Raw genomic sequence first — 70,722 nt, 5'->3', positions numbered from 1 at the left:
TTGGAGATTTTGCAATTTAAAGATGCATCTCCTTTCATTATTCAATAGTATCGGAATCAGTGATACTGGCTCTGTATTTATTTGCTCATGTCTCGATATCACAACATGCGATATCGCACACCTCCAGTTCTTGTCTTTTATTAGCCTTCAGCCCAAGAAATAAACATGAAAACAGGGTAAACATGACGCCTGGTAAACCGCTTGACCGGACATGAAGATATTTAGCCAATAACCAATACAAGCTGCAATATTCTCTAAAGCAGGCACATTCACAGTTGTGCATTCCAGCTCAGCCCAAAACAGCATGAGCATGGAATCCTCCAGGAGAATAATGAATTCATAATTAATGCATGACGCGTAGTGTGGCGTAATACAAATTAATGATTTGCCACCCAACCTTGAAGTTGCTGGAAGGACTATTTCCCTTGCAAAGAGATCCTCCATGCTTTTAATATGCCAGAGAGTTTGTGGCATTGCAGCAGCAGCTATTTTTCATCAGAATGCAAAGAGATGGAATTATTAAAAGATGAGTTTGTCTCTCTGAGGGTAATACAATAAACTTATATGATAAAACCTTGGGTGTACTTAAACATATTGCGCTGCATGTCCTGACAAGAGCACTGTTGTCGTCTGTCACTTCTCCTGAATGCAATGTATCTGCATTGTGTTTCAAGCGCTTAAAAGGCAAGGAATTCGAGCGGAGGTAAAGACAAAGCACTTTCAGCACTACTGCTGACTTTTGGGGCGAATTGCGTAGAGAATGGCATGAGTGCGGGCTTTTCTGAAGAACATTGTCTTGATGATTTAATCCCAAAAAGTTTGGAGTCGCCCGCAAACTCGGACCCCTATTCCAAATGTGGTGGCTTTGCAGGGTATTGCAGGATTAGTGAAGACATTAACGGGGGTATCAATAAATAAGCCTCTAATTAGGGAAAAAGAAGCAGTGCGCAGCAGCAGTAGCAGCAGGGAGAATACCAATGGCACACCCAGATCTCTCCAGTGAGAGGGTGGGCCTCACGTGGGCTTTGCTGATGGAATTGGCAAGCCGCCCCAGCGGCAAGCGTGCCCACTCTTGACTGTGCAGTGAACCCAGCGCAGCCTCGCCTCCCTGAGCCACCTCTCCTCTTCCAGGCAGCTTATCTGAGCGCTGCCCTGAGCGTGCCGCTCTGTGACTTGGCCGTGATTGATAGTAACGGGGGTCTTCCACTCCCTTGGGAGGAGGGTAAATGGAGGAGGCAAAATATGGGAGAAGGAGTGAGGGGAATGCAGAGAAGCCCGGAGAACCAAATAGAGGTGATGGTTGCTCACAACACATTTTCACAATTTCTGGGGTACAGTAAGCAAGAAGTTCAAATGTCGAGGAACAATCCCAATGGTCATCTCATTTTTGTACTGCGGGTGTGCTGGGTTGCTAGCTACCTGGCTGCTACAGCTGAGGATGGAGAGCTTGCGTGGCGTTGACCGCTCCCCGTCTTTCCCCTCTGCTCCCCGGAGGGTAATAAAGACTGATGACAGTGATGCTGTGCCATCCGCTTCCACAATCTCCACTGCGCAACCATTTGCACCATCATTTATCCCACTCCCCCCTCCCCGCTCTAATTCTGCTTTAATAACCACCAGTACCATTCATCAGCGGATTGACGGGCATGACAGCTGCTGCGGCACACACTAACTCACTGCCCTTTACTCGATTCACAGCCGGGGTCATCCCTAGGTCACGCGGTCAATAATCACAATGCACCTCTGGTCACCTTGGAGCCACGGCACGGCCTGCATATCGATGCGTGCCCATGCAAGAGTGTCGACGGCGAGAGCTTTGCACCTTTGTGCTGTTCACACCAGCAAACGTGGTGTTGCTCAGTAGTAATGCGACAGCAGGGGTCCGCTTCCATAAACGGCCATCAAAAATTTCATTCCCGCAACTTCCAAAATGCACCTCCCACAGCTCCAAGGTTTACGTTAGATTGTCACTTTTCTGTTGCAACTTGTTCTTTCAAGGCAAAGCGCTCGTCTCCTTGAGCACTCGGCTCTTCATATGCAAAACATGTCCTACTGTCCTCTGACTCCAGAGCACTTTGCTGCCGTAGTGCCGCGGCACATTTTTTCTTCATTTCAGCTTGACAGTGACATTTATGTTCATTTGCTCGACGATTGTGAGGCATCTGGAGGAGCCGCCCTCGCCCGAATCCCCTCCCTCACCTTTCCCTACTCTTTTTCCCTCCTGGCAATAATTATTCATGTAGATTTGCAAGCCACCGTGGCTGAAGCCCTGATGAAGTGTCTGAACAAGAATTGCGGAAAGCAGGGGAGAAGCAAACATAACGAGGGCAGGAGCACAATGGAAGGAGGGATGAGGGTTCTGAGGACAACCATATAGTGCATGATTGCTAACATGGGTGTGGTGTTGAGCACTGGGCCAGGTGGTCCCCAAGGTGGGACAGTAGCAGCCATTCATTCGGAGTGGCAGGGTTGAGGACTCAAATGCAGGGCAGCAGGAAGGTGCGCTCAAAAACAATTTCATCTCAAAATAACGAGAAGACAAACAAGATTCATGGTTTGATCAAAATTTTTTTAAAAATCAACAGAAGTCCAATCTAAAAAGGTTCATCATATTCTATCACGAACTAGAACTGTTTTTGGCGTACTGCTTATCTATATTTAACCTAACCATAGGAAGAATATAGACTTATCTTCAAGAAGAGGTAAGCATATGAAAGCTCTTTTCTAATTTGCTGCTGGGTACTCGATGGTTACTTCAAGCAAGTCCTGTAAGCACCGCGTGTAGGATCACAAAACTTTTCAGAACCGGAATAGGCCAAGCCGTATTTCAGCAAGGCGGGAGATTTCGTGTAAAGAGCCATTCGAAATTTTCCACACATTCTCCGGATCAGTACTGTAAAAAACATTGTCTTTCCAAACTCTTTCATGCATGACGTCACGGGGATGGCAACATAACATGTGGTAGGCGGCCTCAGCGTACGTCACGGAACCATACAGGTTCCACTACACAGCATTCCATTAGGTGCCTTACAAAGGGTTAACTGGAAAACTGCAAATGTACATGCGTCACACATACATATGGACCTACTGTATGCCTCTCTGCTTCCACCCATGGTGTGCACCCTCCCTTGTCGCCAGGCAGCAGCAACCAGGGGTGCGGGTGTTTGAGGGCTCTAATCTGTGGTGCAGGTCCCATCGGCAAGGATCATTGAGCTAATTAATAACGTGGCACAGAGAGGGATGGCGGTCATTAAGAAGCCACGGCTGTGTGTGCCGAGTTGCTGTGGTCTTCTACATGGAAGTCGTGAAGAATGTGTGCATGTTTGTGTGTGTGTGTGTGTGTCTGTCTGTCTGTCTGTCTGTCTGTCTGTCTGTCTGTCTGTCTGTCTGTCTGTCTGTGTGTGTGTGTGTGTGTGTGTGTGTGTGTGTGCGTGTGCGTGTGCGTGTGCGTGTGTGTGTGTGTGTGTGTGTGTGTGTGTGTGTGTGCGTGTGTGTGCGTGTGTGTGTGTGTGATGGGGAGGGGGCACCGCAGGCACAGGGACTCACCCGGGCGTGCAACTCTTCGATTCATACCTCACCAAAGGACACACACTCACAAACACACACCTTTCAGAAGCTAGACAAAGATAAATGCGCACACAAATTCACTTTATGTGTTTTACAGGGGAAGAAAGGCGCAACCTTAATGTGTGTGGGGAGTCCACCAGAGGCCAGCGTCAATGAACACAGCACGCTAAAACATTAACGAGTCGGTAAGAGCTAAATCTTTTGATGAATTATCAAGACTTCTTCATCCAAATGAGTGGTCCCTACTGATACACCTTTGGGGTAGTAATACAGTACGCAAAAGCATAATTTTGCAGTGTCAAAACTGCGAGCAATATTTGAATGTAGCCTCTCTTCAAACACCTCCCAACCCTGAGAGTGTCTCACCAACGCCGTACGCGACCTCAATTATACCTGCGTGCACGAATGTGATCCTCTAACGTGGCTATTCATAATGACGTGATTTTGGGGGTGCAAAGTCGTGATAAATAGTTCCAGAGAAGGCATATTCATCTTCAACAAAAGAGCAGCACTGGCAGTTGTAAGCTGGCATTCGCACTGTGTACAACACCACGTTAGCCATGGAATGTCAATGCCATCTGTTGCTGATTGGGTGTTTTTCCGCAGTGGCAAAGACATAGATGTCGCCAGAGAGAGATGATTTTTGGAGGGCGGGGGGGCACGTACGAGCGTAAGACCAGAATGACAGTTCGAACAGAAGAATTTCAAACGTCTCTGTACAGGTTGGCACAAAAAACACCGACAGGTTGACCGTGATGAGACAGAAGTGTGTCTTCCTATCTTGATAAGCAGATGCAGTCCAACAAGAAGGCAAAATATTGCTTGCCCTCCATTTTTGTTTGTTTGGCATCTTTCTTTATGTCCGTGCTTCAATGCTTTAGGATCGGGCTATTTACGCAGCTAACGCGTCTATGTATTCCCATCCCACCGAAACGCTCCGTGTTGAAGTAAACCCAATCAGTGTCTACCATTTCAAGCCAGACAGTGCCGAGTTGAACTGGTGGAAACACACGATTTTTATTCGAAGAGGGCAGTCTTCTTTGCACCAGTCTCCAGTTTGCACCAATATTTTTCACGCCATTGCATAGATCGACAATATTTACCCGAGGCTGGCTGAGAGCACTTACTTGCGTGATGCAGCCCAATAGCTCAGTCTGAGCTAATGAAAGGAAGCAACAGGAGCAATTAGCAGTGTAAACAAACAGCTCGCAGAGGCGCCTGTTTCCTGCCTCCCAACCCCCGACTGGAAGCCTGGAGTCGGAGGTAATTGGGGGAGCTGGGAGCCCAGACAAAATCAATGCTAAGGCATACACAAAGGCAGCGCAATTACTCATAACCTGGTGACGCGGTCCCGGGGACGCGACCACAACAAGGCATTGTAGCAGCTTTGACCCTGGGGAGCAGACACAACTCACAACAAGCTTGTACCTCGGACTAACATTTAACTTGGAAGCATGGATGGAAGGACGGAGAGACATCCACATGCACATAGTCCACGTCACTCACATGCCAACAGCTGACAACTCACTTTAACCAGCCATTCAGGGGCCTAGCAACTTTCCTCTCTAAGTCTAATTGATCTCATCTCCATGCCATTTATGTGTCTGCCAGCACACTAATGTCTCCTGCTCAGTCACTAATTGGCAAGTATCAGCATCTATACGTGCGGCTGTGGCCTGCAGACAGTTGCACACAAGCCACGGCCAAGTATGTCTCCAAGCCCTCGCCGACTGGAGCCACGGTCCAAAGTAGATATACTAATACAGGAAGCCGGCGAGGACTTCCACTCGTAAAATCTTGCTGTGGGCACCGGGCTCCTGATGTCTGAGAGCTGGCCCAACTCTCATCATAACACAGTTATCAAACAAAAAAAGTACACCTGTAGCAGGACTTGTTGGCTCCAGCCTTTGCTAATGGAATCTCATAATTCGTCACCGCTGTCGTGCAGAGAGGCACATGAAAGGAAAATTGAAATGTTTATAAATTCCACCATCAGCATCCGCTCACAAGGATCAGTCAACTTAACTGATAGGATTGATATCATTGATCAGCTCCAAAAAACAAGACATTTGAACAAACGCAATCTCATTCACTCCAGGGGCAGTATGTGCTGCCATTGTTCATAATCCAAGGTTTCTCAGCATAAACAGTTGGATATTATTATTATTTTTTTAGGGGGGAGTTGGGGTACTCCCCATCCCCATTTTCCATGTGTGCCCTGCGATTGGCTGGCAACCGATTCAGGGTGTCCCCCGCCTACTGCCCAAAGACGGCTGGGATAGGCTCCAGCACCCCCCGCGACCCAAGTGAGGATCAAGCGGTTCGGAAAATGGATGGATGGATGGATGAATGTTTGGCAATGTTTTGCGGAGAATCATTTGGGTTTAATTGTTATTATCTTTGCCACTTCAATTTCACTGGGCATGAACCAACACAAATTTTGGCTATTAAAAGAATAGTCTCAATCCCCGCAAACAGCAGGGAGGACTGAGGACTGCACAGTCAAGAAACAATTTGTTTAAATACAGTGCACGGATGGGTTCATTTTCCGATTAGCTCAGTTATCGGTTACCAATGTTTTTAAAACTCACTGGTAAGTGATCGGTGATCGGCTTCAAGAACCTGATCGCGTAAAGCAGGTGCACCCAAGTCTGGTCCTCTCGAGCGCCTGTCAAGCCTTTTCTCCATATCTCCCTCCTCCAACACAGCTGATTCACATAATTAGCCCATCAGCAAGCTTTGCAGAAGCCTCCTAATGATCCTGATCATTTGACTCTGGTGTGTTACACATAATTAGGAAAAAATGATTTTTCAAGCAACCCCCCGCCTAAATGATAAAGCGAGAAATCTAAACAATAAGCTGAAAATTGACATGTGAAATAATCATCACTTTCAAGACATGTGAGTGAATGCGATGATTGGTGCAAAGTGAATGGGTTCAAGCTTGGTGTCAAGAAGCATCAGTGCTTCTTGACGTCTCCTTCAGCAGGCCCACTGGCACTGTGGGTGGTGACCCCTTGTTTCCGTTCCCAATCAAAGTGTCGTCTTTAGGGTTATTTTTATCATGATTCCATCAGGAGTGCGTGTTATAAGGTTAATCTTGCTCTTTGCGTGCACAAGTAATTCCTCTGAACACTACTGTCAATAAAATGCCAGCACTAAGATATTCTGGGAGCGCTTTACGAGCGCGGTGGAGACAGAGGGACCTTGCCCAACCTGACACACAAGCAAAGTGGAGGAACCCGGGCAGACTCCAGATAATGTTCAATCAGGTCAGGAGACACAGCTGTGATGAGGGCACCATCCAGGTAGATGACTGCCTGCTTAACAGCTTCCTTGAGAACGGCATCACTCAACTCCGGGAGCCAAACGTCTGGCGTTCCGCACTACACACGCACACACCCGCACTCACATATCAGTACATTACATCCGCTTGCGCTCATTGACAGAGCTGCCACTCAGCACGGAGATGGATCCTCCTCCTGGGACAACTCCATACCTTCTTTATTGACTCATTTATTTTGCTGATAACTACTATCTAGCACAATGCATTGTTCAAAGCTGAGTTGAGTGTACTGTATGTGCTCTTTAGGATAGGGAGCTCTGTTTTCACTCCCACAGGGAGAAATCATATGCTTGTCATCCTCACACACCTTTTCGGAAACCTGTTCAGCTCTTCTGTCATACTAAAAATAGCCTTCGGGGCTATCTTGGATGCCTTGCATTTGCTGTATAGCAAGCCTCCACTTTGGGTGAAGTCAACACTTTGCCATGATGTGCAATTGACATTAAGTCATAGTAAATGTATGTTTGAATCAACAAAGTCTGTCCATATCTACAAACATGACATTGTGTTGAAATGAGAACAAATTGAAAGTAAAACATTCTAGATCGATAGTTGAATTTTGAAATCGTTCACAAAGCTGTAAAAATGGATTTTGTACAGAGGCCCAGTGATTAACACATCTGCTTCTTGCCCCATTCAACAAAGCCTCCATCTGTGAACGGGGGATTTGTCGATATTATTGGGTCCACCAATATTTGCTACATGCTCTGCGTGGAACAGTACTCCCTTGCAGATGTGTTACTTTTTGGGTTCAGCACTTGACTTTGCAATGACCTCGCACTGTCTCCACGCATGTGAGTGCCCAGGCAAATGAAAAGCCCTCGGCTTGTGAGGTAGCATCCAACAACTGCTGCGATTTTACTGCCGCACAGTTACAACTGTATGAAGTGCACTTTGAGGTAAAACGTAAATTATTTCCACTAGCATGAGTGGAAGAGTTCATCCAGCCATCCATTTTCTGATCCGCGTATCCTCACAAGGGATGCGGGGGGTGCTGGAACCTCTCCCAGCTGTCTTCGGGCACTAGGCGGGATACACCCTGAACTGGTTGCCAGGCAATCGCAGGGTACATGTAGACAAACAACCATCTGAGCTCACACTCACACCAAGGGACAATTTAGAGTGTTCAATCAGCCTGCCATGCATGTTTTTGGAATGTGGGAGGAAACTGGAATACCCGAAGAAAACCCATGCAGGTACAAGGAGAACATGCAAACATCTACACAGGGAGGCACCTCTGTACTGTGAGTCCGACGTGATCATCAGTCGACCACCAGGCCACCCCGAGTGTAAGGGTTGAGAAAAATACTGTTGAATACAAGGATGAGAGAGTAAAAACTGTTGACAGCCATTTATTATCTGCCAGCGATGCTTGAAAGCTGCCCTGCATACTTTGAAGGAAATACAAACAATATGAGCGAACTTCTCCAAATCCTGTATCCTGATATAATTCTTGCTGGACGCGGCAGTCAAGCGAACATCAGCGACAGCAACGGATATCGCTTGAGAATGCTTTTGAACACACCTACCGTGCCACTTCAGATCAACCAGAGAAAATAACCTGTGTAGTGGGAGCATGTATTGCTTCATATTTTGTGGCACTTCAGTGGTCGGAGATGTATGGCTTAGTCACTTGATAAAAAGGTTCAAGCCATACTATATTGTATAAAGTATAACGGCTGAAGTTAATTCTATTCATGACAAGACAAAATGCAGTTCATGGTGAAGCAAAAACTCATTTTCAGGGTGTTCTCTGTATGCACATTACACACACTAAAAATGTACCAAACCAGGTTACCTGTACCGTTGCAGCCCTAAAGTCTATATGTATCCTGCGACTGGTTCGGTGACCATTCCAGGGTGTACCTCATCATTTGCTCAACCGGGATGGATTTTTTATCCAAAATATATCAACATGGAAATGATTGCCCCGAGCTGCATTACGCCCAATGTGTGTGTTTGGTCTAATCAAGCAGGCTCCATCAGTCTCGACTGAGGCACAGCAACTACTTCATTTCCTATCAGTCCTCCGTCAGAGTGTGTAAAAGGACCACGGCACACGTAATATTGTATGTCGGCAGACCACCTCACATTCATCACGCATTCCTCGGCCTTGTCAATAAATAGTCTCCGGGCTGAGCAAGCTCATAATGAATCTGAAGGCTTGCACACATATAGAAAACTCATTTACTTTATCAGGCCGATAAAAGCAAGTGATAAGATAGCGGCCGTGCACTCTCTGAGTACCAGCCTGCACCGTGCCATTCATCTGGCCAAGATCTACAAATAGCAAAGCTCATCACTCATGTGCCAGCCTCACAAAGATTTGATCTATCAGCCTTAAAGAATGCACGATACTTCACAAGACTTGTGTGCTTATGAAAACCTTCATTTCAATATCATTATCACCTTAGAATATCTCACTACCGTACAACAAGGTCATCCTGGCTGGCTTGTATGCTCGGGAGTTTCTGGGGGATTATAGGTGCAAACAGCATTGTGGCCTTTTGCCTCTTATGAAGTCGACAACGTGTAATTGACAAATATGCACTGGCTATTTGATGAGCTCTTCCAAGACTAGCCGGCATTTGATCGCAGCTGCTTGGTGGCTTGTTTCGTGCAAATAGCTCCACCTATTGTTGTAATGGGAGAACAGCAACAATGTCATTCTGTCCACCTTCACGAAACCTTGCGTCTGCAACAAAGCCAACCTCATCTCTAAATATCAGTCATACACAAATGTGGAAAAATTATATTTATATATACTGTACTAAAACACACACACACACACACACGCACGCACGCACGCACGCACGCACGCACATACACACACACACACCAGAATAATAACATAAAAATAACTTTCGCCCTGAGATCTGACATCATTTTATACAATGACTATTTCGTTTGCTTGGCAAACTCACACGGACACACTCAATACATAATAGTCACCATCCGCCGGCCTGCATGTATGCCGTGTGGTGTTGAAGTGCCACTGAGAGTATCCCACCCATTTCCTATCCCTAAAACTGATAAGAGCCTCTTCAAACACTTGAGATAAGCTTTCGGGCTTAAGTGTGCTGACATTGTCATCGAGCATCTAAGGCGGCAGAATGCAAGTCCAGAAAAATGGACGGACACACTCACACACACACACACACACACACACACACACACACACACACATTAAGTCTGCAGTGGCAGTCTGAGAGCGAGCACGGCAAAACAGTAAGTCCTCATGCAGTAAAAATGACTGTACATCGATTCATCAGGATGTATCATTAAAGCTGTCAAATATCAAAGGTTTTGTGATTGCAGATCATTTTTCAGAGAGACACAAATTGCCCCATTCATCATATTTGTTTGAGCAACAAGAGACAGACAACGGCAAGACAAGACGGTGAGAGCGAGAGAGTAAAAGAGGTGAGCACTAAGTGGGAAAGTCAGAAAAAGGCCAAACCAAAGAGAAGATGACAATAAAGAACAGTGACATGGAGAGCAAAAGCAAGGAGGAGCAAAGCAGACAGGAAATGAACATACACGAAAGGCGGAAAAACTGCCAGGTGGATCATGTAGGAGGGTAAAGTTAAATACAGGAGATAATGAATAGCAAGCAGCATTTGTTTGTAGTTAGGCACCACCTGGAATGAACACAAAGCCCCTGGGCGGTTCTTAAAGCGTCACACCTGTGTGCAGCCAGAAATGTACCAAAAAACAGCAGCGACTCCTCCTCCATCACGACATTTGATTCGATGCATCGCTCACTCGCTCACTCACCTTGAGTCCACCTTTAGCGGTTTCCACATTGTCACTCGCTTCAGACTGGAATTCACACCACTGATATTTTGACCAACCTGGGAAGCGTTGTTATCACAAGGCTCATTATCTGTCAACAAAAGAAAAAAAAACATCTTGCAAAGGGATACCTTTACAGTCAGTGCATGTAAGTCATATTTTGATACATCCCCAGGCTCTTGTACTCCCCAAATTGCTACAATAAATAACTTGCAGGTCTAATTATGCAGCAATTAATTGCAGCCCAAACAGGATTCTCATCAATCTTGCAACTTCAAAAAGTATTTTCGAGCCACCTCAAATAAGAAATTTGATTAGGTTCAACATGCACAAATGAGATTGTGTGTGCGCCACTTTGCAAGCGCAAAGTGCGCATGTGTGTGCGCATAGCTTCACAAGCATATTACATAGGCAAGCGCTCCATCCAAGCTGCTCTCTCTGCCATCTCGGCCAGTTGCTATGGCAGCAGTGGTGAAGGCTCTGTACCCGCGGTCAAAGCAGGAAGCTGGCAGCCCCCAGAAACCCACCTCCCACCCTTCCTCTCGCTCTAACAGCCCTCCTACACCCAAACTAGGCTTCTGACCCGCCGGTGAACCTGCCTGGGGGTCGGAGGTCAATGGCTGAGAGCTGCCGAGTGACAGTGAGGGATGACGAGGGAGAGAATGAGAACGAGAGCAGTTTCACCACACAGATGGGGAGGAGAGATGAGAAAACCAAAAGATGAGAACAAATTTGATGACAATCAAGAGGTGGAGGGGGGTTTGTGGGGGGGGGGCACAAAAAGTGTGTTGTTTTGTCTGTGAAACGGTGTTGGAATTCAAAATATGCATTTTCCTGTCCTCCAACTGCAGTTGACTTGTTGGTTTTATGTCTATGTGGCTGTTTGTTGAGCTGGGGCGATGAATCGTGAAGGGAAGGAGAGAGGCAGTCGGACTAATTCCTGATTCAAAGTCTTCATTCGTCTTCATATGAAAAGAGGAATTTTTTATTTCGCCATCCAAATGCAAATTGTCAAATATTGAAAGATTAATAATAACACAAAGCAAAAAAAAAAAAAACAAGTACAAAAGTAAAGCCGGGTCTAAAGTGGCAGCCTACAAGAAGTACAAAATATGAGGTTAAAACTACATGTATGTTGAGGAGTTGCACAAGTACGTGACAGTTGTACAAACTGTGCACCATCAGGCTGTGCTTGACAAGACTGTATGGTTCTTTGGTACACCTCATTGTAGCAGCTGTACAAATTGACAGTACCGAGCATGGACGGCGCAACAGCAAGCGCTAGAACCTCAAATCTTTTATTGTTTACGTGTAGCATACGCTCGCAAGAGAAAGTGTTGCATGCCTTGACTGGCTTCAGAGCGTCAGGGCATGTGTGAAGGAGATATTTGTGTGTGTCATGCAGTCGGGGTGCTTGATATCGCCAAGGAGGAGGGGTCAAGTGAAACGACCCCGACCTTTTGGCCGCGGAGAGGTCAGACGGTCTTAGGTTAGCTCAGACCACAACTTCCTTACCGCGAAGACACAATGAAGACTAGAAGGCTAGGCAATGTGGGCCAATAATATATACATATACTGTACTGTAAACCTGTGTGTGTTTACTTCAGCAGTCAAATTGACAAAAATGTTAAATCATTTCATACATGATGATTTGTGTCACCCTGGAGTACAGGTTTGTCATTTGTGGATGGTCCTTAACAGATGCTAAAAGAAAGTCTAGCGTTGTTCTTGTAGTGACAACAAATTCAGACGCTTTTTTTTTAAACAAATAGAAATTGTCCTTCACATATTTCACGTGATATAGTCGGACGCGCCACCTGAATGTTCATCAAGTATCGAACATCATGTCAAGTTTGACTTGTTGGCATAAAGTATTGTTTGGTTCATGACATTTACTGGTTTTGTCAATGGTTGGAGGTGTGTGTTGGCTTAACTCGGTGAAGCTTTTCTCAGTGTGTTGTACAGCTTTGCTGAGCTTTTCTCATGCAGGCACATGGTTTTCCTCACAATCCACATGTTTCGCGTTGGAACCCATTTGTCGGTGAATTGCTCTTCGCTGTGACAAATTTGCCACATGCACAATGCTATTCCGACTGATGTCAATCTTGTCAACTCTGAGTCCTTTCCACGTGAGGTACGTGGACTTAGCTCTTGCTATTCAATACTCGCTAAGATGAGACCCTCCTCCATTTCACCATTTCTTTAATTTGAAACAATGCCACGTTCTGCTGAGCTGGCCCCACAGAAGCTTTATCACTTCCTCCTCCTTTGCCGTCGGTGCACACTGATTCGCAGGATGAGGTTTTCATCATATCCTCCTACTTTGCAGCTCGGTTAATGGACTCATTTGTCTTTTCTTTTTGAGACATTATTACTGCATTCGTGAAAGCAACATTGACAACAATATCAATGAATAACACCCACTCCTACTGAAGACCTTTTGAACGTTTGCACTTGTTGGGGCAATACGATGTCAATGCAGAGTTCAAACACCGATACAAACAGCATTCAGTGAGGAGCAAAGAATCAACTCTGTGCTGTGTTGGCTTTTTGTCACCACCAATTCCAAAAGGAACAAACTGTGACTAAAACTTCTAGTTCTACAAGATTTCATTGACCTCTGATTTCAAAATAACTCATCCATATATAGATCAAAGGCTCTTGTTTCCTTGGACTTTTTTTTAATTCCTTAGGAAAGGTTGAAGAACGGAGATGTGGCGTAGATGACGATAACCACTGTGGGGATTGCAGAGAAAGACAGACAGACGCACAGCTCATACTCTGCTTCGAGTGAGACCCAGGAAATCTACTCGTGGCTGTCAATTTGACTAGAACACCCCTTATGGCGAGCTCAATCCGCTTTGACCTTCATGCAGAAAACACTCCCCTCCGGTGGCCAATGACTGTAAGAGCACCTTAAACTCACGGATATGAGTGATCATCAAGAGGCACCCACACAATCGATCAACATCTGCAACACTGCGGCTGTTCCATACAGTAGTTTTGGAAGGGCCATTCAAACACTCAATCTATACATTAAACAGGTCAGTGCCACGAGGGCAATGTTTTGATATCATTATTGCGGCGTGTGACCGTCACTCACAGAACTGTACAGCGGCCCAGAGAGCGGCCATGTTTCCTCCCACAAACTCGCAACTGCTTCCATGCCAATGCGTCGCGCAGTTTCTGTCATCGCCGCATTGTCTTTCGTGTGCAAAGGCGCCAGATGTTGTGTTCTCTTCGTTTCGCTCCGCTCGGTTCTCCCGCCTGGAGACTTGTCACGGCCCCTAACCACATCAGCAGCACTGCTAGATTGGATATACAAGATCTGTCCATCCATCAGTGGAGAGCTGGAGAGAGAGAAGTTCAGCGAGGTGTCACTGTTTGTAAAGAGAGAAATGCAAGGAAAGGCCGACAAATTGGAATGGAAAGTCCTTTGAAAAAACAGGGGAAAAAAGAAAACATTTGTATTTATATGTATCTACCGACTGCTGTCAGGCTGATGAATAAAAATTAAACAATCATGATAATAATAATAATTAAAGGATGTGAAGGAAAATTGTAAATAGTACTGCGATGTATCCATTTTGTGTTCATATTGCATTTAATTGAAAGATGTTTGTTGTTTTTTTTCTCTTTCTTCTTTCTTCTTTCTACATACATTCTTGCTGCTGGAGGCTGTAAATTTCCCCAGTGTGGGACGAATAAAGGATATCTTATCTTATCTTATTTTCAGAGAGCAATGTTCAAAATGTATGAATCGCACCAAATTTATCTAAACAGTTGAGTTGAAAGTCATTGCAGTCCTCCACTGCATGGTACTTGCAGTAGTTGGCATTGTTTGCTATGCTGGCACAAAATGGTGGTTGGCATTTTGCTGCTGGAGTAAGGTGCCACTGTTTTTTGTTTTGCTTTGTTTTTACAACTAAAAAATGCCTTGTGTTGCAGGCTATATTTAGAGCAGTGGTTTCTTAACCATGTTAGAGGGACCGAACCCACTCAGTTCATACACACATTCACTGAACCCTTCATTCGTGAAAAACAAAAATATGACTTTTTACAAATTCAAGACATAAAAAATGCATTTTTTAAAAAACAGGGAAAAAAGTAAATAAAATAAGTATATATATTTTTTTTCATTTTACGACGTAGTATCACGACAGTCATACGTTGACTACTGAGTGAACTAAATTTCCCGCAGCACTGATTGGACACGCAATGTAATGTGATCATCTGCAGCCAGTGATGGCCGAGCGAGTGTGTCATAACTAATTGATATGTTGAGCCGGGTGTGTCTTAACCTCCATGGCAGAGGCTCCGTCGAACCCCTGAGACCGATTCACCAAACCCTAGGGTTCGATCAAACCCAGGTTAAGAACCGCTGATTTAGAGTGAAATGTGCAGACGGCCTAAAGGTGAATTGTGTCTGTAATGAAAACTTGTCACTCTAAAAAATAAAATTGCCCTATTTTCAAACAACTTTGAAATTGTTTGCTGCTATCGGTGAACTCCACCAATCTCTGGAATACTAAACGTTCAACACCGGCTTCAGATGTCTGTGTGGTTGTGAAAGTATTCATCTTAGAAGTTGAGTGATGCAACTTGCAGTACTTTTGTCATCAAATGGCACTATGATACAAGTTGGCATGGGTCGATTACTCCTTTCATGTTATACTGCGGTTTGAAAAAGTCACCTTTGCAAAACCGATAAAATACAGTGGAGTGAGCTCATTTTTGTGTGGAGGTCGTCAGTACAGGCAAAGTGACACGGCTCCTCTCGGTGCTAGGAGTCAGCCCTACGATTTTTCGAAACTTGGCTCTTTTGGAAATTTTGGGGGGGGAAATGTGTCGAGGGAGGATATGCAGAAGTTACAGGAGGCAATACATCCGGGACGATATTTCATTTACCAGAGCACCACGCTTCCACAATTCAAGGCATTGAATGAATGAATGTATACTTTATTGTCATTGCACACTTGTTACAACGAGATTTTGCAGGAGCCTACACCCCCAAGTGTATCGTGAAATATAAAAAAATATGGCGTTAATAAATGAATATTATCAAATGAACCTTTGCAACCTGCAGCTACTGTTTTACAATTGGTGAAATAAATAATATAGACTTGCTACTGAGCTAGATAAGCAGCTGGTAGCTAACTAGCATGGCTAATGTCAGTTCCTTTCCGCTCTGACGTAACTTCACACATCGGGTGAGAGCAGAGAAGTAGCTGGTCATTTTGGGGAGGAATAAGTACTTTACAGCTGTACTAAATTTGGATTGTTATTTCTTTACAAATATTCCATGGTTTGGTTTATTTTTATGTTTACGAATGTGCCTTTGGAGCATGTTGGAAACAGTTATTTACCCAAATACATTTTTAGAGCTGTAATTGCAATGCCGCAATGTTGTGAAACTGCAAGTTTTTGTGCTCATGGGTATCATAACATCAGAATGTGATAAACAGCCCATGCTCGGTTGCATCACTTGGCGCAGTGCGGCATACAGCTGTATTATGCTACAAGTGCTACTAATTACAACAACTACATTCATCGAAACAGTGTGCTGTATTTCTAACCATTTGTTTGCCGTTGTTTCTGTGTCGGTGCCACAATAATGGCTTCAATCGAAAAGGGTCGATGGCAAAAAAGGTAGGGGAGTCAGGGACCACAGTACAATGCTGAAAAAAATATCAGTAATGATGTCATTGACCGATCGACTTTGATTTGACTTTCATCACAATAGTGTCTTTCGCCATTCAAACCCCGCGGCTTGTGGTGGCTCAAGACCTTTGCACAGTACCGTAACACCAGTAAAATGTGTGTCTTCTCTAAAAGTGGCATTGTTTCTCTGAGCTTTTGTCATGTTTAATGTTGAAGAAACAATATTAGGAGGGTTCAGCGTGAGGTTGTGCTAACATTCCATCAGCTTATCTTGTTATAGTCATCAGTCTGCAATTCTGGCTGTTACAAATATTTCCAGGTATGCTGTACCACATTTCCACAATTTGGTCTCCATCTTGCACCCCAATCCCCCCCACCCTCCTACACCTTTACCTTCCGTGATCTCTCCATCCATTTGCACAAAGATGCCCCCTCGCATCCCTTGCTCCTTTTCTCCCCGTCGCCTCTGCGCTTGCCCCGCGCTCTGATGAATTGCCTTACCCTCCCTGTGAACTCGACCGATAATCCTGGGGAAGCAGTAAAGGACCATCGATCACCCCTGCAGACAGGCCCACAAGCCACAGCACAGGAACAACATGCTAACAACAAGCCAGTGCACTTGGCCCTCACCTTACACATGCACGTGCCTGTGTGTGTGCATGTGCCTGTGTGTGTGTGTGCATGTGTGTGTGTGTGTGTGTGTGTGTGTGTGTGTGTGTGTGTGTGTGTGTGTGTGTGTGTGTGTGTGTGCAGGCAAGCATGTTCAATTTGGATCCTGATGAGGATGTGCCACTTGCATGAGTACAGGTGATGGTCACGTATTACCTGACTGACTGCCGCATCTATCGTCCATAGAGTAACCATGGCGTTTGCATGTCCCGTGGTATGTTTCACTTCTCGTGTCACCGTCATGCTCAGAATACACGAAAGAGTCCCCCCTGTGCTCAACCTGCTTCCTCACATGACGCATTCCCTGCTGTGTGTCACCAGCTCGGAATGTGTGCACGCACCATACTGTATGTGCAAACGCAGAGTGATTGCGCTTGTCAGCACGGGTGTGTAGTATTTGTGTATGTATGCAACACACACATGGTTCATAAATCATGTGGCATACTCCAGATGCATCCTGAACGAGAGGGCTAAAGAATGCACATGATCTTGGGAAAAGCTTGATGGCTAGGAAATTGACCGGTGGATTGATTGGAACAATTAATTTTAGCGCATGCTTTTATGTCTGTGAAGCCAAGCTATCAATGCTTTGCAATGAGGACAGCTGGTTCAGTTCGCAATTTCCACTGAAATACAACAAAAAAAAACAAGCTAATTCGCAAGGCTTAGCGTCATGATAAGGTAGCCGCCATTGCTTTTGAGTTATGTTATGATAGCTTGGACAGTGCGAAAGACATATACGAAGTCTATTTTTCTTCATCCTGCATTTTGCACATGAAAAGAAGCCAATTTGAGCGACTCAAGCACAAAGCGGTCAACGGTCATTTTTCTATCTGCTTAAATGCGACAAATGCCGACTGGTTGTTTGATTGCCATTTGTTATGTGCCACATTCCAACCCACCGCCATTGTGCACAAGCCTGACCATAAAAACCTCGTTGCACTGACAGTAAATCTCCACTTTGACAATCAGCGAGCTGCTTTTCAGTGAGCAGGCTCGCCGTTCATCTGTTATCTCCATTTTTATACATTTCGGGAAGTGTTTGTGCGTTGTCCTTCAGTGCCTTTTTCTCTGCTGTCTTTGTTCCTAATGTCCTGGCAAAGCTGACTTCATTAAATTCGTTGTGGCGCAAACACATTGATGTGCTGCTTTTCATTTTTTCCTCTACTACACCAGAGCACCACTACCTAAGCGGAAAATAGAGACTCCTCTGGCTCGAAGCTCTGCTCGCTTTGTGAGTGAGGTGACACCTTGCGGTCCATGTGAAGAACTGCAGGACGAAAGCAAAAGCTGCCCACATACCACCCGGGCGGGAAGTGCGGGATGCATGTAAAGCTAGTACAGTTTGCCGCACCAGTGGTTCTCAAAGTATTTACACTAAGTAGTAGCACCTACAAAGAAATGGCTCGCCATCTCCCACCATCATGATCAACATTAAAATGCACTTGTGTCGCAGGCCTAAGTGTTCAGCAAACTTTTGACAAATCAGAATGTGACTCCTATGTAATACAACAACTGCAACTGCTATTGTTCTGTTGTTATTTTTTCAATGTCTGTTCCGTTTTCTGCTGTCTCACTGTCTGTTCCCTCACACACCTCGTTTGGGTTAGTGGCTCTTCCAATAGATACCACAATACAAACAGCCACAGAGGGATTTGTTCAAGATCCCGAAAAAAAAAAATAAAACATTTGACAGCATAAAGAAGACATAGGGCACCATTCTACATGAGCATACAGCTCAGTAGAAAAAGTACAGAGTTAGTATATCTGTGGTGACAGGTGGACTCCTTGCATCATGATCATCTCCAAAACCATCATATTTCAGAAAAAGAAAGAAAAAAATCAAACCTTGGTTGACACTTTAACATTATAACACCAAAGGGAGCAAGCCATTTTCAACACTTTAGATGAACCGACAAAAGTAAGGAATGCAGGTGGAGACTGGCAAACCATCACAAAAAATATGACAATGACCAAAATTGGAGGTGGCAATATGATTCTTACAAGCCACAGTAACCCATGCATAATTTGAGCATTAACACTGCTCTAAAATATAGGAAAATAAAAACTGCTTAATGATTCGATTCAAATATAGTGCACATAAAGGTTGAATGCAAACTGTAGCAAATAAAAGCTTGCAAATAAAAGTTTGTAAATGTATGGCCTGCAAAGTTAAATACAGCTGAAGTGCACTTTGGCAAGTTATCACCTTTTAACAATCACTGCAGTCGGCCGTTCAACTTGAACGCCCTTTATAAGCAATCAAGAGCAAGGCAAACACACACAGATCTGAAGAGGGAAAAAAAACCCAAACAAACAAATCAGTGGGCGTTTTGGGCTCCGATTCTTCTAATACTTCAGGAGTGAATTCATGCGAGGGTGTGTGTGAAGATGACAAGATGCATGAATGAGTGCATGTGTTTTCCTGTGAGTGAAGCGTCACAGCGACAATGACAGATGGCAGGGGAATGTTCAATTGCAGGTTGTTGCATCCTGCTGTCATTGGGCTCATCTGTCAAGGGGCAAGGCTAGCTGGGAGGCAGCCACGAGTGAATGCTGTCACTCCTCGTGTCTGCTCCCAACATGGCCGCAACACGGCCGCTCTTGTCGCTGCATGTGCACCGCTGGGATTCTTCTCCTGCACACTCAAACCACGCCATGATCTTGTCACTTATTCACCTTGAGGTTGCATCGTGTACTGAATTGTGACATGAATGAGCAGAAACCAAACATGGCTTGCGGCTGATTCTCTTATTATTGGTAAAACAAAAATGTCAAAACACCTCTGCCAAATTTGAATGATTAAAAAAGGGGACGTTCAATACCATTTTTTTCCAGACTAACACCTGTTTGAGTAACACTCAACTCATGAGTAGTATTTTTGATACACTTTTAAACATTTTTAAAAATACATACGGAATGTAAAGAATGCACCCCAAAATAGAATTTGCCTTCAACCTACAAGAATTAATGGCAATTGTCTATTATCTATTTGTCACAAGTTCATTAAAAATCTCTTGTATAGAACACACAATAAAAGAAATTGACATATACAGTAGATGTAAATAAAATGAAACACAGGAAAAGTCCCGATCAAAATATGTGCTTTTACAACTTCTTTTCAAGGATTACAGTGTTAGAATACAACAGTGCTTCATGTGACATTTAGGAATAGCTTGAACCACGACCGTCAAAACAGCAAACTCACGTTTATCATCTTGGTGCGCGTCCTGGGGCAGTATTTCATTCAGCTGTAGTGTCTTCGCGTGATCACTGGGTGGCACCCACGTCATGATGTCCAGGGTTTCCACAAAAGTGGAATAAGGAGGCACACGAAGAAGCTGAGCTGAAAATACAATCAATTGAATCAAGAAATGCAAGACTGATTGCTGAGGTTATTACACACCCACCAAACCAGAATGTCTGGTACAAGCCTTTGTGGCCATCGAAGGCGTTCATATGCGCTGATCGCGATAACAAGCACAGCAAAGCTAGGTGCTAATGCTAATCTGACCCACTTTCTTTTTGTGTGTGTGTGTGTGTGTGTACATATATATATATATATATATATATATATATATATATATATATATATATATATATATATATATATATATATATATATATAAACAATTTTTTTAAACTTTATTGACTCAATCAACTTTCTGCCATGATACATAGCAGCCCAGCTCAGCACTGTGACAATGCTGGCGGCAATGGTTCCATTGAAGGCAATGCATGGGTAGTGAACAAAAGTCATCATCGCTCATTTCTCATCCACTTTTCAAGAAGCTTACTTTCTTTTCAATGCCAAAAACATGTTATATCAATGCGGGAAATGCAATTTTTTTTGGGTGACATCCAGGAACATGAAACACAGCAAGACTTTGCCTTTATGAGAATGCAACGCATTACATTTAATTCATGAAGTTATAAGGGTGTCAATCCTTGTCATACAGGTGTGTTTATGTTACTAGTACGTCTTTAATATGTGTCAAATGGAACTCTTTTTCTTTTTTAACAAACTGTGACTTTGGGATGTGTGTACACCAGTGAAATTCAGGTCAATTCCTTCTTGACATTAATGTATTGTAGACCCTCCAACAGGCATTTGAGACTGTTGCCAAGGATACACTTTACTGAAAAAAACTTTCTGTCGGTCATGCACGCTTATTAGTTCCTCATAGTAAGACCAGAGCAAAATTGATATCAGTAAACTTGAAATAATTTTATCCTCCATAATGTTTAAATACAACTGAACTAGAGGAGGAAAAAAATGGCTCTGTCAAAATTACTTTACCAATTGACTATGTAGAAAGAACATAAAAGATTTCTGTAAATACTTCTGTATTGTATAGGTAGGAAGTTCAATGCAACATATTAGCAGCATTTTTGCACTTATACACCGATAGATGGGCAAAATGTACATTCATTTAGATGAGTATTGTTGCTTTATTTGAATCAGCATAGCCAAATTTGATAACAAAGAAAAATGACTTCAGCACCAGTACATTGACAATAGGCACTAAATTCAATAAACTACTTCCTTTTGTAAGGCTTTGCATACAAACAGCAGCGACAGATTATCTCACTTGAGTACATGACAGCATCTCTCTAGATCTCCTTTTTATTGCCCTGGCGTTGTATTGACGGCGATGCTAAATCTTGGTTGCCATTCATTTGGCACCACACAGCAACACTTTAGATCACGCCATGGTAAATGAGTTGTTGCAAAAGGCACTAGGGCCTGCAGGAAACTGCTGTTCCTGCCTGCAAATCGTTTTACCTGACTTGCACTCTGGTCAGTCCACCTCTGCCAGACTGTAAAAAGTCTGCATTGTTCTGCTAGCACCTTGCAGACCTTCACATGTGCCCCCTCTACAGTCAAAGCCCTGAAAGTGCGTTTGTTGTTACACAAGAATAGAGACAAACAGGATTGGGAATTACAGGCCGGCACTCATCCATCTGTCAGCCATCTGACAGGTACATTGCACAGCCAAATATACGACTGGTCTATAAATCATCGTATCTCACTTTAACCAGCCTGTCTTGTCTGAGTAATTAGTAGTATCATGGAGAAGCATTTTGATGTCCCAACACACCGCTAGATCATTTCACTTTTGATTTTCCGTCACTTTTCTCCAAAAACCCTCACACTGAAATCGCCAAATGTTCCTGAAAATTGTATGCATAAAAGTGATTTAGGAGCCACTTAGGAAATCGATCATGCACCCGAATCGTTTCATGTTTCAAGAAGATTCTCCTGATTTGTGGGTGTTGAGACAGAGTTCATATTCCACATTTAAAGATTAAAAAGAGGACCTTGTATTTTCATAGCGGGCCCTCACCGCCCCGGACACCTTTGCAGCAGAGCTACATTGCTATTGCAGATACTTTATGACGGGCAATTTAGCTTCAGCTGCTATCTGAGCCATCTCAGGAATGGCCACGCTTACAATCAAGTGCAATAAACCAGAGGGGGAAGTAGAGAAAAGCAATGGGGCGGGGGGCTGAGAAAGGAGACAACAAGCTTGTCTGGACCCCCCCCCCCCCCCCCCACACACACACACACACACACACACCCCACCTATGGACAAAAGGCCTGAGGGTAAGGGGTGAGTCTTTGTGGATTCACACAAACAGACAAACGTTTAGAGCCATAAGACTTTTAAGCTCTAATTTTTGCAACCCAGCAAGAAAGAGTGTGTGAGCGCATAACCGCAAACTTTACCTCCAAATAAGAGTGTGTGTTGTGTTCAAACATTTGCTCAAGCACGCCAGCCAGGCTTTGTTGAGTCTGCTGAGCTCCAGGAAATCTCCTGAGAAGGGGAGATTGATTTACACCCTTCCCCCTGAGAGGGCTTTACGGCCTGGGAGCCAGCTAAGCAGTGGGAGCAGCGAATGAGCGCCAGCAGAAGAAGAAGAAGAAGAAGAAGAAGAAGAAGAAAAAGAAGAAGAAGAAATGAGACACAGCAAAGAATGGATGGGTCAAGTTAAAGAGGAATGATGAAATACGGCAACAATTGGATGGCGAGTGGGGTGGGGGGCACTGCGATATTGATGGAATGCAACATGGTTGCTATTTGCTTGCTGCCCTTCACCGCCAGTTGTTTTCTCTCTCTCTCTCTCTCTCTCTCTCTCTCTCTCTCTCTCTCTCTCTCTCTCTCTCTCTCTCACTCTCTCTCTCTCTCTCTCTCACTCTCTCTCTCTCTCTCTCCCTCTCTTTCTCTTTCTCTCTCTATCTCCCCCACCCCCTCTCGCTCTCAATTTATCCCAGCTGCTCCGACACAGAGCGACACATAGACACACATGAACAAAAAGAGGCAGTAAATCTGCCACTGAGTGCTGCTGGGATGGAGATCCCTAAGACAGGCCAATGCTGTGTTTGGAGAGAATGCAGATGTACCTGCCTCAAGCAGCACATCATCCTCTGTCGCACTTTCAACATGCGCCGCTCTACCCCTTCGTATTTGTACTCCTCAGCTCTCTCCAGTGCTGTCTTGTGTTCTTAACCTCTTTCACTCTCAACTCAGCTCTCGTTTCCACTGAGACAATGGCACGTAGAGAAGTCTTCTTCCCTTGAGCGATGCGCATGCACAGTGTATTGCCAGCAAACACATGCGGATCATCCTCATAAGTGTAACAACTACAGGCCTGCTTTGTGGCAATTGCTGTGCTTGTGAACCGGTATCAATCATGTAATGAAAGCTCTAACTACCCGCTGAGTGACATCCGATGGGCTACATTCACAGACGGACACCACAACATGATATGTCTGGGATAAACGAGGGAAGATACATTGTAAAAGCAAACACAAAAGAAAGAGGAAAAGTCATGCTCTCATTGCACCCGTAATGTATGCCGACGATGACAGGTGTGGGTGTCGTTAGAAGCATCTTTGTTCGACTGACAGTGTAATAACTGCAAGCCATCTGTGTAAACGCGATGGCCTCCAGACAAAAGTCACAAACAAACACATGCGCACGCAACAAAACGTTAATGCCAAGGCAGAGATAGCTACACAAAACCACCTTTGCTTGTATACACATGCCATGCAAACAGGCATGGCCCCTATGAGTTGATTTACACCAAAGTAAACGTGCTAAGCCGCACATCTCACTGCAACACCTAAACACCTGACAGGCCGCTCATAAATAAAGCTGGCCAGGGACTCCCACATCATTTACACCGTCGCCATCTCCTAAACTAACATGTAGCAGGTCCCCCTCTCCATATTTCACCACACACATCTCTCCATTCGTTGGGAAAGAGAGACGTGCAAAAGTGTGTGTGTGTGTGTGTGGGTGGGTGGGAGGCGGTGCAAACTTCAAAAGCTTGGATTTTGTGATGTGGTGTGTAGATTACAGGTCAGTTTGCCTGCTGTAATGTCTGTCCAAGAGTGTGCATGGGAAGGAACGCGGCCCACGGCAATGCCTCACCTCGCCTCGTCTATAGCCATCGTCCAGCTCAGATCAAGGCCCACAGCCAGTTCCCCTTCTCCGTCTGTCATAAATCCTCCTGCCGTTGTCTGATCTCTCTTTCGCTGGCTGAAACTTATCCTCTTCCATTAAGAGTGATGGATCAGCAGATCTCAGGGCAGAAGACACTCTGGGGTTACAGGTCCTTGCAAAAAAAAAATTGGTACAAATGGGACGGAAATGTACACACAGCACAGGTGTACATCCCCATCAGCTCCAACACATGAAAGGTAACATGAGACTTGTCAAGGTAGGGATGCTTTTAAATCGTTTAAAATATGCAGTGGCACAGTAGTTGGTTTCAGTAGTTTTCGCCAAACCTGAGAGGGTTCGAACAGGAATACTGTAAACCAGGGGTGCCCATTAGGTAGATCCTGATCTACCGGTAGATCTAAGACAGGTCCCGAGTAGATCCGAGGAATGTCAAGAAGAAAAAAAACAAACAACCATTTGTGTGTCTTTGTACATGTTAGTAATATATTTTTGTGTTAATATACACTGCACACTAATCAGTCTCATTTTCACTAAAAATATATATTTTAAAAATAAAATAAAGCAGGTAAATCTTAAATTTGTGTGTGTGTGTGTGCGTGCGCGCGCCGGTAAGGGAAGATCCCGTGAGGTTAGTTGATCGAAAAGTAGATCCTCGATCCAAAAAGTTTGGGCACTCCTGCTGTAAACAGTGCGCGTGCTCCCTCTAGTGGCGGCTTCCCGCTACGGCGACTACATGTGATCGCATTCACACGCCTCAAAGAAACGCTTTAATGTTTTAAACTAAGTCGTTATGAAGACGTCAGGAAACATTTCAACTCTTCTCTAACGTGCCTTCATTTGTCAACCATGCACATAACCCACTATTACTATAATTATACATGTCATAGAGGTTGTGATAGTTTATGCATATTTGAGTGAGCCCGTAAGTTATAAACTATTTTGGAGAATTGTGCAAACATAAAGGCAAGGAAACAGAATGCATACCAAGACTGTTTTTTGGGGGTTTAGTTTTGTTGTTGTTGTGTGTGTGTGTGTGTGTGTGTGTGTGTGTGTGTGTGTGAGTGAATGGAGTTGCCTGTAGGGCGTCGTGTCCCACCACAAAATAGAGATAACACTTTGGCAAGAGATGTGACAAAATATTCTCCGCATGTCACAGCAGCCACCCGAAAAGCGCAGCATGCTGTCTGGGTAAAACTGGGAGTGGGCCTTTTAACATAACACTCCAAAACATTGAATGTGTTTGGCCATGTTTGGAAGCATTCTGATATCCATCCGTCCATCCTTGTTCTGGTCAGTTTATCCTCACACGGGTGGTGCTGGAGCCTATCCCAGCCATCTTCGGGTAGTAGGCAGGGAACACCCTGAACCAGTTGCCAGCCAATCGCAGGGCACACACGCTCGCACTCACACCGAGGGACAATTTAGACTGCAAGTGGGCAAACTACGGCCCACGGGCGGGATCCGGTCCGTTGGTCTTTTTAATCCGGCCCGCAAAAGATTGGTGCATAATTAAGGTTTGATTAGATTCATTTCGTTTGGACTTGTAATGACAGGTATTTCAACACCAGGTGGCGCAGTTACTTCAAGTTGCAGAGCACAGGGAGGGAGGGGAAGACGAAGAAAGAGGGAGAGAGTAATGACCATGGAAGGGAAAGTGATATGTACTGTATATGATTAAACGAAGCGGGTAACAAAGTACGAAACATTCAGGAGACGCCTGGAGTCGGAAAGACACAAATCTATGAGACTTTAAAAAACAAGGAAGCCATTCTTACTCAGTCCGATTCAGGCAATTTCCATGCTCAGAGTGTGTCTTGTGGCTCGAGTAATTGAATATTTCCTAGAATGGTTTGATGGTTGATATCATGTTAAAAACTTTCCGCAAACTGGACCGCTAATAAGAGTCGGAGAGCATTCAATTGTGTAGAGCGTGAACAACAGGGGGCTCAGTACACATCCTTGAGGAGAACCGGTGCTGAGTGTGATGGTGGAGGAGAATGTTACATTATTACTGGCATACAAAGACATTGTGCTATCTTCTTTATTTTCTATTTCTATTTCTAACTTTTGGGCCGGCCCTCCACAATATTTTCTGCTTCTCATTTGCCCCCCTCCCCGGGAAAATAATTGCCCACCCCTGATTTAGAGTGTTCAATCAGCCTGCCATGCATGTTTTTGGAATGTGGGAGGTAACCCAAGTACATGGAGAAAACCCACGCAGGGCGGGGGAGAACGTGCAAACTCCACACAGGGAGGCCGGGACTGGAATAGAACCTGGTACCTCTGCACTGTGAGGGTGACGTGCTAACCACTGGACTACCGGGCCGCCCACATCAGAGACATCAAACATAAAATTAGTAGTATTAAATTAACAAATAGGTTTATGGTTTCTGGGAGAGGGGTGGGGGGATGCAATTTCTCAACCAAATAACATCATTTGAAGAATTTTATTTCAATTGAGATAAGCGTTTATCCGTCCCACATTACAGCAGGAAAGGCTAAGCCATACAATATTGTGAAATGTTACAGTATCAATTAGAAAAAGAAAATACAAAGATTCTCTAAACTTTAGAGAATAAAGTTAATATTCTTGATGCTTTAGAGTCTAAAGCATCTAGCATTATTCTTGCTACAAGTTCCCTTGTTTTCCAAGGGAAAGAGAGAGCGATAAAAATGTCAAAGCATGAAACAAGATAAAATGAAAAATGAAAGCCTTTTTTTTTTAATTGTACGACGTACTCTCACGACAGTCACACGTTGACTACTAAACCGAACTAAATTTCTCACAGCACTGATTGAACAAGCAATCTCATGTGATCATCTGCAGCTAGTGATGGCCAAGTGGGTGTGTTATAAGTAATTAACATGTTGAGTCTAGTGATGGGAATTCCGGCTCCTTTCAGAAGGCCGGCTCTTTTGGATCGGCTCCCTAAAAAGAGTCGGCTCTTTCGGCTCCCAAATGGCTCCTCAGTTTTTTTGTTGCTTAAATTAATTTAATACCAAAAATAACGTAATATTATGTGTAAAATGAAGTACTAATGCAAAAAATAGACATTATATCAAATATTTATTATTTATATGGCTTTATTTATGTAACCAGGTGAACCTTACTTAGATGCTTGTAGTGAAGGCTTCCTTGTTTAACAAAAGTAGCACTGTCACTTTAAGAGCCACACTAGATCAAAACACGCGGGAACATATGCAGCGTGTGAGAATCAGACCAGAAAGGGTGACATGCACGTAAAGGAGGGTAGTCGCTGAACTGTGCCCACTGTAGGTCCCAACATGATACACCCATGGTCGTCCTCGTAACCAAGGCAATATTCAGGTAATTGGTAACTAGTTTACCATGACGCATGTTAGGTGTTAATTTTGGACAGATGATTAATTAGTTGAATGGTATTTGTAGAGCACAATATCTGGAGTGGTTTGGGTTGGAGTTTGACATCTACCACTAGTGAGTCGTGTGAACAACTGTACAGCGTAAGTGTTGCAATGTTATAAGATGTAAATATGTTTTTTTACTGTAAATTATATGAACTGTTATCTATTCTTTAGAGGGGAGATCATTTATGTTTGACCACGTGCTTTGTACACACCCAACACACCGGAACATATCGAGTAAGTGTGGCATCTCAAAACATTGGGTTGTAATGATTATTTGTTCTGCACTAAGAAGTATTGTGGCTTGTAAATAATGTATTTTTATTTCTGTGTTCCTATTAAGCAAGCCACTGCTGTTGTCTATTGTGGCGTAATTGTCTGTAATCTGTTAAATGATTTTCTTTGATCTCTTAGATCCCTTTTCGACCTCTTTTAAAATTCAGTTAACATCTCAGTCTTTCATCTTAATGCTGAACAATTTTTCATTGTTCAGTCGGGAATAAAGCCCACCTAAAAATTATTTTGTGTCCAGTCCAGTCTTTCCAAAGACCCGGCTACACAACGTAATATTATGTGTAAAATGAAGTACTAATGCAAAAAATAGTCATTATATCAAATATTTATTATTTATATGGCTTTATTTATATTCTTCTGAACATACTCAACATGGAGTGCTACAAAAATAAAAACAAAGTACAAAGACCCATTTCAAAACAAGGTCGTCAAAAAGTTCCAATCTCTGAATGTGTATATTTATACTCTTTTAACTATTTACAGTAAAACAACATAAGTAAGCTTTGAATACCACACAACAAATTATAAATTAAAATTTGTAAAACAAAAAGAAAAAAAGCAGCATCCAGGTAAAGGTTTTAGCTTGTCTTTAGCGAAGATTGGCATGAAGAAAAACCAAGTGCCTCAGCTTTGAGGGGTTGACCCTCTTTCTCCTCTCTGTTAATATTTGCCCTGTTTTGGAGAAGATTCTCTCTGAGGGGACAGATGTTGCGACAACACACAGCCAACACAAAATGGATGAAAATCCCTTGCAATCATTTTACCCAGTTCCTCATCAATTGTGTTCTGTTTTGCTGGTTTTATAGCTTTTTGCATAAAGTGGCTCATAGAGCTCTGGGTTGTACATCTAGGCAGTTGTGACATTGCAGCAGCAGCAACAGTTGCAGACACACTAGCACCTTCATTAATAGCTGGTTCCCTTGCTTGTCTTTTCTCTTCAAATTGTACTGATGGGTGAATATTTCTGATGTGCCTGTGCAGGTTATTTGTGGAGCCTGGTCTGTGGGATATTTTAACCTTGCACAGTCTACACGCTGCCTTTGAACTATCAATTAATTTGAAATGAGTCCATATTTCACTGCGTTTCCTATCCATTTTATCACCTTTCCACTTTCCACCGTGTTGTTTTTTTTCACTAACTAGCTCTCTCGTCTCCTCGTCTGTCTTGTTCGCGTGCTGCTCAGTGTGCTGCTGTGTGTGTCTCTTCTCTAACCCCTCCCCCTTCTCTAAACTGCAGCGTGTGTGTGTGTGTGTGTGTGTGTGTGTGTGAGTGTGCGTGCGTGTAACCCTCCCCTTCCGGCTCCCAATGAGGAGCCGGCTCCCAATGAGGTGGGAGCCGGGCTCCCATGGTTCACTTCAAAGAGCCGGCTCTCGGAGCCCTGAGACCGACTCACCGAACCCCTGGGTTTCGATTGAACCCAGGTTAAGAACCACTGCTCTAAATTGTCCCTAGGTGTGAGTGTAAGCACTGATGGTTGTTCGTCTCTGTGTGCCCTGCAATTGGCTGGCAACCGTCTTCAACAGACCGAATTGCATGCGTGGGGCCGCAGCGGCAGGCCATATGAGTGATGTTGCCCTCAGGTGATGAGAGAGAGGCATGGCAGTGAGCGAGCGTTGAGTTCATCAGGCCGCTGAAAGATTCACTACTTGGGCTTTCATCTGCCGGCTTGTATAGCAGCCCATTTGTGTTTCAATGAATTGTGTGTTTGATTTAGACCGCTGGTGTGGGTCTGTGTGCGTGTGTGTGCGTGTGCGTGTGCGTGTGCGTGTGCGTGTGCGTGTGTGTGTGTGTGTGTGTGTTTGCTGGCAATCCACTGCGCATGCGCATCACTCAGGCCAGCCGGTCCCAGGAATGTGCTGACCTCCTGCGCTTGCGCGTTTGCTTGGACGGACAGCAGAGGTACATAAAGCCTACTAAATTGCACTAGGGCACTAAAACAGCAATAAAATGACAACAACAGCGTATTAATCCATCACCAGGGAGCGCTGAAGGTATTGTAAAGCGCTGTGGATGGAAACAGGAATGATTTCTGAGCTTTAGGCGTTTGGCGACTGTAATGCTCGTTTAGCATGCCAGGGGCAGTAAGGAGCAGGGAGTGCTTGGGGTAATGAGAAGAAATAAGTCGATAGATGTAAAAAAATAATTTAAAAAATGTATATTTTGGAAGACACGATGCTGTAAATCCGTCTCGGTCACTGAGGATGCTGATTATTAAATGTATGAACATATGCATATAGCTGCACATGTGATTTGCAAGTTGAAGTTGGCTGTAAAAGGTTTTGCTCTAGTCAATCAGAAGAGAGGAATATACTGGATTCCTCAAGCACCATGTTGTCGGCTCTCTCGAAGAAAAATGTCAAATCTGACTGGTTGAAGAGCAAGTCCAATTGCTGATTTAATTGAAGTTACGTGGGCTAGGATTTCTGATTCCGAAGGCCCGGGTTAGATTACAATGATATTGCAACCTGTAAAGGTTGAATTAGGGTTGTACAAACAGTGGATAATACATGAATTGCATCTTATTAAAAATATTAATTCCGTGTCTTTTATGCATTTTTTTTCATTTTAAAATTATCCCGCTGGCCTGATTGAACCCCATTGGGGGCCTGTTCTGGCCCGCGGGCCGTATGTTTGACACCGATGCAATAGAATGTTGGTTAAAATTAATACAATTTGATGGAGCAAATAGCGTAGTTTGTGAATATAAGTGAGAGCCCTTTTATTTCCTTTTGTTTTTTTATTATGTTAGTCAGTCTACTATCACTGAAATTGACACCACTTTATATGCAACGCAGTGTATGGAAAAAAAGTAATTAGTATTGCAAAAAGCACAAGTTCAAATGTCCTTATCGCTTTTGTGGCTCCTGATGACAGACAGCTTTATTCAGGAGCACCTCGATTGAGAGGAGAAGGGGGACCAAAAGCAGCAGGGATGGAAACCAGTCGACCCGGGCGGCTGGCTGCGGCCAGGGGGTTCTGGCAAACGGCCGGTAAGTGGGCCCGGTGGGTCACGCTGTCATTTCCTGTTTCTCTGCCCCTTTGCTCTCAATTTAGCCCTGTTCCAACGTGGGCCGCCTTCATCTGCTGCCCATGCCTTCCTGCCAGAATTGCTCAACCCCAATAGGAAACAGATGAGCCGCTCTCAATCTCCGCTGTTGCTCCTCATCATCGAGGCAACACATCTGACATACATTTTCACATAGCTGGTGTTCTCATTTAATGTTCTCATTTGGGAACAATGATACGATTTAGAAATTGTGCGAGCTGATTATTTTGGCCAGTTTACAACAACAACAACAACAATGCAAAAAGATCACTTGAGATCTCCATCGGATATCTGGCTTGTGGTTCCAGAGCGACTCATTTATTTTGAGACTGCATGACACCTTAGCCACGACATGATAACATGTGAGCAGACACACAAAGTGACAATTTTGGGGGAAGTTGAGTGTGCAGTTTAAAACATGTCCACCTCCACTCTCCACATGAAACCACTGGCTGTGCCGTCCTCGACTCCTCTGCATGTTCTAAACCGAACCAGGCGTGCACATGCTGCAGTGGAAGGGGTCAAAAGTGGAAACGCTTGACCAAGAGCTCTATTCTTCTCCAAGTAATGACTCCTTACCCAAGCCAGACGAGACCAATTTTCACTCAAAACTGACTGGGCTTACGGACAAGCAACTTCTGCATTTGACAAAGCAAGACAGGCAGAGCCCCATGGCAGGTAAACGGGACGAATCACCTACACTACAGTTCTTCAAAATCTACCAAAGATAAGAAAATGCCCTGTCCATCGTAGCTGCTGGGCAAAATCGAAAAGATCTTTGCATGAAACTGGACAAAGGCTTTAAACTGTCTACTTCATCTAACGTATGTGTGAGCAAGACATTAGCTTTCTAACATTTATTTTCCATGATCTTAAAGTAGTAAATAGTAAATGTTGTGTGTCTGTAGATAACCAACGACAAGCAGCTAATCTGAGCTGATACAATATATTCATTTTTTGTGATGTTCTCCTCTAACATTACACTCGTGCAAGCTAATGCAAACTTTAGCTCATCAACTGCACTCTATCAGTAGCCCATAGTTAGCTGAGTTATTGCTGCGAGAAACGATCTCCGCCCACCTGTTTTCCTGTTTGGTCGTGTTACACTGCTTGTCAGGTCCGTTAAAAAAGGTGACTGTTAAATGCTGCATATTACATCCAGGGCATGGTATACACATAACATTTGCGGTGTAATTGGGAATAGTAAGGTGCAGTGCCACCAAAAATGCCAGCTAGAACATTTTTGAAATGAAGAGTGCATGTGATGAGTGATCCACAGACGGTGCGTGGAGGGGTGTAAGTTTGCAGGAAATTATCCACACCGCATGTGTTCATGGAAGTGAGAGCTGCATAGTGCAACCACATTTGGTTCTTTTAACCAGAAACATGCTGCAAGATGTTTGGTTTGACATTGAGTGTCAAAGAAAGAGGCGTTTCCTTGTTTCCCTGACATCTCCAAGACTGAGGCCATACTACGTTTATTTCTGTCCATCAGTTGAGAAGCCGGAGTGAATATTTAGACAGCAAGTGTTTGGATAAATAGCCACATATGTGCCACAGAGCCTGAGAGTAAAGCTCTGTATCATCCGTGTGCCTTAAGAAGTGCAACACCTACGAGACATTCTGCTACAACAAGATTCCACCATGAATCATCATCACTAAATTTTATTACAAATGTGTTTACTTCTAATCAGTGTAATGGACTAGATTGCGAGCGCTCTAATACGTCTTCGACGTATATTTTGTATGCACAGTACACTCTCTCGCTCTCTCTCTCTCTCTCTCTCTCTCTCTCTCTCTCTCTCTCTCTCTCTCTCTATATATATATATATATATATATATTCCTTAAACCCCTGGTAATGAAAGGCCCCGTACTAGGATGGCGGTTGTAATGTTGAAATATAAAACTTGTTCACGAACCTGCCAAGAGCCCCTTTATCCTGTGCAGTGTAGCAGCCAGGCCATATTTTATGTGTTAGATTTGCTATGCAATGTGGCTTTATAAAGTATTTATCAAGCCTTTATAAGCCACTAAAAACTGTAAAGTCTAGATGTCTGTTGTGAGGCCTTCAGCATTTCAGAATCACTTATTAATATAGAATATCAGTAGTGCCAGTATAGCGGGTGGCGGCTTTCACTGCTCTCTAAACTCTAATCCTTGTTAAAAAAATAAATAAATAATAAAAGTCCCATCCATTCATGTGATGCAGCACGATTCAAACTTTTACATGTGTGGCGTTTCACAGTAAACGGATGTGCTTTTCTCCTCCTTTTCTCCTCCTTCCCTTGAGCAGCTGGACTTTTTTCACTCCGCACTTTGCCAGGCATATTAGAACCCAAATACAGTGTAACATTAGAGAGTTTACGGCATTGTGTGACGTTCAGGCGGAACAAAGTGGTGGTCAGCTATGGGTCAAAGTCTTGTCAGGGCTCAGGCATGGCTGTAAGCCAGCCTCCAAACGTGTCTGCTCTGAATGCTAATGGATTAGCGCTCGCCACACATACGACCACACGGGGAAACTCAAGACGCCTTTTAACGGCAAAGGCCGCCAATAAGTCGGCATCATAAATTCAGGGACACATGATGTCTGGAGGCAGTTGGCCCGTATGCCGGCTTTACACCAGCGAGGGATGTCGTGATGGAGAAAAAGGGAGCAGGTGGTCTCCACGTTGGCCGACCTTGCTTCTCAAGGCCTCAAAAGTATGAGAAGAGTTTGGGGGCAGCTGTGGCCAGTTTGCCACCTACAACGGGCTTGTCCAAACTTTGGACTTCAAGGGCTGCAGACAGAACAATCAAAGTATGCGAGGGCCACTTTACACTATCGACCTTGAAGCGATGAACATTCGTGGAGCTGCTCGTTGGGTTTCCAAGGCAAACTCGGTCATTTTCACCTCAACACAATGTTTTCTTCTTTTGAAGTGCGTTACAGTTATCTGACAGCTCAAGTACTGACTGACTGAACTGCTTTTTTTGTGTTCCTTTTCCAGTGAATAATAGTCATCGCTAATGATTTTTCACTCTTGAAGTCGATCAAGTATAGAGTGTGAATTTCTTTCTTCAACAAGATAAATGGTAAACGGGCTTTTCACTGACAAGGCATCCAACGCTGACTCATTCATCTCCCGATGATACAGCATCATGAGCAACTGGGTGGGGTCAGTATCTTGCTCGATGAGGCATTGAAATGGTCACTAGGGCTGAGGATCAAACTCACAACCTCTGACCCCTTCCCCCAAAACAAAAGTAAAGGTAAAAAATAAAATCTTTCTTGAGGATTGACAGTTGAGTTGTCCTGTTCAAATGTTGCACCATTTTTAGTCTATGACTGGTCGTGGTCTGTAGAGTGCTGTTGATTGCTGTCCCATGTGGTTAGTGAAAGTGATGTCATGCATACCACTTGGTAGTCCACTCGCCTTGTAGCAACACAGCTCTTTTTTGTCAATCACCCTCAAACGCAATGACCTTTACATTGGAGAGACTCCGCAGCCTTTGCACATGCAGATACATGGCACCGCACACTGTTGGAGAGTAGCTTCTTTGGGTGCAATGTCAGTAGTTCTTTTGCTTCTCCGGCTGATTTGAAAGAGGTGCCCAAGAAGTGATCCGTCAAAATTGGAAAAGCATCTGGAAACACAGGAGGAGGTTTCATCATCTAACAACAATGTCCTGGCGTTTGTCCCGTGTGACTGAATGACCAAATGGTGTGCAGGAAGGTTGTTTCATTCCCCACGGTGGGCTCCAGCCGCAGCATCCTATTGGTGACTACCCCCAGGGTACACACACACACCAGGCATAAATAGGGAAAATCCACGCCTAAAAACCCAGACCCAAAGAAGCCTTTTGGACTCACGCTTCAACAAAAAATAAAAAAAGAAGAGGCCAGTTGCCTTGAGCATCTACACAGACTTCCAAAGCTCTTTGTGATGTTCCATCACTGGGTTTTATCCCTCTCCCGTTCTGCTTATTCTCTGTTGACCAGTAAACAGACAGCAGAGGGTGCCGAATAGTCCAGGTTATGTTTTGCCAGTGGAACTCCAACTAAGTGCATTCATTCAGCCCTCCTGGTGGTGGCAACAAGGCTTTTTTTTATTACAGTGTGCGCTTTAAACGCAGAGCCTGCTGATTAAACATTTGCCACCCCCAAGCGGAGGCCATTGTTTTGCATCATTTTTACTCCTAATTGCTATAAGAATGAGGATGTTGAGCTTGTCTAATGGGCATTTCCAAGCTCAGTCGCAGTCGTCAGACACGGTGTGGCAACAGCCTGAATCACGACATGTAATTTGGCAGCAGGGGACAATGAGCTAATCTTGCAAAAGACCACGTGGCCGCAATTTAAAACCAATCAAGATGCCTTTGCGTTTTATCGGACCGCCACTCGAGCTGTGCAGTAAATAAGAGTTAAGTTTGGATGGCACAATTGTTGTCTGTGTCTGTGTGCAGATGTGGGTCTCGTTTCAAGGATTCACAGCGTGCACATTTCACTAAAGATTTCACACATTTTGACATTAATAGAGCCGATTGATCCTTTTGCTGCTGGTCTGCCAGTAATTAGGTACAATTATGCCAGCGGATGATTTCTCTACATGTATTGAAGAGTAGATTTACCGACCATCATTAGCAGAAACAGCGTGGCTTTAACTGAAAGAAAATCAGGCAGGCACACAAAAGTTATGGCACTGGAATTTGTAATCCAATTATCTCCTTCTGAATAAAACACCGCAGCGATTTGCTGTGACTGTGCGATGGCCGGAGTAGACTTACTTAATACTCTCTCTCAATCTTTTTTCTTTCCCCTCACTCCCTCTTTCTGCAAATGAATTTATGGTCTAATTAGTGGACAAGCCTCCAGATATGAACGAACACAAATCACCGCTCCTTACCAGTTGGCAGAAAAATGGCACGGGATAATTGAAAATCTAGAAGTGGATCAATATTTAGAAACCCAAGGTTACATGAGTGTGACATTACAATTAAGATGGAAATATGATGCATTGCATCTGCAGGGAAATTGGTTGCTCCCATTTGATGTAGTGGCCAAAGATGCCTTTTTACTGACAAGGACCACAACGAAAATACAGTCGAGGCTTTCGACCACATGTTTCTAACACATGTGCGCACATGGGCGGCTAGCTTGTGAAATATGTGCCGTTTCAGTCTCACATGAGTACCTTTAGCCGCATCGGCACGCCCAAACACACATGGACAGGTCTGATGGTCTCCTGACGGGGTTCCAAAAAGCCTCCACAGCCACCTCACAAGGCCCATCCCGCCCGTCTCAAGCATTTACCTCTGGCCTGTTAAAAATGATAGCAGCTCATAGAGGGCAAGCATTAGCATTTGCATTTTATTGGAAGCGCCGAGATTTAGAGCGGAGGATATATCAGCTCTGAGCAGGCAGAATTAGTTAACAATGCATTACCTGCCTTTTATGGCAGCTATAACTCTTCCCCCCTGGTGGAGAGAGGAGATGAGGGAGTGGGGGTGGTGTTGGAGTGTGTGGGGGTGCTGAAGGGGAAACAGAGCCAGCAGTGGGTTGGCCTTGATGTAGCGGACGGGCGGGAAAGGGGGGCTACCGGGCATTTGGAATGAACCAGATTTGTCTCGGGTGCTTTAGCGCACGTTAAGTGTGATAGCCACCCAAATTAGAGCATCACGTGGCAATCACCTTCACACAGATCAGTGCACCAGTCATTGCCACTGCGCTTTATATCCGCAAGCAACAAGGTAAATGGACACACACAGCTGTGGTTGGGATGTGCCTGCTTGATCACAGCATGACACAAGCCGGTTCATACGATGACGAGCTTAGACCATCAAACAGTGACCGCTGTGTTCCCCTTTCCAACACAACTAGCTGCAGTGTGCCGCAGTGAAGGTGCAATTGATTTTTTTTTGTTGTTTGTTTTGTTTTGTTTTTTCCCCGGAACCTCTTTGAACGTGCTGTCTAACACTGATTAGGCCCCCGCGCAGCAATCGCTGTCCTCACCACAGCTGCACAGTAGCTCCCCCAACACTCATCTGGTGTGTAATGTGCAACTAGGGGGCCTTCCTCTATGACGACAATGCCCTGCGCAAATCATTTGCACTGCAAGTTGGGAGTGTGTTTGAAGCGCGGAGGCTGCTGTAAAATCTAATCGAAGACAAGAAGCATGTCCACAGTGTCAATGTTTACTATGCACACCACAACACAAGGAGATTGTTGATGAGGTTGTGGACATGGTTGAATAATAGGACTGACCTCTAATTGTTTTCAAAATTGTATCAAAGAATTTGAGACAATATCAAATACACTCAGTGGCCACATCACGAAGAGCACCTGCAAAATCTAAGACAGTAATCCCAAACTACTATTCCAAGTACCGGTACTTTTTATTTGGACCTTTTATAGAAACATGAAGTGATGACAGTGCAAGTAATTACACAGCATATTTGTTAATGCTGAATGTTTGCTGTGGGGTGCCACTGCAATGCACTTGATACTTAAAAGCGCAGGTGTGTGTGTGCGTGTGTGTGTGTGTGCGCGTGCGTGTGTGTGTGTGTGCGTGTGTGTGCGCGCGCGCGTGTGTGTATGGTGAGCAAATTTTAAAATTTAAAAACAAAGTACTGTATGACAATCCAAAATTGTATCAATAGCGTCTTTCAGACTCATGCTCAATACATTTTGAATACTTGGAATTGTTATTCAAGATATCTGCAACATAACTGACTTGTCAAAACGACAGTTATCTCGGACTGCCAAAGACAATTTACATCACTTTTGCCATTTCTTTATACATATATCTACAATTCACTTGCAAAGATCCGCCAGCGAATTACAGATATCTACAACTCAACGTGGTACTATGTATCTGTAACTCTAGTCCAGTTTGAGATACCTTCCATTTCATTGGACAATGGATGTCTACTGAAAACTTGATCTACGAAAAGGGACACCAATATCCTCTTGAAACAGGGCAAATTAAAGATCAACAGGAATTATGACGAGTCAAAATCAAGTTGTTGATCTCATCATACTGGAGACATCCATACTTCACATTGTGGATATGCGCAGCTTTCATTTTATACACAGAACAATCTGGAACAATAGAATCCCCCAAAAATAGAAGAAGTGACATCATTTGTTAGAAATGTATTCGAAACGATGCTGCAGATATCTGAAATGCCTGCTGTGGATACACGAAGACTGTAATAATAGTAATAATAATACACTTTATTTATAAGCGCCTTTCAAGACACCCAAAAACACCTTACAATAACAAGAAAACACAAAACAATACGGGTTGAGCAGCGGCAGCCAAAACGCACCAGCGTTCACTCAACCCGAAGGTCAGAAAGAAACCACAGGGGAGGGAGAGAGTAGTTACGAATATCTGAAATGTTAGCTTTTTTTTTTACTTGACAAAACTGAATTAAAAATGTGCAACATGTCAGTGTTTGAAAAAGGCTTGAAATAAAGGTACGCTTCTCCTACCCCAGAGTACAACCGACGGAATGAATATGCTGTTTTATTTGAAATTACCCCCACCCCCACACACAAAAAAAGGGATGGATGATTGTAATTTATACAATAGCAGGAACAACATACAGCTTCTATGGATTAGATGTTTAAATGACTATTTTCTCATCAGGAGTAATATACTGAAAAAGTTAATCAGCATCAATGTGCCTTGTAATGGCAAATGGAGCATCGGCTTCTCCGCCATACATGACATTTTCCTCATTTTGACATGTCGGCTATAAAGCAACGAACGGTTGAGCATGCCTGCTCAGTGTCTCTACATGTGTTGTTGCCGCTCGTGAGCAGTAGCCCTTCCCGGAGTGCCACTGTGATTTTTTTCCGACCAAACCTATCAGCCTGGGTTGGTCTGCACTCTCCCAAGCTCCATTAAACAGCCTGCTGCTTCTTCCCTTTGCCCATCTTAATAGTCCCTAGGGCAGCAAATTTACGAGTGACCTTTGCATTATAGTTACAGCAGAACGGGCTTTTTGCTTGGGAAATTCCATCACTTTAGATGTAGCGGAGCAGCTCTTTCTATGCATGTGCGAAGGCTAAAGAGTCAATATAAAGGACATGAAGAGAGAGGGGTAGTGGCTGTTGAGAGACTGAAGGGTATTGGGTTCAACGATTGTCGCCGTTTATTGTGGTGAGCGCAGAGCAAAATCAAGATTTAATGGACATTCCTATTCAGACAGCACCGAATTGAATCTGACTTAGGTGGGGCTGCGCTTAGTGTAAAACTCATTGGTTCCAATTACACACACACACACACACACACACACACACAACTGATATAGTACAAACAGGTATTAAAGCACTGTGTTGGATTTATATTGACAAAGCAGTCAAACCTAAAAGGCATTGATTATACAGCAGATGAACGTTGCGGTGAAGAACAACCGTTTTGTGGGGACAAGCTGGCATGCAGGCCCAAGCAAGAGGGGTTGGGGGTGAATATGGTTTATTTTGTGCAACAGTGACACCTGCTGGGAATACAGGCTGACCCAACACATTTCCTCCCATAATTTTTGCATTCCTGTCCTCAATTTGGGATTCTTCAGTTTGCCTTTGGTTCAACTGTTCCACCAAATTCATTACTTAACTATGACATTATTGGCACAGCTTCACTCACTTGCACTGTGTAGTTGGAAACGTAAAAATATAAAAATAAAAATAATTTTAAAATAACTCCAGCTGAATGCATTTTAAAATAGATTACAATAAAATCCAACAGCAAATTCAACATTGAAACAATTTATTCAAATATGTTGCCATACTGTTCTGTAACATTACAAAAGGAACGACTCACTTTTTGAAAAGTTTGCAGTGTTTAAAAACAAAAAAGCAACAAAAAAACATACATAAAAAGACCGTCACACCATATTATCTATTGAAGGCTTTGTCGCCAAGTAAAATAAAGCTCAATAAAAACATATTTGCCCCTAAAAACTAATTTGGAACACATGACACCCACTTAAAATTGTCACCCATCCTGGAAAACAATGTTTTGTCTGTAAAGATAAAATGAAAGGAATCACTGACGAATGGGAACTAATCCAAGGATTCTCTTCAAGCCAGGATATACCTGATCAGGTAACATTCAAAAGCTTTGAGTAAAAATGAGTAATTATCCACTCATTAAAATTGACATGATATCAATGCAAACATTTCAAAATGAAAACTGCAGGCTTGCCATCAGCAACTGCAAGAGTCAAGAAACTAAGCAGTTGGACATTTTCGGCCACAAGATGGCAGACCGGAAGCGTGGCTGTCAGATGCTGCAGTTTCTCATTGGGATGCAATGAAGTGTGCGTGTGTGGGACACTTGCTGACAAAAAGACTGGTCTAAAGAGGGACGACGCTCTGTGTCCACTGGATTAACCTCTTTGCTGGACAATGTACAGAGTATGGGATGCTGCGGGGGGGGGGGGGGGGGGTTTAAGAACGTCTGTCTGACTCAAGGTTGTCCGTGTTGCGCAGAAGTTTTCTTTTCCTGTTGACATGAGCAACTCATGCACTGACCGCGTCCTTCTCCTTCTTATCGCCATCTTCGTGCCAGGTGAGGCGTTCCTCATAAAAGGCGATGACGATCTGCGGGCACTTGAGATTGGCGTCCTTTGCCAACACAAGATCGGCCTCATCAGAATCTTTCCTGTTGGAGACGACAACAGTTAACCCTTCATTCTGATTAGGAATCGTCCGTCTCAACGCCTCAGTCATTAGGGAAGAAGAAATGGCAGTGTGAATGGTTTTTCATCTTCATGTGCGATGCGAGTGACCACCTCTCAATCAAGTAGACTGCGGCAGGCTCAAGCTCACAAGGAACTTTTGTCGGTGTGCTAATAAGATTTGGGCTTGCTTCAAATTCACATATATTTTTTCCTTAGGAATTTTCCTGAATGAGATGACCTGAAAGCACTTTGAGGAAAGGTTGTCTAGATCCTAAAAATGCTTATGAAAGGTGCCTCGATGTGACCTTCCACACCCCTCCCCCATTCATTGTTGCTTTACTCTTAACAGCCCAAAAATCTCACGCATAGGGCCTGGGGAGGGGGGAATCATCCAGCTACACAAAACCACAAAAATTGATCGAAACAAAAATGTATGCCATGACACGGTTTTGAATACAGTACTTCATTTTACTTTTGCGGTAACCGGAACAAATGTTTGGCCAGTTTGGTGTTTCTGCATGGACATTTGTACCCGTGGGCACCACTTTCTGGCTGTTTTAAACAAGCTCAGATAACCAGCTTGGTTAAAACAGCAGGGAAGGTAATCGGACAGCCCCCGCCCCCTGCTCCCCAAGGACATGTATGTGCAGTCCGTCATTCAACAGGCCAATAACATTCAAGACAATCCTTCTCACGTGCTGCACTCCCAATTCAAGCTCCTACATTTGGGAAGGAGGTACAGGACCCTTCTCTGCAAATTAAACCGATACAAAAACTCATTCATACCGCAGGCTACCATCCTAATTAACAAACAACTAGAGGAAGGCAAACAGACAAGCAGGAGGACATGAGGGCAGTGTGGGGTGTGCATATGACTGTGATGTACCGTCCATTGTGTGTAGAGTATACATCGCCCGGTACTGTACGTATTGTACAATGTGTGTGGTATAGCGTATGTGTTGTTCAATGCATGTAGCAGCAAGGAGGGCATGTCCTCCGAGACAAGTTTCTCCTGTGGGAGACCAAATAAAAAGTCAATTTTTTAAAAAAATGCTAATGCAGATGAAGATTGCTACAGTTTGTGGTCACTTTAGACAGAAAACTGAGAACAAAAATGGCCTTATAACTGTTACTGCAAGGTGAAGCGTGTGGAGCTTGGAGACTTTAACAAGGCAATGTGACCCGCGTGACAATGGCAGCTCAGTGGCCAAGCATCTTTCACCGAATTGTCGTGACCACTCAGTGCATGTTCAAGCCTCTGCAGCTCACATAGCTCAGCATAGCTTGCTGCCTATGTCTAAGGGCTGAGCAGCGATGATCCTAAGTGTACAGTAATGCGAGCATTGTGGCAAATGTGAACAAATAAAGATCAAGCCAGCGGTTCAGTCACGGCTGGAACTTTTCTTGTAATAAATTGATTATGAGTGTTGTTGGTGGTTAACGTCATGGTCTGTTTTTGCTGAGCAATTCTATTTCCAAGTATTTTTTTAAATCATCCTGTGACTGACAGAAGGGGACTATACGACTATAAATAGTATCATTTGCCTAGAAAATTGTTATAAATACACCTTTGCATAACATTCTTATTAAAGTATCAGAATTTTAAAAAAAAAAGAAATATGGACCAACTTACAACAAAGAATAGCTTTAGTAACTGGAACAGAAAAGATTTAAAGTGCATCTGAGATTCAAAAATAACATTAAATCCTTAATTTAACAATGAATATTTTTGACTGACCATGTCAAACCACACGATACTGAAAAATAAAATTACATAAAATAAATAACTAATAATGCATTCAAACTAATCACCAACAAGATCCCAGGAGCACAATATTTTAAAAAAAACTTTAACCAGCAAAACAAAAATAAGATTTTGTGCTTTTTTTTTTAAATCAAAGATGGTGTCTGGATTAATGACTACTAAGAGCACGCTTTGCAATGCACAGCTTTTCGAAGCGAGGTTTGAAGCAGGACACAGCAACTCTCGGCTCCTGCTCAATGTGTCGCCGGGACCTATATTTCAGTTTACTGTACTGAAGTAGCAGTCACAAAGCGGCATGATTGTTGGCAATATTCGGCACGTTTTCGCTGAATAAAACTCAAGCAGCTTATCAGTGTGATTGAGGTGTAATGTCTTTAAGTGACGTCTTAATTTATTTGGCTTCATGCTGTCTGCTACCAAAAGTTTTAGACACAGGTAGCACATCGATCTTCCCTCGTCTGCCACCCCAGTCACATTGAAGCCAAGCGCTACATACGCCTCGTCATATTTCCTCCATGAGAATGCTCCCTGCGCAAACTCTGCCAATGAGAGAGCCACTGCCCCCTAATGTAGTGGAGGTGCAACCGCACGTTATTTTACGAAAATGAAAAAAATAAAAAAGTATGTTCCCCGAGGTCAAACGCGCCCCCCCTGACGGACCCTCGCGCCCCACTATTCGAGAAACATTGGTGTAGAGAAGCAAAAGGAAACTATAAAACATAAGCAAAGAAGAAAGATAGATGTAACGTGTTTGAATTGAGCAAGCTCGTGGACAATATGGACTCACAAAAGCCGTACTGAAATGAGCAAGCAAACTTAACACATACCACTTCATTAGGAACATCAAATCACCACACGAGTCTGTTGCTCCGATGATTTTCTCTGGTTCAAGGCCCTTCTCAAAGCCACGGGCCACGAGGATTTCTTCCTGAAATATAAAACAAAACAAATACTTCACATGGGGTAAAGCTTCTGTAGCTAGTTAAATAGGAATACATATTTTCCCATCATATAAGGAAATCAGAACTAGTGCCGAACTTCACAACAGTGACGATGCAGTTATTACCTCCTTTTTCTTTTTAGGTTTGCTTGCCCCCTCATCGTCATCATCGTCGTCCGAGCTCCTCTTCTTTGAGCTACCCGAGTCTTTCACACGTCCTGAAGGGGCTGTGCTGGGCTTGCTGGCTCCACAACTTGGAGTAGAGCTCCCACTTTTTTTGTAAGTCTTCATAAACTCTGAAATGAGCTCTGGGCAGTCCAGGTTCTTCTCTGGTTCCCATGTGTTGTGCTTACTGAGAGCAAACCACAACAAGGTGCGTCAGGGCCAATACAGACACAAATCAAGAAAAAAAAAACATCTTCCACTGAGAGGCAAAGGCTTATGAGGCTAACGTCTTTGCAACAGTTTGCAACCTTGTAATAAATTCTGACAACATTCGGCTGCATTCACACACTTGCAAGCCTTCACTGGTCAGTGTTGTACAGGATGAATTTTCTTGTCGCAGGGCTTTATATTGACACAGTCCTATGGTGGGGAGTTTCACTCAATTGTGTTTGTTTTGCTGGGCCAAACATGTAGGTGGTATGCACTTTTATGATACAACCTATAGAAAGTGATTTGTGGACCCTAGCTGGTACCAATTCACGAATGGTCTCACCACCCAAAAACACAGTTGTAATTAAATTCCTCATACACAGCCCCTTTAAATCACACCTGTTGATCGTTTGCGTGTACCTTTGTGGAAGAGGCAACAAAACTCTGAATACTTACTCTGAATAGCCTTTCCACTTTAGAAAAAACTCGACCCTTCCTTTCGTCACCCTCCGGTCCAGCACCTTCTCCACGACATATTCTTCTTCATCCGATGATGATGAGTCGTCTTCCCGAGAGTTTTTGCCCATTGCAATGGTGGTTAGCAGAGAGCTTTAGACGACGTTCACTTGAAGGCGCACTTCCTGGAAATGAAAAATTACATTTGAAACCCCAAGAGTGGCTTACAAAAAAAGATGCTGTTCTCGTGACCAGAAAGACCAATACTTTCATGATCCCACAGCGGCGAAATTGACCGGTTATAGGCGGGATCAATAATATAAAACATTATGGAAAGAATACGCACTATCAAAATCAACCGGGTGCGAAGGAAAATAAACAGGACTTAGAAATACACCAAGTTGAAAAAATAGGCTAACTCTGCTCTGAGGTAGCACCACGATAACAAGTATTACGGGCAATTGCTTTATCGGCGGAAATACAAGGACCTGAGCATCGGATAAAACGACATTCTTATATCTATGCTTAGCAGCAAAAATAGCAATCCCCTGCATTACCGACACCAAGACGTAAAATAAAAATGCAACCATGCTAACTCGCTATTCAATGGGCACAGCAAGGCAAACGTGCTACCACAGGTCGCCTGCGCGCTAGCTTTTCGCCAACAAACCAAGCGCCACATCAACATAGGGGTAGTTCCACCCATGCTCTCCGCCACGATGCTTACTATTTTGCTTACCGCGTGATCGCGACGAGCATCCGTTTGGACCGATTGTAAGGGGAGGAAACGCTTGCTTCTGGAGGCTAATTTAGCATGTAGCCGAGACCACAGATAGGTACTGTGCGCTTGCTCGTCCCGGTGTGTGAAAAGCGCGCCTTAAAGCTCACAATGAACGTCTCCGCCCCTCAGTCAGCTTGTGACCCACATTCGCCAGCCGCTCCAGTCACCGTCCCTTACAACCTTTTCAAGCGTTCTGTCGTCCATTTATTATCATCATCAATCTAAGCTCGGTGATTAATGTGTGAGTCAAGGGAAAATCGCTCGAACACTGCTGATGTTAGGTGGTAGACACCGACATAAACACTCATGACAGCTAGTGCGTATCCCCACACCAACCCAAATGTGTCAAATGAATGTCGTTGACTGCATCGCAAATGAAATAGATTTGACCTATTTGAAAAAAATAATTTGTCGGTATTTGTACTGGTGTGTATGTGAGTAAAATTATAAATTTTACAAAATTGACACTGAATGTACTTGAAGAGACGCATATTTGCGTCGTCGGCCAAAAACGCCTACGCCCACCACCTTTGCGGTTGGATGTTATTTACGATTGACGGCCTTTTGTCCAATGAAGACCTTTATTTAAGTGACATCAAGCGCAGCGGGAATCGCTGACCAATCGCTGAGTCAAAGAGGTGGATCTGTTACTATTTATTGTACTGTTGAGGGGCAGTCTTTGCTTGCCTGACGCAGTTCACCGTTCTCAGTGAAATTTGCGTGTGTCGTCTGAAATTGTTCTGCAAGATGTCTAAAGATGTGAGTACCTCCTTGTTTTTACATAGAAGGCTACGAACAGACCCGCTGGCTAGCCATATTTTGGGCTATTAAATACGCGACAAGAACTGCAGCGCCGCCATTTTACAAGAGCCCCGGCCTCGTGGTCTATTGTTCGTGTGACTTACAAGTGGTTGTAATTGACGATGTTTGCGATTTGTTTCAGGCATATCGAAAATTAATCAAACAACCCGTAGTTGTACTAGGTAATTATTATCCAGCGGTTTCGACAGTAACTATTCGTCATCGATACATTAGCCTACTGCTATCGTGCTGTGGCGTAATGGCGGCGACGTCGCCCTCCCCCACCCAGCGCTTGACTGCACCGTCGAAACGTGGCTGTTTATTCCGATGTTTTATTTATTGGCTGAAATAAAACTGCGCAGAGGCTCAATGTTACTCCGAGCATTCATCTTGTAGAACGCTTTTGCCACGCAGTATGTTGACTCGCGGCTAACTGTCTCCTTTTGTTTAGATTCCTCGTGAACCAGAGCAGCTTCGCAAGTTGTTCATCGGAGGATTAAGCTTCGAGACCACAGACGAAAGCTTGCGGGCCCATTTCGAACAATGGGGTAGTCTTACTGATTGCGTGGTAGGTGAATTAGTTGTAATGATGTTGTTCTCAGTTTCGTTTCACAGGGGTAATCTAGAATGATCTCTTCTTCCATGTAGGTCATGAGAGATTCCAACAATAGGAGATCCAGGGGTTTTGGTTTTGTCACCTACTCATCCGTGCAAGAGGTCGATGCTGCTATGGCTGCCCGTCCCCACAAGGTGGATGGAAGAGTGGTTGAACCCAAACGTGCTGTCTCCAGAGAGGTAAAAACCTGTAGTATTATAATCTTTGTGGTTTTGGTCTGATGGATAGATGGCGTGCGGATGTGGGTTGATTGATGGCTCCTGTTGCAGGACTCCAACCGACCAGGTGCTCATGTAACAGTGAAGAAAATATTTGTTGGGGGTATTAAGGAGGACACTGAGGAACAACATATGCGTGACTATTTCCAGCAATTTGGAAAGATTGAAGTCATTGAAATTATGAATGACCGTAATACTGGAAAGAAGAGAGGCTTTGCTTTTGTGACTTTTGATGACCATGATGCAGTCGACAGGATCGTCAGTAAGTGCAATTGTCTGCGGTTAGGAATGATTATAAAAATGGCTGCACACTTAACCTGCATTGTTTGTGTCTCTGCAGTTCAGAAATATCATACCATTAACTCCCACAATTGTGAAGTCAGAAAGGCACTCCCACGGCAGGATATGCAGTCTTCAGGAATGCGAGGAGGTACTCACTGCTTCTACAGCATGCATCATGTGGGCATGGCATACCTTCCTAACCCTTGGGCAATACTTAAACAGGATTTTCAGGTGGTCGGAGTGGTGGTGGTGGCGGCGGCGGTGGTGGTGGAAGACCCTATGACTATGACAGAGGTTATAACCAAGGTGAGCACAGTGTCCACCGCTGCAAATGTCCAATGTTGCCTTTTGCTGACCTGTCAATCTCCTTCCAGGCAGCAGGGGTAGATATGGAGATAGCCATTACAACGGCAATGATGGTAAACATGTCCTCTTTGGTTTTGACTAAACTTAACCTACGCAGCTTTTCACTACTGTCCTGAAAGCTAAAGGCAACTTTCTTTTAGGCTATGGAGGTGGCCCCGGGGGTGGATACAACAATGGAGGGAGTCGCGGTTACAACCAGGGCTACAACCAGGGAGGCGGCGGTGGAGGCTATGGTGGAAATAACTATGACAGCAATGGTTACGGTAAGTGCTGTTTCTTTTGTGAGACCCTATTGTGTTTTGACTCTAAAATACATAGGTAATATGTTTTGCAGGCCACTGTGGAGGAGGAGGGGGTGGCAACTACAACATGGGTCACTACGATTCCCAGTCGTCTAATTTTGGCCCAATGAAGAACAGCTTTAGTGGCGGCGGCAGGAGCTATGGTAAGTAGTTAGATGGACTGTACCCATTGTGTCATGTATAGAAACTGAATGCACGTTGATTGTGTTTTAAGGTGGGTATGGAGGAAGCTCAAACAGTGGCTATGGACGTCAAGGACGATTTTGAAGTGATAGAGTGAGTATGATACTAAAGCCACTGGATTTCCAGTCTTTGTAGTCACAGGGATCCTTTTTCAGTGCTCAAACCAATTTTTAAACAAAGAAAGCAACCAAAAAAAACACTGGATCTCGGGTCGTATGAAGTCAGTGCACAGTTAACAATGTTGTTCCGTATTGTTCAACAGGGCTGAGTACTTAGGAGAGGAAATGACAGCAAGAGGAGAGCAAGGAGAGGAAATGACAGGGCAGCTGCAGGTGTACCTCCTAAATCTGCTCAGCCAATCATGTGGCAGGTTACTGTTGCTGCAAGAGATGTATACTAGAGTTTAAAAAAATCTTGGAGGGTCTTCAATTGAGCGTTTTTTTTTTGTCTTTTGATGTTTTTCTTTTTTTTTGTAATTATTTTTTTTAATCTGTTTCTGCAAAGTCAGCATTCCAATGAGGGTTTTATGTAGATATTTTGTCCTTAATCTCTGGGTTTTATTTGTAAATGCATCAAAGTTGAGCTGAAATAAACAACCTTTCAGTCTTTTTACAAAGTCTTGTTAGCCTCCTTTAGTGGTTTTGGGCAGAGGGATGGCGTAAGAATTGATGCATACATCTGTGAGCAGACCCGAATGACAGCATCCATCTAGTAGTCCTCGACTGGTTGAGGGATGACAGGTGCCGTGCAAAAGGGTTGGACACTGTGTGTACAAAACGTGACCCAAGATTGCTACACAGATCATCTGGGGATGCTAGCTTACATGCAGTCTTTGAGGCTAGCCATGGAAGCCAGCTGAGGGAGAGAAGTAGCAATCATCGCCAGGATCATTGAAGCAGGGGAGAGTGAGAACAGAAGCCTGAGGCTAGCAAGGCAGCAGCTACCAAAGGCTTAAATGCTGCCTGTAGGTAAGACCAGACTTCTCAACTACTGCTAGTACAACTTGCTTTGTCATGTAGCTGTGGTAGTCAGATGTGTGGCACAGTAATGATTAAACACATTTTCACAAGAATGTTGGTAAATGGGCATCCTAATTCCATTTTGTCTCAACATTTGCATGCTGGGAATAAATGTTAAGTGCATATTTAAGGATTTTGACTCCATTTCTCATTTCAGATACCATACCAGTTTGTGCTCAGCGGACCAACTTCATATAACTGGCAATTGAAAAAATCAGGTAAAAGTACTATCCCGCGAAATAGTTTTTTATTTGGATATGTATGTGGTGAAGATGCATGCATGCACATTAGTTTTTTTTTAATGTGAAAAATGGATCACATGCACACCAGTTATTGGGACCTTTTATTTGTGCGTCACCAATTTTGAAAGGGAAGCAAACGTTGATGCTCTGACCTGGTGTTTCTCTTGCAGGACTCGAGAGAATGACTGCAACTTTTATTTATTTATTTTTTAAGAGACCAGTGTTTTCCTTCTTTACAAATAAATTTTATTTTCATAAAGTGATGGTGTTTTTACTTATAAAATATGAAATGGGTTGAATGGTAAAGCTCCATAGGTAACACAAACAATTTTTGTATCACTTGGTCACATTTCAGCATTCTTTCTTGTGCATCATTGTGTGTGGCACTAGATACGTTTGACCATCCGCCATCTGTTGCAAGTAGTACTCATCTATTGAATACGGTTGTCCAGTTTCATCTCTCAGATGAGAGAACACCTCTGCATAGAGTTTAGTGAGGTGGCACTTGATGTATGTCAAGCTGTGCTGGAATTCTAATCTCTGTTGTACCAGGTCATCTCTCTGAACCTGCAGCTGTCCCAACTCCCTTTCAAGATGAATTATGCTATCCAATTTGCGCTTGCGGCAGTTTTGAGCTGCTACCTTGTTCTTGCCCCGACGCCTGATGTCCTTAATCAGTGCCAGTTGGGCATCAGTCAAGGTGTGCTGCGTGAGGAGCTCGTTGAAGTCATCCACTGGCAGATTGATGATCTTTTCCATTGGGAAGGGGATCTTCAGGGCTATGGCCCGCCTCTCATCCCTGCTGGCTGGTGCCTGGGTGTTTCCATGAGATTTTGAATGCGTGCTGTTTAGCCAGCTCCCTCTGCTGGAAAATGCTGAGCTGTAGAGTTCACCCATAGTCTGATGTGTGGTTGCCCGAGGATTCGGTGCATCGAAATGTGAATGGCTCAAGTGGTGTTGGGTTGTGAAATAAGAAGGTTGTGCTCCTCTTTGCAGATAAGAGTCGGACTGACTCTGGTATTCTGTCTGGTAGTTGTGAGCTCTTCTGTGTTCCACCATGCCCTCTGGTTCCCCATCACTGCATGCAACGGACATGTCCACACTCCTGTAACCTGGTACGCCAGCGGCCAAGTTTCCCGGTGAGGCCAATGGTGGACTGGAGCCCAGCGAGAGGCCAGAGTCGGACTCTAGGTCGTCAGCGGAATGAGCAAATGAACTAGGGCCGTGCACTGTCCACATCATGTGAGGCCCAGCACCCCGAGGAAGACTGCTGTTGGGCCTACCGTCACCTTGACTGGTACCGGGTGAGCTCATCTGCCCTGTGAGAACCGCAGTCGATTGGTGGGCATCTGATGAGATGGACACCATTCTTTGGTTGAGTTGTGGTCCTGAATGCTCGTAGAGAGACGCTGCATTGGTACCTTGTCTGTGACAGCCAGCGGCTTCTTCAGAGTAGCCACCATCGTATTCATCCATTGTGCCCACATCAAACGCAGCAGGGGCGGGCTCAGGGTGGCAGTGGGCGGCCTCGTACATGCCCAGAGAAGCCACTGGCTCAATGCTTTGGTATTGTTTTGTTTCATAGGAGTTTTCACCACATGTTTCTAAACCCTGCAACAACAATAACAGCAATTCACCAATAACAAAGTGATCTGTGAATTTGATTTATGAATGATACATTTTAACTGGAAAATTGTATACAAGAAGAGTTAGGGCAGGGGGTCTACAAATCGCTGCGTTTGTTTTTTTTTTAAAGCGGTGCGAGTCATGTTGGATGTGACTTGCTTTGCAATTAAAGATGATGAAGGATCGGAGGATCGAGGATATATTTTTTTGCTTCATAGTGGTAAATATGTTAGAGTTTTGTATGCAAATATGGTTTGCTCCACTTTCTGCTCCATGTCAAGGTCTGCTTTCTGAACCTATATTAATGACAATGAAGCAACTGCTTCTTTAGAAATTGCCTTTCTACAATTTGGTCTTGTTTTGGATCTGAATATAGAGCTTTAGAATTGAGTTGTTCCTCACAGCAGGGCGGATCTATTATAACGCGATGCAGGGGGGCGAGCCACCCCCATATCCTCAGAAAGACCTGAAAATATTTAGCTTTTAGCCTTTAACAAGATTTAACATTTTTTCTCCAAAATAACAATCATAAAATTATACAGTGGTCCCTTGACTCAAAAATATAATTTGTTCTGCGAGTCCACTCCTAACTCAAACCAGTCATCTCAGGCTTTCCACAGTGAAATGAATTAATTGCCATGCCATTAATTGGTTGTGAAGAAATGGTCATTAAAACGGTTTCTTGCCACTGGGGAAACCGGCATCAAGACCGTCCACACTCAACATCCCCCAGACACACGGCTATGGTCTTCTTGAGCAAGACACGAATACCCTGAGCTGCTCCATAAATAGCAGACGTACTTGTTCCAGCGCGTTCCATGAAGAGTGTTTGCCGTGTCTACTTCGATTGGTCAAGTGCGGAGGTCAAAATTTGTGCATATATGTACATGCATATTCCAAAAAAAGATTATATAATGAAGCCAAATGCCACACGCACGGTGTAGTAGGTTTGTATGTATTGCCTTTCAAATGGCAAGTGCCATTGATCACTCCTTGTACCTCTCCACTATATCCCTGCCACCCTCAGCAGCTGCTGCTGCAGTTGTCCAGTGGCTCCCTCAATATCTTCCAAAAACATCAGCATTTTAATGGCGCAATCACTTGCACTTTTCACCACCTTGGAAGCCATATTGAAGTGACAGATACCTCAAATATGTGATGAATGCAGTGAATGCTGCTTCCCTTATGTGTGCGAGAAAGCACAACTGAGTGGTCTGCACACAGTACACATCAGAAAGCACAGTTTGCAAACCCAACAATATGGCACCAAGGTTTAACAAAAGCACTAAATTCAATCATGGCTTGAGTTCTGTTCACCAAACTTTAAAGCTTGTCTAAAATACAGGAAAACAAATTACATTTAAACCTCTCTTTCAACCTCAATTTAATTTGTACTCCCAAACCATGTTTGAATGTAATTCTGTGACACCAGAACTTTAAACTCAAATTTAAACTGTGACCTAGTATTAATTCTCAACTGACAGGTGCATTTTTTAGGGTGCATAACAGCAAAAAGTCAATAATTTGGTAGACAGGGTCAATGTTCTTGAATTTTATGAGGAAGGGGACATTTGGGTGCGATAACAGTTTATTAATCCATTTGAATAAAAAAAAACATGAACTAATTTTAAACTTGGTTTTAGTTATCTCTGATTAGTGCTAATCTTAGATTAAATTAAACTTGGTTAGTGCAACCCAGTCTACGTGTCCGAAAAATGTGTTCGGACACCAATTTGTTCAATGTTTTACACATTACCGGTATTTGTTTTTTGGGGGTTTTCATCTCACTGGAGAGTTATGGCTCCTGAAGTGCACTCGTACTCCAAGTCGCTGCTCACAAGTCAAGGCCAAAGTCATCATCTTTGTATCTGAAAACGTTTTGGAGTACTCACATGTCAAGGCACCACTGTATCAACTAAATATATTTGCTTGTTGGATTGGTTTTTACATGGTTCCGAAATTTCAAGTTAAAGAATTGCGAAGCGGCCTTCAAATTTCCCATAGGCAGCCCTCAGAGGAAAAGGTTTGGCCACCACTGCGTTTGCAATTCTGGGTGAAATTTCAGGATGGACCTAAAATGCTAAAAGGCCTAAAACGCTGCAGCCTTAACGGGGAAACTTAGTTTGACCCCGAAATTTCGAATTTTGAAACTGTCCAACAATGTTTCAGTAGTTTGTGCACAACTTGCCATTTTCTAACAATGATCTGAGCGCCAAAATCACAGCAGCAATGACGACTGGGGACCAATGCATTTCTTGCTTCAGTTGGAATTGATTTGTAAGCGGTCATCTTCATCTTTCTGTTCGCATTTTGGCATCATGAGACAAAGATGACACCCAACAATTGACCTGCTCTCAATGGGGAGAAGCCACTGAGCTTCAATAATCTTGGTCTGTCATCAGCTGTTTGCAGCGGAAAGACTGGTAGAGTCACAGAAAGGCATAGAAGTGGACATCCTGGGAAATGTATCGGTCGATTAATGAATCAAACACCTGTTGTCAATTTTGCAATTCAGGTTCTCGTTAGACAATGTTAAGTTGCGCAAAACATACCGCAACCTCTGCCAGTTGGATGTGCGCTAAATACGTCACAGATGGCCAAATTAGGCTCCCCTGTCAAGGTGACATTGCATTTTAGGTTCAGCCTGAAACTTGACACAAAACTGAATCTTTCCAACTCTTTGCGAGTGGTGTGTGTACTTGATATGCTAGGATCCTATCAAAATGTGTACAGTGTATTTCCCCAGTACAAAATGTCCTTTGAAAACAATAACATCCAAAGCGAGGTTGAGTTTTTTTCTTTTCTCATTTCACACCCGATTTCCAAGAAATATACTGTCCTTACACCTGGGAGCAGCATTCACAAGCAAAAGCTTCATACAGCAAATAAACGTGGCCGTAAAAATTCTGGTGCAGATACCTGCAGTTCTGTTATGGCCATCAGTTCTTGCCAGGCTGCGTCCATGTCTGAGTGTTGAGCTCCATGAGATCTACCCCCGAGGTGATTCGCAGGCACTCCCCAGCACACCCTGCTCGAGGGACAGGCTAATACCTTGAAACAGAGCAACAAAAAAAAAAGGTCATTGTAAATGCAGGACTGTGCAAACCGGGCTGTAAAAGTCTTTGACAAACCTACCTCACAGGTTCTGCTTGGTGGGAGCACGTAGTTGGCTGTTGAACACATTTAGGACACGCACTTGTTCCAGGAGTTCAACCTTGTAAGGATTTAATTTTCATTTAATATCAAATTATCATCAACTAATCTGCCTGTGCACATACTACAGATTTAGGATGTGGACATACTCAAAAATAACAATTGCCGCAAAGTTAACAGTGCCATGTCGCCCCGTCTACTCTTTATTGAGGGCCAGGCCTGCTCATTTCTGGCCGTTTCATTTCGGTGAAGGCTTTTTGAAACACATTATGGTTCCTGAGCAGTTGGCTCCGCCCATCAGCTGTGCCAACGAGTGATAAGACAATCAGCAGGGAAACAGCATATTCTGCAAGACCGGCGGCGGTCTGATGGAAGTGTGCGTACGTTTCTTGGAACACTGGTGTCCTTGTACACTAACTATCATCGGAATACAGTATGTCGAGATTCTTGGTTGTTGTTTTACAAATTTGGATAGTATACACTATCCAATTACTATATACTATATACTATACTATTATATACTGTACGTTTGAGTAAAACATTTCATACTAGGCCGCCACGTTGCCAAAACTGTAGCATGGAAATGACTGTCTCACCTGTTTGATTGCATATGGTTAGTGCAGTTCCATTTGAATGGAATGTAAATGATCAGTTATCGGCATTGGTCACTTGCTGTCAAATCCTATTTCGGGTTTTAATCGGCTCATGTTTTTGCTTGTAAATACACGGCTGAAGCCTTTTGGGAAAGCTTTATGAAATGAACTTTGAATGTTTCATAGACCACATGACTGGTAGATAAGACATTGAGCAAAATATGTTTTAAACTAATACATTGCCATTTTATTATCATAAATAATGGCAGTGCTGCATATTGTGAAACCGCTTCCCAAAAAGGCCTGAAAATTATGCAGAAATAAAAACAGAGGTCGCATTGAAATTACTTGGTGATTTTCATTAGTTGAGTAAAAAAAGCTATCAAGCAATTACTAAAAATGGACATGCAAAAAAGTCCGGTCATCTCACATCATATTTAGTTGTGAAATGCATTATTTTCCAATAGGAACTGTGTCAAAGTGTGAGTCAACATACCTGAGCCACATTGTGTATATGTATGTCTTCAGCTGGTGAGCATGTCAGAGGATCAGCACCATCCTGCTCGGGACTCTGTTTGACTCGCACAAAAAGTGGGACTCCTCAGATGCGGTATATCCTACCCAAAGTGCCTGTTTGTCTGTCTGTCTGTCTGTCTGTCTGTCTGTCTTTGTTCAGCGGTGCACTGTGCCACAAGCAAAAGTGGGACGGCTCTGAGCACTCAAAGGCAATGTTCCCCTAAAGTAGTTCTTGGGTCCTTAATAGCACGCTTGCGCCCCAACCTCCAAATTTCCCCTTTGCCCACAAGACAAACCACAAACCAAGAGTCTGGCATGAACCACGTCAATGATTCAGGCACTGCACTCAAGGGAGCTTTGCAAATCCTGCCCAGATATGTGAGCAATAAGGATCCCACTCATGTGATGACAACATAATAACGACAAAAAACAAATGCGACCAAAGAGCAGTGTCCTTTCCAATCCTCCCAAACTAATGGTAGGAGTTGAGTGGCGTGGAACACCTGCAGTCAGAAGAAGACTTCTTTGAGCGGGGGGTGTAAGATGGAGACTGAGTTGAGTACTAATGGAATGTACACCCCTGAGACACGTAAGAAAGACCACATTGTTCCTCTACCCGGCAGAGCAAGCAAGCATCAAGGCAAAATGAGAGTGAGGACAAGGGAGAGAAGGGAGGACACTGTGTCTTACATAGTAACCATTCCTTTAGCAAAAGCAAAACAATATTTTACTCTGATTGTGATGTGTAGCAGAAATGCTCTGTGACAGCAATCATAACTGACTAGGATTGATGGGACTAGTGCACTAGCAGTTAGAATGTCTGCGCTACAATTAAGAGGTTATGGGTTCAGTGACGTGCGGTCAGGGGAGGCGGGTGAGGCTGTGTCCCCCCTGTTATCATGAGAGGAAAAAGAAACGAAATAATCAAATCACACATTTATTAACATTTCCCCTCTGTCCTTTTTTGGTGTGATTCTTAATGTTTTTTGACATTTTTTACAGTAAAAATGACAGAAAAGTCTGTATTTCTTGCTTAAATAAGCGGAGTCTCCTTCAACAAAGACGAGAGGTGAGGCATATTGACAGCCGATATGACCCCTTTGTGGAGTTTGCCTGTTCTCAACATGCTTACAAAATTTTCTTCAGATACTGCAGCGATCTGAGACATTTCAAAAACAGGCATGATAGGTTCGCTCAAGAGTCTCAATGGTCCATAATTGTTTTTTGCCAATATGTGCCTTGCTTCCATTGTGTCTGGTGACAGGTTCACCGTGTGTATCATACGAGATAAAAAGCCAACACATTCCCGTTCAAATGTCTGTTTTTTTGTGATGGAAAAACAAATGAGACAATCAACCTGTACAACCCAATTGACAAAAAGGTGATGCGCCACCAGCCAACGCGAGTACAGGTTAAAGAAAACTCTGCAATAGAAAGCACAAAAATGTCAGGAAAATGGATTTCATTTGGGGTTAATCAGAGTAACTGAAAATGCTAGCAGTTGTGTCCTGACGACCATTTAATGCAAGCTTGAATGTGATTAGTTCAGATTTGTGCAAGCACATTATATGAATGATTTATTTTCATTTCGCCACATTTTCGTTTGTGACCAGCAGCATGTGTGCGCTAACAGTAAATCCAAGGCCATTTTAAAACAGAGAAATGCTAAATATGCACTTTCAAAGTTAGGAGCAAAAGAATAAGATCCCAGTTACAAGTGGCCGATATGTGGTTCCGGCTCGCTCTCCATGAGAGATAAGGCGAGTTGAGAGAGAAGGCAGATGAGGTGGCGACCCAACCTCGGATCAGCAGAAGAAAATGAATGGCTGGATAGATGTAATTTAGTATTCTAGTACACACAATATTTTTTTTCTCTGACTTTCTCATTCCTTTTTCTTGCTCATTGATGTGTTACGACAAATACAAGGAAAGTAAAGACTGTACTGTACTTGAAACATTCCGTAGTCAAACTGTATTGGCCGCAGGTATATATTAAATGCAGAAGTCTTAATGCGTATAAATGCTTTAACATGAAAAAACACATAGAATCATGCCCAAAAAAAATATTAATATTATTTTAATAATATAGCACGTCGGCTTCACAGTGCAGAGGTACCGGGTTCGATTCCAGCTCCGGCCTCCCTGTGTGGAGTTTGCATGTTCTCCCCGGGCCTGCGTGGGTTTTCTCCGGGTGCTCCGGTTTCCTCCCACATTCCAAAAACATGCATGGCAGGCTGATTGAACACTCTAAATTGTCCCTAGGTGTGAGTGTGAGCGTGGATGGTTGTTCGTCTATGTGTGCCCTGCGATTGGCTGGCAACCGATTCAGGGTGTCCCCCGCCTACTGCCCGGAGACGGCTGGAATGGGCTCCAGCACCCCCCGCGACCCTAGTGAGGATCAAGCGGTACAGAAGATGAATGAATGAATGAATGATTATTATTATAACACTGTGCTAAACATCTGCTGTGAACGTTTCATGAAATAAATCACATGTCAGTACTGCAACTTAAAAGAGTCTTTGCATTTGCAGATATGTCACAAAATACAAATGGGCACATTTGTTCGCTGAAATAAAGTGAAGACATAAAAGGTTTTTTTTCTTTTAATTGTTCAAAACTTTACGATGTAGGCGTCTGACACAGTCAAGCAAGGTGAACAAGTACCAGGAATCAAGGAAGGGACTTCCCAAGTACTTCCCAGCTTTCCTCACACCAAGCCCCTGACTCAACCACCGGCACCACAAGCCGCCAACACAACCATGTTATTACCGTGACCTCACTCAGCACTTTTGGATATGGACATATGGACACAGTTCCCAGGTCACCGCCCACCCACCTTCTTTTGTTTGTTTGCTTCCTTCAATTATTTTGTATATATATATTGGGGTTTTTTTTACATCTCTGATTTCCCGTTTGCCCGTCAGCTTTTTTTTTTCTTTAAAATGTGCTCTACTGCTGAGAATAAATAGGCGTGTCTCATTGCTGCTTGTGTACAAATGGGCTGACAAGAAACATGAATCCTGTAATATGAGTGTACTGAGTGGGGTTACCTTAAAAGGTATCTTTCTCATTTTGTTTCTGAGAATATCTGTCATGTATGGTTTTCACACATCACAACTCCAGTGGCAGCAAATGAGGAACCTTCAGCAACAGTTCACTAAACGTCCCAAGATAGCCTGCATCTATTTCAATGTGTTTCGATCAAGATAATGGTTTGCAACAACTTTTAAGATTTCGTAATTCTTATAGTTGGTTGATCTTATCTACAATTAGAAACACCCACCCGATTGTGAGCTTTTTGCGTGTTTCCACCCAATGGAATTGAAAGAAAACACGATTTGGGTTTGGACTTTCAGGTTTGATTTCAAAGGTTTTGCCCCAAAAGTTGCCATTGACTTTTAGGGGAATTTACGACATTTAGTGCCAAGTAGATTGTAAATGTCCAATTGTAAATGTCCATGATACCTTAGTATCAATCTGCAAAGCATTATCCTTATCCAATCAGTTAACAATGAGAATAATCGAAGAAAGAGCTTGAGTGTCCATTTATTTGATCACATCATCACCTTAGCAGCCACAGTATGCTCATGCCATAATACTATCGCCACCATCTTTGATTGATGATGTGGTATGCTTTGGATCATGAACCTTCTCCATACTGCATGCAATTATTCAAATCCAAATTGCCGTTGGTTTCATCTCAAGCGTTGCTGATTTTTTTTTTTTTTGTAAAAGTCAAATCTTGCTTTCTTATTCTTGAATGCTTTGAATCTTTAGTGCTTTACACCTTAGCTTCTTTCACCTTCGACAGCTGGCCAAAATAAAACCTCTCCTCTCACATGAACACTTTGAGACAGTAATTCATGCCTTTGTCACATCCCGGCTCGATTACTGCAATGCCCTGTACTTTGGAGTCAGCCAGTCCTCCATTAAGCGCCTTCAGCTGGTCCAGAATGCCGCTGCTCGCCTCTTGACTGGTACTCGTAAGAGGGAGCATATAACTCCTACTCTGGCATCCCTTCACTGGATCCCCATTCATTTTAGAGTTATTTTCAAGATCCTCCTCTTTGTTTTCAGATTTCTGAATAATCTCGCACCACCTTACCTCTCTGAGCTCATCCGCCCCTACACACCTGCCCGGCGCCTCAGGTCTGTGGACCAGTCTTTGTTAGAAGTACCAAGAGCTAAACTGAGGCTCAGAGGGGATCGAGCCTTTTCTGTTGCTGGTCCCTCTCTCTGGAATGACCTCCCACTGAACATTCGGCAAGCCTACTCGCTGCCCATCTTTAAAGCGCTCCTCAAAACTCACTTGTATTCTTTGGCGTTCGACTCAGCATGACTTAGATTTGTTCTTGGTTTTACTGTTTGGTGCTTTCTACCGCCTTTATTACCGATTTGTCTTACTGTTTATTGTGCATGGTAAATTGCTCCATGTACAGCACTTTGTATGCAGCGATGGCTGTTTGAAAGTGCTCTATAAATACTGTTGACTTGACTTGACTTGACTTTGTGCTCCTCTTGATTGTAAATGTTTATAATGACACATTTAACATCTCCATGCAGAACATTCTTGACTTCTGTTGATGTGAAACCATCATGTTGTCGACAAGCTTGTTTCCAAATATTTTGGAAGTCAAGTCTAGGCTACTGTAAATGCCAGTGGCCAATTCAGCTGCTGCTCCTTTTTTTTGATACCTGCAAAGTGCAAAGCTCTTCATTTAAAGCTCACATTTCCTTTTGTTCTATTTCGATGACATGTTGTTGCTGTATTGAAGCAAGAGCATTAAAAATATAATTACTGTAATTATATTTGGGTGAACTTGACTGTGTGAAATTATTATTCTGAGAACACAATCAATACATTGAAAATAACATTAGATATCTATGTATGTAGAAGAATAAGTCTAATGCATGTGTAATACTTGTGTGCAGCGATGAAGGGTGAAGGCAGGGAAAGGAGGATGTTGCTGACCGGACGTTCTGCTTAATGCTGATAAAAACTCTTGATTTGAAGGAAGGAACTAAGAAACTTGTGGTTATGCTGGCACAAGGTGATGACAATGAGGCTAACTTCACTCTGTATTTAAGATTCTTCATCAACAAGCACAACAGCTCACTTCATAATTTTCGGACCACGTAATTGATTGTTTCAAAGATGTACTGTGTGAACGATCACACCATTGTTCTCTCTCTCTCTCTCTCTCTCTCTCTCTGTCTCTCTCTCTCTCTCTCTCTGTCTCTCTCTCTCTCTCTCTCGAAAGAGAGAAAGCCTACATGGTCGAGTCGTTAGAGCGTCGACCTCACAGTGCAGAGGCGGATGTTCTCCCTGCGCCTCTGTGGGGTTTCTTTTATAGACATACCGGTATATAAGAAACCCCACATAGCTGTCTTTGGGCAGGAGGCGGGAGACACCCTGAACCAGCCAATCGCAGGGCACACAGAAACGAAAAACCATCCACGCCCACACTCACACCTAGGGACAATTTGGAGTGTTCAATCAGCCTGCCATGCATGTTTTTGGAATGTGGGAGGAAACCGGAGTACCTGGAGAAATCCCACGCAGGCATGGGGAGAATATGCGAACTCCACACAGGGAGGCCGGAGCTGGAAGTGAACTCGGTACCTCTGCACTGTGAAGTCAACGTGCTAACCACTGGACTACTGGGCTGCCCTTCTGTATACAGTGTATATACTATGTATATATGTATGAGTATGTACTGTGTGTATATATATATATATATATATATATTAAGACCCGAAAGCTCCTAACCATGCATGGAGGGTTCCATCCAAAATCTAGCATCCTGAGACTGTACGCAAGCCGAAAGGAAGGAGGCCGGAGACTAGTGAGTGTGAGAGCCACTGTCCAGGACGAAACATCCAAGCTCCATGAATACATCAAGGAGAAGGCTCCAACGGATGACGTACTCAGAGAATGTCTCAGACAATGGGGAACAGAGGATGAGGTGCTGGAAGAGGGACTATCATGGGAGGACAAGCCCCTATACGGGATGTACCACCGGGCCATAGCTGAAGTGGCCGATCTCAAGAAGTCCTATCAGTGGCTAGAGAGGGCTGGCCTGAAGGACAGCACAGAGGCACTCATCCTGGCTGTTCAGGAGCAGGCCTTGAGCACCAGAGCCATCGAGGCCCAGATATACCACACCAGACAAGACCCAAGGTGTAGGTTGTGCAAAGAGGCACCTGAGACGATCCAACACATAACTGCAGAGTGTAAGATGCTGGCAGGGAAAGCCTACATGGAACGCCATAACCAGGTGGCTGGCATAGTCTACCGAAACATCTGTGCGGAGTATGGACTGGAAACCCCAAGGTCAAAATGGGAAACACCTACGAAGGTGGTGGAGAATGACAGAGCGAAGATCCTGTGGGACTTCCAGATCCAGACTGACAAAATGGTTATGGCGAACCAACCAGATATCGTGATCATAGATAAAGGGCAGAGGAAAGCCGTCGTATTGGATGTAGCGGTCCCAAGTGATGGAAACATCAGGAAGAAGGAACAAGAGAAACTCGAGAAATACCAAGGGCTCAGAGAGGAGCTGGAGAGAGCGTGGAAGGTAAAGGTGACAGTCGTGCCTGTGGTGGTCGGAGCACTCGGGGCAGTGACCCCCAAACTAGATGAGTGGTTGCAACAGATCCCGGGAACAACATCGGACATCTCAGTCCAGAAATGTGCAGTGCTGGCAACAGCAAGGATACTGCGCAGAACCCTCAAGCTTCCTGGCCTCTGGTAGAGGACCCGAGCTGAATGGAAGACGGACACCAACCGAGGGTTATCAAAATGTGAAAAAACACTTGTTAGGCATGTTTTACTATTTTCTTTTTTTTTTTTTATGTGTGGGACGTAAAATGTCCTTCAATTCTGGAATGACCCATATACGTTTAAAATCCACGCATTCATCTGAATTTTCATTCATCCATCCATTTTCCAAATCAGCAAATGTTAAATGGACATTATGCAGTATTTCATCAGGGGGTTGCAGGGGTTCAAAGTCTTCTTGACCTTGGGGCCAAACTTTTCCTTGGCCCACGTCCACAAATTATGATTTGTGGTGACCTTTATTTTGTGTGATTTGGAGTGGCAGGAATTGTAACTGAGCATCTCCTTGGCAACAGCAACAGACAGCTACAGTCATATGTATTTATTTGAATGGTAAAATTTGTTGCTCCGTGGCCCTCGCGGTCCACAGTTGTAAAATTGTAATTGTTTTGCGTCCCACTCGCTCTCAGTTGTCACCCAACGTTGGTTGGGAATCATTGACTTACTAAACAAATTTGAAATCTGCGGTTTAACTTTAAAGACATTTTGAACAGCCATTGAAACCTGCAATGTTGTTTTGAAGTCAAATACTTATGTGTTCCTTTCAATATAACAATACTGTACTGTTGCCTTCACCACGATACACAACTATGTTTTTTTTAAAACTCTGAACTTAAAATATCTCACAGTCTGGCCAAACTGTGATGTCATTTATAGAGCAAGATAGAGGGAAAACCCCATTGGCCTGGTTTTCCCAATGCTTCCCAGAACTGGGAGGTTGGATAATTAGAGTTGGTTGAATGTAGGAGGGTATTGAAAAAAAAGTACCGGTAAAAGAAAAAAGATGAGCAGAAGCAGACCAATGTGATCCACATGTAAACCTTCCACCAAAAAACCTGTCCGATTTGGACATTGAAAATGTTTCAGTAATGCACTTTTGTGTCCATGTCATTGTATTGTTGATGATATTTTAACATTTTCTCTTGTAGCACATTTACAGAATTGTAAAGAATCAGAATCAGGGCGTCATGGTGGTCGACTGGTTAGCATGTCGACATCACAGTGCAGAGGTGCAGGGGTTCAATTCCAGCTCCGGCCTTCCTGTTTTGAGTTCACAGGTTCTGTGTGCCTCGGGTTTCCTTCCACTTTCCACAAACATGCATGGCAGGCTGATTGAACACTATAAATTCTCCCTAGGTGTGAGTGTGACAGCAACCATCCTTGTACACCGTGAAGGCAATTCTTATTCTGGACAATGATTGAGACAGACTTTATGCCAAGGTATGGTGGAGTAAATTATGTTCATAATTTATTCCTTTAAAATTTGACAGTTCTATTGGTTGCGCATTAATTACACCCATTTCCATGTATCTACAGTATTATGATGACACATACCCCACAGTGAAGGAACAGAAAGCGTTTGAGAAGAACATATTCAACAAAACACATAGGACAGACAGTAAGAGACACCATGCTATTTACAATGTAAAGAAATTAAGCACATTTTGCCTGTTTAGATGATGTGGAGAATATATGTGTACTGTGTGTGTCACAAGGTGAGATAGCATTACTCAAAGGCCTCACTGTTGTCTACAAGAGCAACAATGACCTCTTCTTTTATGTGATTGGAAGTTCACATGAAAACGAGTTATATTTAAACTTGTATAATTCCTGTCACAACCATTTTGACCCATTGAGAGTTATGCTCCGGTTTCCTCCCAAATTCCAAAGACATGCGTGGCAGGCTGATTGAACACTCTAAATTGTCCCTCGGTGTGAGTGCGAATGGTTGTTCGTTTCTGTGTGCCCTGCGATTGGCTGACAACCGATTCAGGGTGTCCCCCGCCTACTGCCCGAAGACAGCTGGGATAGGCTCCAGCACCCCCCCGCGACCCTAGTGAGGATCAAGCGGCTCGGAAGATGAATGAATGAATGAATGAGAGTTATCTTCTTTAACATTCATATGTGCTGTAACAAAGAAAACAGACATTTTAGACGTGGAACCAAATCACATCAGAGCAAAAATGCAGTCTTTGATGTTGTCATCATCCATCGATGATTCTGTGAGTGTGAGCGCGGATGGTTGTTCGTTTCTGCGTGCCCTGCAATTGGCTGGCAACTGGTTCAGGTTGTCCCCTGCCTACTGCCCGAAGACAGCTGGGATCGGGTGCAGCACCACCAGCGACCCTTGTGAGGATAAGCAGATAAGAAAATGGATGGACGGATGGGTCTTATATTCACACAAAGGTCATGTGATATCACACTCTTGTTGATTTGTATCTTGTCCCTCCTTCATCCCTATAATTTATTTAGACAATGGGCTCTCTTTTTCTCAAGCTTTGTTGATATATATATACTGTATATACCTAAATCTCACTGCACCCCCTCACCCCCTCTCCCAAAGAAAAAGAAAATATTTTCCGTGCCCAGAAATAATCATGATGCTGTTGTCTCAATTTACTCACAAATTTGGGGCTGCTTTGTTGAGCACAAAACGGTTATTCTATCATGTAAATAGTAACTCGCAGGTTAACTGTACCATCTGCCATCTAGTGGGAGGCCTTCTGCCTGTTCTGCCTGTCCCTGTCAGCCGCTGGCACAGATAGATGAACAAAAATATATCCATCCATCCACCCATCCATCCATTTTCTAACGCTCATCCAGGGTCGGGTCGCAGGGGCAGCAGCTTTAGCAGGAAAGCCCAGACTTCCCTCTCCCCAGCCACTTCTTCCAGCTCTTCCCGGCGAATCCCAAGTCGTACCCAGGCGAGCTGGGAGACAGTCTCTCGTGTGTCCTGAGTCGTCCCCGGGGCCTCCTGCTGGTTGGGCATGCCCGGAACACCTCACCAGCGATGCGTTCAGGAGGCATCCTAATCAGATGCCCGAGCCACCTCAAAAATATATGATTGCAGTAAATAAATCATAATTTTCACACAAATTGAGTGAAATTAAACACAACATAGTGGTTGGGAAACACTACAATTTCTTGCTTATCGCAGATTGGCTTGGGATCCATGGGTCCTGATTTATAAAAGACTCTTATTTCGGATCATATCTCATGGCTCAGTGGTCGTCTCCGAACCCAGAAATTGTGATCATGTTCATGTGTCCATGTGTAAGATACTGAAGTGCCAGATGCTTCTGATGCTGTGCCATCAGTTGGTAAATGAAGTAACTATATGTGCCCTGCGATTGGCTGGCAACCAGTTCAGGGTGCCCGAAGTCAGCTAGGATAGGCTCCAGCACTGCCTGTGACCCTGTTCAGGATAAACGGTGTTGAAAATGTATGGATGGAAATATACTAGTTTGCTCATCAAGAACTTTTTATGATTTTTTTAATGTAAATGTAAATTATTCATATGTGTGCTGTACGTTGGTATTTGTTTGGTTTCAAATGAATAAGCGTTACAGATTAACGGAGTGCTTTTCTGAATGCGTGATCAACAGAAAATCATTGAGTGTCCTTTTAAAGGAAATGCATGTGGTTTTGCGTTTGACTCGCTCATTCAAATCCATAAAGGTCCCCCACCACCCCTTAAATTTAATACATTAATAAACAAAAAAAACAATTGCTACATTCGTTACTTGTGTTTTCTGGGAGGAAGCCTACTGGATGATTTAATTTTGCAAGAATACGCCTTCGCTCATGTGACTTCTTGTTTCCTGCTTGTAGCGGAAGCTGCGCCAGCCAATAGAAAAGAGCCTCACGCACTGGAACCTGTCACGTAGGGTCCGGAAGTTCTACAGAGGCTTCGCTCACAAGAAACAAGATGGATACTACCATATTGGTAATGGAGCTTGTTATCTTAGTTTTGACACCGTCGCTGTGTAGAATAAGCTTTTGGTTTCTAACTAGGCCGTGTAATATTATTGCCAACAAAGAGATTGCGTTGGTTCGTTTGCTTTACAGGAGCTAAATGGAACAAACTGTTGGTCAAGTAGTTAGCTTCCGGCTGTTTAGCTTGACATTCGTGGCTTCTGGTGATGTGGAACTGTCCAGTTTTCACCCGTTTCCCAGAGTAATGAGCTACAATATGCTATTATATGGTTGTTTCAAATTATTTGTCCTCCCTTTTCGCTATTTTACCATTGTGAAAAATAGTGTGAAATAATGGGCACTTGTTTACGTCTCCACTAGTAAAAGTGACACAACCAGCTCGTGTTAAGTTCTCAAATGTATTTTATTGTTTGTAACGATGTGTTGTTTAAAACAGGAGCCATCTTTGTACACCGTGAAGGCAATTCTTATTCTGGACAATGATGGAGACAGACTTTATGCCAAGGTATGGTGGGATAAATTGTGTTAATAATTTATTCCGTTAAAATTTTACAGTTCTATTGGTTGCGCATTAATTAGACCCATTTCCATTCATCTGCAGTATTATGATGACACATACCCCACAGTGAAGGAACAGAAGGCGTTTGAGAAGAACATATTCAACAAAACGCATAGGACAGACAGTAAGAGACACCATGCTATTTACAATGTAAAGAAATTAAGCACATTTTGCCTGTTTATATGATGTGGAGAATATATGTGTACTATGTTTGTCACAAGGTGAGATAGCATTACTCGAAGGCCTCACTGTTGTCTACAAGAGCAACATTGACCTCTTCTTTTATGTGATTGGAAGTTCACATGAAAATGAGGTATGTTTAAGCTTGTGTGATTCCTGTCACAACCACATTTTGACCGATGGGGAGTTATCTTCTTTAACATTCATATGTAACAAAGAAAACAGACATTTTAGATGTGGAACCAAATCACATCAGAGCAAAGATGCAGTCATTGATGTTGTCATCATCCATCGATGATTCTTGTGAAATTGCTTGAAAACAATTTCCGTTTAAAATGTCATTCCTTTTTCCATTCAACAGCTTATGCTCATGGCTGTTCTAAACTGCCTGTTTGACTCCCTAAGTCAGATGTTAAGGTATGCTATTAACATTTGGAATCGTCAGGTCATTTTTAAAGAGTGGTTCAGAAAAATTGCAAGCACATTTTTCACTCCTGAAACTGCAGAAAAAATGTCGAGCGTAGAGCTTTGTTGGACAATATGGAGGGGCTCTTCCTTGCTGTGGATGAAATCGTCGATGGAGGGTAAGTTAACCGTGAGCGTCTTAATCAGGGTTTCGCAGCACGACTGTTGATATTGTTGTGATGTTGAGTTTGTGTTTACTGCTTCTTGCAGGGTGATCCTCGAGAGTGACCCTCAGCAAGTTGTTCATCGTGTTGCTCTCAGAGTAAGCCGCCTTCTTCTCCTCTTGGCTTGTTTGTTCACGTTGTGCAAAGTTGCTGTGATCCTAAAAGAAATGGATTCTTTTAGGGGGATGATGTGCCTTTGACCGAGCAGACTGTCACCCAGGTTGGTAAAACCTCCATATCTTACGTGTTTTACTTTTTCAAGACAGTAACATTCAACAGTTGGCTGCACATTAAAGCAGACCTGGTGCTCCTGCAAAGAAAAAAAAAAAGACTTATTTACTAACTGGACACTGGTACTTCTAATGTGATTACTAGGATTTGTGTAACTTAAACATGTGCATGTCTATACTCAAATATGTGGTAACAAAAGGACATCCGCTAATGCTCGCCAAAATCCTCACGTCAGCTTTCAGAAAAGGGACCAAATGCCCTCCAGTAACAGTGGAAAGACGGGCAATAAGTTGTTGTTTTGGTTGACCACCAGCTGGACTGTTAATGGCTCTTCTTCCTCCTTCTACTCACCCCATACCCTACGCCTCAGACTGCTGAAAACCCCCCACTAAATAAATAAAAAATAATGCAACGGCTTCCTAAGGAATCACGTCACCGTATCAAATGAGAGATGAATGTTAATGTCATCCATGTTTGTTTTTGTTTCAAACAATGCTTCCTTCGCAGGTGCTTCAGTCTGCCAAAGAACAGATCAAGTGGTCGCTTCTACGGTAGTCGCAGCAGGAGAGCCGCTGCACAGCCCGCTGATCATGGCACTGATCCACATTTTCCTTTTCCTCTCTTACAATCACTGCTGTGAGCCGGCGCATCCAGTCTTTTCCTTTTGGGGGAAAAAAATCCTTACTGTGCAGCTGTTTGCAGAATAGTGGGTTCAGATAAGGTGTACATTCCCTTACCCCGGGTTGGACTGCTCTCTTTGTATTTTCATGATGAAAGCCATCGTATCGCTCCGTGGTCACTAATCAATCTCAGCATAGCTGGTGACAACATTCCATGCATGCCCTTTTATTCTCATCATTGGTTGATCAGAACATATTGTAATGTGATCACTGGTTGTGGAAGTTCATTTCATCTTGCCTTCTTTCATCAGCAGACAATTTGAATAAATGTTTGTTGATGGAGTCCAACGTGTCATTGTCACTCATTGTGTAGTTGTCCTATACCGGGCTTTTTTTTCCTGTACATTTGTGAGCAGTTGAATTGACTTGGCTTTCGCAGCGCTGCCTCGATAGAGGCGAGGGCTCCCTCTGCTGTTTTGTTCAGCACAGTGCAACAGTTGGTGTTCTGACGGACACTCTTTCCTTCATGCTGCCATGATCAGGCTCGTTTCCGGGATTTTCATGTAAACGCGCATGTTTTATGGGGTCTTAATTGATTCATTCCTCCCTCTCTTGCGCCATGCAGCATAAATTGTGCGAATGCTCCCACACCTTCCCACTCTAGCTTCATGCACTCATTTGAATGCAAATGAAGGATGGCTTGCAGAATGAAATGGATCAAGAATGGGCACAACATAATGAGATGCGATTAATATTACCGGGAATAGATGTGATGATTCCATGTATTCTTCCAAACGGTATCCATACACTGCATGTGCGTTAATAACTTGGATTCGCGTGGAATGGTTCTCACCAAATTTGCAACAATGATAGTAAGCACATCTGATTCCATTTTATTCCTTCATTCCGATGTCTTTTCATTTCCAAACTATTCCCTCAATTTGTAATTGACACGTTGCAGCATGTTCTCCGACAAAATAATATTAATAGAAGAACATGTAGCGCAGGGGTGCCCATGAGGTAGATCCTGATCTACCGGTAGATCTAAGACAGGTCCCGAGTAGATCTGAAGAGTGTCGAGGAGAAAAAAACAAACAAACAAACAAACAAACAACCATTTGTGTGTCTTTGTACATGTTCGTAACATATTTTTTGTGTTCATGTACGCTGCACCCTAATCATACTATCAGTCTCATTGTCACAAAATAAATATTCCATCCATCCATCATCTACCGCTTATCCGGGGCCGGGTCGCGGGGGCAACGGCTTTAGCAGGGAAGCCCAGACTTCCCTCTCCCTAGCTACTTCTTCCAGCTCTCCCCGGGGGATCCCGAGTCGTTCCCAGGCAAGCTGGGTGACATAGTCTCTCCAGCGTGTCCTGGGTCTTCCTCGGGGTCTCCTCCCGGTGGGACATGACCGGAACACCTCACCGGGGAGGCGCTCAGGAGGCATCCGAATCAGATGCCCAAGCCACCTCATCTGGCTCCTCTCGATGTGGAGGAGAAGCGGCTCGACTCTGAGCCCCTCCCGGATGACTGAGCTTCTCACCTTATCTCTAAGGGAGAGCCCGGACACCCTGCGGAGAAAACTCATTTCAGCCGCTTGTATCCGGGATCTCGTTCTTTCGGTCACGACCCATAGCTCGTGACCATAGGTGAGGGTTGGGACGTAGATCGACCGGTAAATTGAGAGCTTCGCCCTTTGGCTCAGCTCCTTCTTCACCACGACAGACCGATACAACGTCCGCATCACAGCAGACGCTGCACCGATCCGCCTGTCGATCTCCCGCTCCCTCCTACCCCCACTCGTGAACAAGACCCCAAGATACTTGAACTCCTCCACTTGGGGTAAGATCTCCTCCCCGACCCGGAGGGGGCACTCCACCCTTTTCCGACTGAGGACCATGGTTTCAGATTTGGAGGTGCTGATTTTCATCCCAACCGCTTCACACTCGGCTGCGAAACGCTCCAGTGAGAGTTGGAGAGCCCCGTTTGAAGGAGCTAACAGCACCACATCATCTGCAAAAAGCAGGGATGTAATACTGAGGCCCCCAAAACGGACCCCCTCAACGCTTCGGCTGCGCCTAGAAATTCTGTCCATAAAGGTTAGGAACAGAATCGGCGACAAAGGGCAGCCTTGGCGGAGTCCTACCCTCACTGGAAACGATTCCGACTTACTGCCGGCAATGCGAACCAAACTCTGACATCGGTGGTATAGTGACCGAACAGCCCGTATCAGGGGGTTCGGTACCCCATACCCACGAAGCACCCCCCACAGAACTCCCCGAGGGACACGGTCAAACGCCTTCTCCAAGTCCACGAAACACATGTAGACTGGTTGGGCGAATTCCCACATACCCTCAAGGACCCTGCTAAGGGTGTAGAGCTGGTCCACTGTTCCACGGCCGGGACGAAAACCACACTGCTCCTCCTCAATCTGAGGCTCGACTTCCTGACGGACCCTCCTCTCCAGCACCCCTGAATAGACCTTACCAGGGAGGCTGAGGAGTGTGATCCCTCTGTAGTTGGAACACACCCTCCGGTCCCCCTTTTTAAAAAGAGGGACTACCACCCCGGTCTGCCAATCCAGAGGCACTCTCCCTGTTGACCACGCGATGTTGCAGAGGCGTGTCAACCAGGACAGCCCCACAACATCCAGAGCCTTGAGGAACTCCGGGCGGATCTCATCCACCCCTGGGGCCTTGCCACCGAGGAGCTTTTTAACCACATCGGTGACTTCAACCACAGAGATAGGAGAGCCCACCTCAGAGTCCCCAGGCTCTGCTTCCTCCAACGAAGGC

General features: G+C 43.9%; 4 protein-coding genes and 1 long non-coding RNA gene across 9 annotated transcripts; 3 read left to right on the top strand and 2 right to left on the bottom strand.

Annotated features, from left to right (window-relative positions):
* Positions 1–39,975: 39,975 nt before the first annotated feature.
* On the bottom strand, positions 39,976–45,695 carry cbx5 (chromobox homolog 5 (HP1 alpha homolog, Drosophila)). Of its 3 annotated transcripts, none has more exons than XM_052058208.1 (5): positions 45,172–45,694; positions 44,445–44,629; positions 43,740–43,965; positions 43,501–43,601; positions 39,976–40,889 (listed from the first exon to the last, which is right to left on the bottom strand). In XM_052058208.1, exons 2-5 carry the CDS (start codon positions 44,573–44,575, stop codon positions 40,748–40,750), a joined length of 600 nt encoding a protein of 199 aa, XP_051914168.1. In that variant the 5' UTR covers positions 44,576–44,629; positions 45,172–45,694; the 3' UTR covers positions 39,976–40,747. The 3 variants fall into 3 exon arrangements, with proteins under 3 accessions (XP_051914168.1, XP_051914167.1, XP_051914169.1); XM_052058207.1 differs by having other exon boundaries at positions 45,184–45,684; XM_052058209.1 differs by lacking the exon at positions 39,976–40,889 and adding an exon at positions 41,861–41,920 and having other exon boundaries at positions 45,184–45,695.
* Positions 45,696–45,818: 123 nt separating this feature from the next.
* Positions 45,819–49,513, top strand: LOC127596030 (heterogeneous nuclear ribonucleoprotein A1-like). Of its 2 annotated transcripts, XR_007961355.1 has the most exons (12): positions 45,819–45,984; positions 46,478–46,594; positions 46,675–46,821; positions 46,912–47,122; positions 47,201–47,290; positions 47,365–47,448; positions 47,517–47,561; positions 47,649–47,771; positions 47,843–47,953; positions 48,025–48,086; positions 49,170–49,230; positions 49,425–49,513. XR_007961355.1 is itself a non-coding variant. In XM_052058174.1 (11 exons), the coding sequence occupies exons 1-10, from the start codon at positions 45,973–45,975 to the stop codon at positions 48,075–48,077; spliced, it is 993 nt and encodes a 330-aa protein (XP_051914134.1). In that variant the 5' UTR covers positions 45,819–45,972; the 3' UTR covers positions 48,078–48,086; positions 48,256–48,609. The 2 variants fall into 2 exon arrangements, 1 of the variants encoding a protein (XP_051914134.1); XM_052058174.1 differs by lacking the exons at positions 49,170–49,230; positions 49,425–49,513 and adding an exon at positions 48,256–48,609.
* Positions 48,451–55,273, bottom strand: nfe2 (nuclear factor, erythroid 2). Of its 2 annotated transcripts, XM_052058103.1 has the most exons (4): positions 55,123–55,273; positions 54,016–54,094; positions 53,800–53,931; positions 48,451–50,865 (listed from the first exon to the last, which is right to left on the bottom strand). In XM_052058103.1, the coding sequence occupies exons 2-4, from the start codon at positions 54,061–54,063 to the stop codon at positions 49,606–49,608; spliced, it is 1,440 nt and encodes a 479-aa protein (XP_051914063.1). In that variant the 5' UTR covers positions 54,064–54,094; positions 55,123–55,273; the 3' UTR covers positions 48,451–49,605. The 2 variants fall into 2 exon arrangements, with proteins under 2 accessions (XP_051914063.1, XP_051914064.1); XM_052058104.1 differs by lacking the exon at positions 54,016–54,094 and having other exon boundaries at positions 55,123–55,263.
* LOC127596090 (uncharacterized) lies at positions 54,357–57,436 on the top strand. Its single transcript, XR_007961376.1, has 2 exons — positions 54,357–54,466; positions 55,155–57,436. It is a non-coding gene; the product is annotated as an uncharacterized LOC127596090 (long non-coding RNA).
* An 8,162-nt stretch (positions 57,437–65,598) lies between these two features.
* On the top strand, positions 65,599–68,265 carry copz1 (COPI coat complex subunit zeta 1). The gene is made up of 9 exons (XM_052058225.1): positions 65,599–65,713; positions 66,140–66,208; positions 66,305–66,386; positions 66,484–66,575; positions 66,804–66,859; positions 66,949–67,026; positions 67,118–67,169; positions 67,253–67,291; positions 67,810–68,265. Exons 1-9 carry the CDS (start codon positions 65,696–65,698, stop codon positions 67,855–67,857), a joined length of 534 nt encoding a protein of 177 aa, XP_051914185.1. The 5' UTR covers positions 65,599–65,695; the 3' UTR covers positions 67,858–68,265.
* The last annotated feature ends 2,457 nt before the right edge of the window (positions 68,266–70,722 follow it).

This window comes from Hippocampus zosterae, chromosome 2, assembly GCF_025434085.1.
Source record: "Hippocampus zosterae strain Florida chromosome 2, ASM2543408v3, whole genome shotgun sequence".
NCBI lineage: Eukaryota > Metazoa > Chordata > Actinopteri > Syngnathiformes > Syngnathidae > Hippocampus > Hippocampus zosterae.
The sequence above is the reverse complement of the archived record's forward strand: the minus strand, read 5'-3'. Positions and strand labels throughout refer to the sequence as shown.

Excerpts from the sequence above, each read along its gene's own strand:
- cbx5 (XM_052058208.1), bottom strand. The coding sequence starts at position 44,575 with ATGGGCAAAAACTCTCGGGAAGACGACTCATCATCATCGGATGAAGAA. Across the intron at positions 43,602-43,739 it reads AACCTAAAAAGAAAAAGGAG|GAAGAAATCCTCGTGGCCCG; the intron begins GTAATAACTGCA and ends TTTATATTTCAG. Across the intron at positions 40,890-43,500 it reads TTGATGTTCCTAATGAAGTG|GAAAGATTCTGATGAGGCCG; the intron begins GTATGTGTTAAG and ends CGTCTCCAACAG.
- LOC127596030 (XM_052058174.1), top strand. Across the intron at positions 46,595-46,674 it reads GTAGTCTTACTGATTGCGTG|GTCATGAGAGATTCCAACAA; the intron begins GTAGGTGAATTA and ends TCTTCCATGTAG. Across the intron at positions 47,772-47,842 it reads CTATGACAGCAATGGTTACG|GCCACTGTGGAGGAGGAGGG; the intron begins GTAAGTGCTGTT and ends TATGTTTTGCAG.
- nfe2 (XM_052058103.1), bottom strand. The coding sequence starts at position 54,063 with ATGTGTTCAACAGCCAACTACGTGCTCCCACCAAGCAGAACCTGTGAG. Across the intron at positions 53,932-54,015 it reads CACCAAGCAGAACCTGTGAG|GTATTAGCCTGTCCCTCGAG; the intron begins GTAGGTTTGTCA and ends CTCTGTTTCAAG. Across the intron at positions 50,866-53,799 it reads TGGCCATAACAGAACTGCAG|GGTTTAGAAACATGTGGTGA; the intron begins GTATCTGCACCA and ends TTGTTGTTGCAG.
- copz1 (XM_052058225.1), top strand. Across the intron at positions 66,387-66,483 it reads CAAAACGCATAGGACAGACA|GTGAGATAGCATTACTCGAA; the intron begins GTAAGAGACACC and ends GTTTGTCACAAG. Across the intron at positions 67,027-67,117 it reads GATGAAATCGTCGATGGAGG|GGTGATCCTCGAGAGTGACC; the intron begins GTAAGTTAACCG and ends TGCTTCTTGCAG.